General features: G+C 38.6%; 2 pseudogenes; one reads left to right on the forward strand and one right to left on the reverse strand.

Moving 5' to 3' along the window:
• The first annotated feature begins 31,037 nt into the window (after positions 1 to 31,037).
• On the forward strand, positions 31,038 to 31,535 carry LOC120781323 (annotated as a pseudogene).
• Positions 31,536 to 32,714: 1,179 nt separating this feature from the next.
• LOC120781322 lies at positions 32,715 to 33,149 on the reverse strand (annotated as a pseudogene).
• Positions 33,150 to 72,089: the final 38,940 nt, after the last annotated feature.

Here is a 72,089-nt window from a genome sequence, read left to right on the forward strand (position 1 = left end):
AAATTTGAAAAATTCTCGCGGTGTACTTGGGAATTTTGGGGTAACAAACTACGATTCTGATTGTTTGAATTTGGCTCAAAATTATTGTTATTAACATATGTAGTAAGGTCTGGTTGAAAAATTAGAATATCTTTTAGGTTGGTAATAGTTTTCTTGTCTTCCTGCATTATTTACAAAATTTTGTGGATATTTAGGATATGGATTATATTGGTAATTTGGTCTCCATTGAGGATATTTGGGTTTATTCAAATTGGACCTAATATAATGAATATTCTGTTCTCTGATGCAGTAGTCAAGGGCAATCGGCAATGATTCTGGTCTCATTGCTCTAATCGTAGATCCCATAGATTCGCGTAAACCCGACAAAAATGAGTTTAGGCACATTTCAGAAAATAGATTTCTCTTTGCATTAATTACATTAGTGTCGGACTCATGGATGGATAAATTATTAGATAAGGCTGATTGGATTTCCATTATTTCGCTGTAATATTTTTCAATCGGTTTGCCGTATTGTTTTAAACAATGAAGATCTTTAATTAGGGATGTTTCTGTCCTTTTATCTGAATAATGCGATATCAAGTTTCCTCTGATATCATCCCAATTGAGGGATGTGCCATACATGTTTAAGACTTCGTTGGCTTGACCATAGATTTTATTTCTTATGGCCCCCAAGAGGATTAGTCCATGAGGAGTATTTCTTCCACATTACTAATGAAGTCGTGGAGCAATCTTGGATTACCACCAATTTGGGTAGGTCCTTGATTGCATCTGGAATTCTAAGTGAGTTAAAAATGTCGATATTATTCATGTTGTTACTATTAGTTGTCGTTTGAGTCCCTGATATACTTGGAACTTCTGTATTTGAAAGCATATTAAAATTTAATGTAATGTCCTCGGATATAACGGGTAGGCTTCTTGACTTAAAATTCTTAAAACTTTTAGGATATGGAAAATATCTAGATTTACTACTCATCAAAAATAATAACTTGTTTTATTTACATAAGATAATTTGGTTCCGATTGATAGGAATTTGGAATCAAATAATGCTTACCCAAAAATAATTTAATTCGATTTTTTTTTAATATATTTTTATTTAAAATTTTGTTTCTATTTTCGCAATATATGTATGTACGTATGTTAACTTTTCTTAAAAAAAATTTTTTTTTTTGTTTTTTTTTTTCGTAATTCAATAACCACTCATTTACTTACAGAGCCACTATGAGATCCTTTTTCCAATGGTTCTCGAGTATTTCCACTTATTTTCCTTGTAGCCTTATACCAATATGCTCTTGATATTTGTTCTCCGTCCGATATTCCTTCCGAGTTTTTGAACAGCCGGCCCCTTATGTGGTCCAAGGATTTAATTATTAACAAAGATATTATTTTGTTAGCACTTTTAGTTAAGTTTCAACCCGAACCGTTGGCTTTCCGACTGCGCCAGTTATGTTATTACGTTCCTTCGTTAATTGCACCAAATAAAACACTTTATCTTCTTGAAGGTTACACCAATAATAATCTTTATTTTTAAATTAATTTAACATGAAGGTAAGTAAGTAAAAGAAATTTGATGAGTTAAGAAAAATACAGTAAAAATTAAAACAATAATAATTGTATTAAAGTTGGGAAATAGGAAGTAAGTATTAATTAGTACACAATTGTTGCAATGTTTTGTTCTGTTGACTTTAATATTTTAAAATTAAAGGGAAAAACTATTATTAGTAATTTATGAATATGTTTACAATTTAGTTTGTAAGAAAATAATGTTTATATTGCTGACTTAAACTATTTAAAATTCAAATGAAAATTTTATAATGATTTGTTGTTGTTGTTTTATTGATGACTTCTGTGTTCTGCTGAATTTAATATTTTCAAATTAAGGGGAAACTTTATTATTATTAATTTATGAATATGAATACAATTAGTTTGTAAGAAAATAATGTTTTATATTGCTGACTTAAACTATTTAAAATTCAAATAAAAATTTTATAATGATTTGTTGTTGTTGCTGTATTGGTATAAAGTAAATGATTTATTGTTGTTGTTTTATTGGTGTCTTCTGCGTTTTGGGGGGGCGGTTGATGTGACGATATAGTCGCGGTATGGCATTATTAATTAAGAGTGGCTAATCACACAAATAGAAAACAAACGATAATGCCAGAAACAACGAATTCAATTCTCCCTTCGCTACGAGCGGCAAGCGTTTTGCTCTCGTTTTCATTCGAACAATGTTGCCATTACTGAATACGCATATCTAGTTTTGTACAGACCAAACTTTTAAATTATAATTTTTCATAATACAAAATATCAAAACTGAAATCAAACTAATAACAATAGTTTACATATTTTTAAATAATGGCATTCGACTCTGATTTTGAGTTAGTTTAAGAAAATTTCGAACATATTGAAGACATTTTTTATAATTGCTACGGTATATCGAGATTGACAACCTCGCGTTGTGAGAGAGCAATCTGCTGACTCGTTTCTACGGGGAAAACCACAAATCGTTGGAAATTCTATGGTAAGCGGGCGGTAGAAGCGGTGTTGGCTAATCATTTACATTGCGCTCTCATAAGATTCATTTGGGCATATGTGTTTAAAGAAACAGTGGTTCATAACCTGAAGTTATTATTGCAATTACTTTTTATAAGGAAGCTTCAAGAAATAACCTGGTTTGAAACTTTTTGCTTCGAAAATTATATCTATGTTTCGAAGCACATACATATGTACACTTGTGAAACATTTTTTTCAAAAATGAAATTAAACCAAACATAGAAATTATTGTGTGAAATAAACTAAATTAAATGTTGTTATATGGACATATTAAAAAAATTATTACTAAAATAAAATATTTATTATACTTTTTGTTATTTGTCTTACATTTTATAAATTTATAGTAATTATAAATAAACTTAAAATTTGTTAGCCAATTTTGCAATTAGTACCCACAGTGCAACAGCCCGTATATGCGCGCTCTCATTTATAAACATGGAGTGTTAAAATACGATGCTCCCTTTCATGTTTGCCCGCGATGATCCCCTCATCTAGCCCTGAAAATGTGCACGCGTGCCCTAACGGTGCAAATTGCCACTGAGAGCTAATATGTCCACCCCTGGTTTATGCTGTATGGTTTGAGATTACTTTCAACTGCATTGCCTAAATGTATATCATAACAATAGGTTATCGTATGTTTGTATGTATACATCTTAACCTAAGTAAACATGTATTGTTGTAAATTTGAGTGCATGCGTTATTGCATATTAATGCAAATTAAAAACTCCGTTTAGTTCTCGTGGGCAACTACGGGCAACTGCCGTGGGCAACTCCCTGTGGTCAACTACGGGCAACTGCCTCGTTTTCTTTATTACATTTTCTTAAATACAATATTTTGCTTAAGCCTAGATACAAATATTAATCTTACATTCTAGGAAGTATATCTACAATCCACTTGAGATAGGACATATGTAGGACATATGTTACAAGTGGGAATATTCATCTTACAATCTATGAGTTATATTTTTGGACCACCTAAGGCGGACAGTATTAGCAAAGTACACATAATGTTACTTACGGATACTTAATACGGACCATATGGGTCGTAAGTGTCATGTTACATATTTATGACAGATAAAGAATATGTTCATGTAATGTGAACTGGTGGTATTAACTCCCCCACCTCTAAATTGAAGCGTCCCGATTCAAATGGATATATAGTAGTACGTGAGGCTATAGACTATTTTATCAATTTGAACAGTACTATTTTGAAATCTTAATTAATTTAAATTTGACTCTTAAATATACTTTCGATACATTTTATATTATTTTTGACTTCTAATTATTTTTTGATGGAAGTGTTTTTATATATGACATCTTTTATTGTATTATTGCCTGAATACATTTCAGCAATGTTTTCTTTTACATTTAGGTTTTCTCAAGTCGCATAAAGTTATAAGTTATAACGATTCGAAAACATAACATTGAGAATTGTAAATGTGTAAACTCATTTTTGTATGAAATCTAACAATATTTTTTTTTTTTTAAGCAAGTGTAAAAATTTATAATTTTACGATTTTACGATGCTTTACGATGGCTTGTGAGTACCCCAATTATTGAAATTATTTATATAATATATTAGTACCTCCTTTTTTGGAGCATATCCTTTTATTTTATTGTCGGTATTATCTTCGACTGGCGTCTTAGGATTTTCTAGTCCCAAGTATTTTAAATTTAGTATTTTCATATTCTATTTGGCTTTTCGCCATCTTTTTGTTTTATTATACCGGTAAAATCTTCGGCTGGCGTTGTTGAACTTTTTGCTCCACAATTTTAAAGTATTTTTTTATTTTTAGTATTGCCGGTACTTTCTTCGGCTGGTGCCTTAAGACTTTTTTGTTCAAAGTAATATAAATTTTGAATTTTTATATTTTGATTTACATATATATATATTTATATTTATTTTATATATTTTTCCATTATTTTTTTGTTTTATTTTGCCGGTATGAACTTCGGCTGGCGTTTTAGGACCTTTTTGTCCCAAAATATTTTTTTTTTTAATAAAATATTGGTGGAAAAATCTTCGGCAGGCACTTCAGGAGTTTCTGCTCCCAAAGAATTATATTTTTTTCCTTTAAATTTATTTTTCAGTTTTGTTTTTTTTTTTTTTTATATATATATTTGTGAGTTTCATGAATCAAATTAATACTCACAATAAACAATTTTTATACTTAATTTAATTAATAAATACATATGTATAAGCCTTACTTACAACTAATTTTATGTTGCTGCTTCTACTGCTGCTGTTGTTACTGTTGCTATTTCTGCTGTTGCTGCTGTTACTACTGTTGCGGCTATTGTTGACTTTGCTGCTGCTGTTGCTTTTTAAGTCGAATTTTGGCGGTTGGTTGTGCAATGGTCGTCGTTGGCGGCCGTGTGCGAGGTTTAAATGAAATCAGTTTTTGGTGAAATTTCTGATTTACAGAATTTTTTTATTTATTTGTTTTTATGTGGATAGTTTATAGATCCACGCACTTTCTTCTATTTGTTTGAAATTTTCAAAATTTTCACTTTCAGTTTTTGGTTTTTCAATTCACATTTTAAAATCACTTTATTTGTGAAACTGTTGTAGTTTTTTGTTTCTCAATTTTACTTATTTTTTCAATTGTTGTAACGCGTACGTTAGCTTGTTTTTCGCTCGTAATCCGTATAGATGAGGCGCGTTCGATTGGCAGTAGGCACAAACACACACTCGAAATTTTTTCAATAATTTTCTAAGTGGCTGAGATTTTTTTGATTATGTGTCTCTTTTTGGACTTAGCGTTTTTTTAACTTTTTTTTACTTTTCTCCTCAATTGAGGATACTTGATTGTTTTTCAAACGGTAACACGGGGATTTTTTGTCCCCTTAAATGGTTACCGCCGAAATTTATTGTTACATTTTGGTCCGCCAGAGATTATTTCATCTCGTGGCAGGATCGCCAATTAAAAACTCCGTTTAGTTCTCGTAGGCAACTACGGGCAACTGCCGTGGGCAACTCCCTGTGGTCAACTACGGGCAACTGCCTCGTTTTCTTTATTACATTTTCTTAAATACAATATTTTGCTTAAGCCTAGATACAAATATTAATCTTACATTCTAGGAAGTATATCTACAATCCACTTGAGATAGGACATATGTAGGACATATGTTACAAGTGGGAATATTCATCTTACAATCTATTAGTTATATTTTTGGACCACCTAAGGCGGACAGTATTAGCAAAGTACACATAATGTTACTTACGGATACTTAATACGGACCATATGGGTCGTAAGTGTCATGTTACATATTTATGACAGATAAAGAATATGTTCATGTAATGTGAACTGGTGGTATTAACTTGCATACGTTCCTCATATATGTAAATTATTAAAACAGTGGTTGAGTTTTAATCTTTTTATACTCTCGCAACAATGTTGCTAACGAGAGTATTATAGTTTTGTTCACATAACGGTTGTTTGTAAGTCCTAAAACTAAAAGAGTCAGATATAGGGTTATGTATACCAAAGTGATCAGGGTGACGAGTAGAGTCGAAATCCGGATGTCTGTCTGTCCGTCCGTCCGTCCGTGCAAGCTGTAACTTGAGTAAAAATTGAGATATCATGATGAAACTTGGTACACGTATTCCTTGGCTCCATAAGAAGGTTAAGTTCGAAGATGGGCAAAATCGGCCTACTGCCACGCCCACAAAATGGCGGAAACCGAAAACCTATAAAGTGTCATAACTAAGCCATAAATAAAGATATTAAAGTGAAATTTGGCACAAAGGATCGCATTAGGGAGGGGCATATTTGGACGTAATTGTTTTGGAAAAGTGGGCGTGGCCCCGCCCCCTACTAAGTTTTTTGTACATATCTCGGAAACTACTATAGCTATGTCAACCAAAGTCTACAGAGTCCTTTTCTTCTGGTATTTCCATATCAATTTCAAAAATGGAAGAAATCGGATAATAACCACGCCCACCTCCCATACAAAGGTTATGTTGAAAATCACTAAAAGTGCGTTAACCGACTAACAAAAAACGTCAGAAACGCTAAATTTTACGGAAGAAGTGGCAGAAGGAAGCTGCACCCAGGCTTTTTTAAAAATTGAAAATGGGCGTGGCGCCGCCCACTTATGGACCAAGAACCATATCTCAGGAGCTACTAGACCGATTTCAATGAAATTCGGTATATAATATTTTCTTAACACCCTGATGACATGTACGAAATATGGGTGAAATCGGTTCACAACCACGACTTCTTCCAATATAAAGCTATTTTGAATTCCATCTGATGCCTTCTCTGTATAATACGAGTATAAACATTAGGAACCAATGATGATAGCGGAATAAAACTTTACAAAAATACGGTATTTGAAAAATATGTAAATGACGTATTATGAAATCTCGATTATCACTTTACCATGCGAGAGTATAAAATGTTCGGTGACACCCGAACTTAGCCCTTCCTTACTTGTTTATTTCTCTTGTTTACACAAGAGCAGCCGTTTGTATCGGTCGAGTTATTACAACTGATTTGCTTAATAAAATATTGCGACGACTACGCCTAAATACCTGACTCTTTGTTTTACCTGTCAGTTGCTGCACATGTTTTGCCGTGTGACTTGCAAAATGCAATTCAGCAATTTATTTATTTATTTATTTAGTAAAGTCTATGAACAATGATTCTTACAGACTAATGAAAAACTAGGATGCATATTAGAATTCTAAAATAACTAAATTACAATAACATGAGTAGATAACTTAAACTAAAAAACAGAATTGAGGGTATTAATGAAGGATACCCTAGAGTGAGAAAAATCAAGTAGAACTTTCTCGGAAATTGAGTTAAACTCCTCTTGAGGGGAGCATATTCAGCAAAATTAGTACTTTCCTTTTTGTAATAAAATGGCAAACTGGATCAGAGACAACGCTGGGGAGTATTGAAGTTAAGTTTCCCTAATAAGTAGGGACAGTCAATTTCCCCGTTAATTATATTGTAGACGAATGAAAGTGAGAGAACGGACCTTCGATTTTCCACTGATTTAAAATGTATAAGCAATAAACGCAAACGGAGGATGGGGTCATGTGTAAAAGTTCACGCAAGTGAGGAAAGTTCTCTGATCGCCATTCACTTGGGAGTGGCCAGAAACGATTCTTTTACATATGACTCAAGCAGCTCACGACTTCCGGTCTTTGACCAAGTATCCTCTGGGTAGCCTAAGAACATCCGTTCGAAGGTGAGCTAAAAGTGAGAAGGCGAAACATCCCCTGCATAGGGTTGTGCGCTGGGCTTGGGACCCGCCACGTAAAAAAGCCTACCCCAATGAAAAACGACAAACAGCCTCGGATGAGAAACCCCTCTTTTGATGACGACCATGGCAAACGAAATAAGGACAACGATATCAGGGCATGCACCTGGAATGTCCGGTCCCTTAATTGGGAAGGTGCCGCTGCCCAGCTGGTTGATGTCCTCGTGAAAATAAAGGCTGAAATCACCGCCGTCCAAGAAATGCGATGGACGGGACAAGGACAGAGACGATTAGGTCCTTGTGACATTTACTACAGTGGCCATATAAAGGAGCGCAAGTTTGGTGTGGGATTCGTGGTGGGAGAGAGACTCCGTCGCCGAGTACTGTCATTCACTTCGGTGAATGAACGTCTAGCCACAATCCGCATCAAAGCGAGGTTCTTCAACATATCGCTGATCTGCGCCCACGCTCCGACGGATGAGAAGGACGATGTGACAAAAGATGCCTTTTATGAGTGCTTAGAACGCACTTATGAGAGATGCCCCGCCACGATGTCAAAATCGTGCTTGGCGACTTTAACGCCAGGGTGGGCAAAGAAGGTATCTTTGGCACTACGGTCGGTAAATTCAGCCTCCACGAGGAAACATCCCCAAATGGGTTGAGGCTGATCGACTTCGCCGGGGCCCGAAATATGGTTATCTGTAGTACTAGATTCCAGCACAAAGAAATTCATCAAGCTACCTGGCTGTCTCCGGATCGAAAAACTACCAACCAGATCGATCATGTTGTGATAGACGGAAGACACGTCTCCAGTGTTTTAGATGTGCGTGCGCTCCGAGGTCCTAACAGCGACTCGGACTACTATCTTGTTGCAGCCAAGATTCGCACCCGCCTCTGTGCAGCAAAAAACGCACGCCAACAAACACAAGGAAGGTTCGACGTCGAAAAGCTGCAATCACAACAGACTGCCGAACGATTTTCTACTCGGCTTGCACTCCTGCTCTCGGAGAGCGCTCATCAACAACTCGGTATAAGGGAACTGTGGGACGGCATTTCAAACTCCTTACGTACAGCTGCATCCGAAACCCTTGGTTTTCGGAAAGTGCAAAAGAACAACTGGTACGACGAGGAGTGCCGCGCCGCAGCGGAGAGAAAACAGGCTGCCTACCTCGCAACGTTACGATCGACCACAACACGTGCGGGATGGGATAGATACCGAGAATTGAAGAGGGAAGCGAGACGCATCTGCAGACAGAAAAAGAAAGAGGCCGAAATGCGTGAGTATGAAGAGCTTGATAAGCTGGCCGACAGGGGTAATGCTCGAAAATTCTATGAAAAATGCGGCGGCTTACAGAAGGTTTCAAGACCGGAGCATACTCTTGTAGAACCCCCAAAGGTGATCTAGTGACCGATGCCCAGAGCATACTTAAATTATAGAGGGAAGACTTCTCCAGCCTGCTGAATGGCAGAGAATGCACAACGCCAGGAGAAGGAGAACCCGATTCCCCAATCGATGACGATGGAGCAGACGTTCCATTGCCCGACCATGAAGAAGATCGAATAGCAATTACCGGTCTGAAGAGCAACAAAGCAGCGGGGTCCGGTGGATTGCCGGCCGAGCTATTCAAACACGGCGGCGAAGAACTGATAAGGAGCATGCATCAGCTTCTTTGTAAAATATGGTCGGACGAAAGTATGCCACGATTGGAATTTAAGTGTGCCCTGCCCAATCTACAAAAAGGAGATCCCACAATCTGCGCCAACTACCGTGGGATTAGCCTCCTCAACATCGCATATAAGGTTCTGTCGAGCGTATTGTGTGAAAGATTAAGGCCCACCGTCATCAAACTGAGTGGACCTTATCAGTGTGGCTTTAGACCTGGAAAATCAACAACCGACCAGATATTCACCATGCGCCAAATCTTGGAAAAGACCCGTGAAAGGAGAATCGACACACACCACCTCTTCGTCGATTTCAAAGCTGCTTTCGACAGCACGAAAAGGAACTGCCTCTATGCCGCGATGTCCGATTTTGGTATCCCCTTGACCTTTTCAACCTGCTTCTGGAGAAAATAGTTCGAGCTGCAGAACTAAACAGAGGAGGTACCATCTTCTATAAGAGTGTACAGCTGCTGGCGTATGCCGACGATATTGATATCATCGGCTTCAACACCCGCGCCGTTAGTTCTGCTTTCTCCAGGCTGGACAAGTAAGCACAGAAAATGGGTCTGGCAGTGAACGAGGGCAAAACGAAATATCTCCTGTCATCAAACAAACAGTCGTCGCACTCGCGACTTGGCTCTGACGTCACTGTTGACAGTCACAACTTTGAAGTTGTAGATAATTTCGTCTATTTAGGAAACAGTATTAACACCACCAACAATGTCAGCCTGGAAATCCAACGCAGGATTGCTATTGCCAACAGGTGCTACTTCGGACTGAGTAAAGTCCTCTCTCGACGAACAAAAGCCAAACTCTATAAGGCGCTCATAATGCCCGTCCTGGTATATGGTGCAGAGGCTTAAACGATGTCAACAACTGATGAGTCGACGTTGCGAGTTTTCGAGAGAAAAGTTCTGCGAAAGATTTATGGTCCTTTGCGCGTTGGCCACGGCGAATATCGCATTCGATGGAACGATGAGCTGTACGAGATATACGACGACATTGACATAGTTCAGCGAATTAAAAGACAGCGGCTACGCTGGCTGGGTCATGTTGGCCGAATGGACGAAAACACTCCAGCTCTGAAAGTATTCGACGCTGTACCCGCCGTGGGAAGCAGAGGAAGAGGAAGACCTCCACTCCGTTGTAAGGACCAAGTGGAGAAGGACCTGGCTACGCTTGGAATATCCAATTGGCGCCACTCGGCTATAATCGCGTAAGCGGTGTCTACGCCAATTAAGAAGAAGAATAAACGCGATGTGTACGATGGTGTTGGATCAACAAACTTTAAGGAGCGGACAGCATATTTAAGAAAGATCTTTTGAACACGCTCGATCCTGTTAATTGACGATATGCAATATGGTCTCCAAATAAACACTGCATACTCCAAAATGGACCGCACAAAACATGTGTACAGTAATTTTAACGTGTAGAGGTCGGAAAAATTTGTAGAATTTCGACGGACAAAGCCAAGTACAGAAAAAGATTTTGAAGTTATATAGTTGATATGATTACAGAAAAAAAATCTGTGGTCAAAGATTACCCCAAGATCTTTGATTTCAGTAACGCATTTTAGGACGCATTTAGAAATACTGTAGCTAAAAGATAAGATGTTGCGCCCCCTACCATAGGAGATCTGTGAGCATTTATCTACATTCAGAAAAAGTTTCGATTTCAGGCACCAATTATGAAAAGTATCAATATCACATTGAAGTTTGAGTACATCTTGTGTGTTATTGATTAATGCAAAAATTTTTAAGTCATCTGCATATAACAGAAAGTTGGCGAAAGAGAAGCAACAGGAGATGTCATTGATAAACAGCACAAAGAGAAGTGGACCCAAGACGCTTCCTTGTGGGACTCCCGAAGACGCAATGAATGAATCAGATGACACTCCATCGACAGTGACTACGCATCGTCTGTTTTGCAGATATGATCTAATCCACTTCAAGAAGGCCGAGTGAAATCCTAGAGATGATAATTTTTTAATTAGAATATTGTGTGATACTTTATCAAAGGCTTTAGAGAAATCTGTGTAGACACAATCTACCTGAAATCCAGCGGAGAATGCAGACATACAATAATCGCTAAAAACTGCTAAGTTTGACACAGTGGAGCGCCCAGGGACAAACCCATGCTGATTGACATTAATTATTGATTTTACTGCAAAAAATAATTTATTTTTAAAAGAACACTAAAAAATTTTCGAAATAGTAGTATTTATTTCTTTACGAATTACTTATTATTTAAAATCTCGTTTCTTCACCGTCTTCACCAAACTTTCAAATATCACTTCCAACTTTTAAAATTCAAAATTTCTTTTTGCGCTCTTGTTGAGCTATATAAGCTTTATTACTTATCACTTCAAATGCAAATTGTACAATGTTTTCTTATAAATAAATATTTTTACACTTTACGCTTCTTTGATGCAAATAGGCACACTACACCAATTACTATCGCATACAGCGATATTAAAAGTTAAATGTTATTAAGCCAAAGTTAAATATATAAACTGAATGATGAAAGCCGAATAAAAAACGAATAATCTCGATATATAATGACCGGATGATGCAAAGGATGCAACGTTCAGGAAAAATGTTCAAATAGACGTTGCGGGCAAGTTGCCTGCTGGACCGCTGGTGGACGCACGGGATGGAGGTCGGAGAAACGTAAACGGTGTAAATAATTGATGTGTCGATGCGAACTTTCTAGAATGTTAAAATGGACGGTTTTTAAATAGACGATTTCAAATAGACGATTGCGAATAGACGATGCGTGCAGCGGCGAACGTGACTTCTAGAAGAATGTAGAACCAAAAAAACGGCACAGCGTCACCTTCACGTTGGTATAAGATGAAAAATGGAACAAAAACAGTTTGGTGTGGAGATGATCAATGATGCCCTAATTAACATGTTGATGTGGAGAGTGTTGTATTCACTGGTCAGTGATGCCCTGTTTTTTTCTACTTAACATGTTGATGTGGAGAGTGTTGTATTCACTGATCAGTGATGCCCTTTAGTTATAGTTCATCTCAACATCCCGGCCCCCCTAGGCGAGTACTAGCCTAGTAGACGCTGTAGTGCCTGTAACGTAGCTACAACGCCGCTCAGGCCGGTGGGGCGGTGAGGTTGTGGCCTTATTTGGTTTCGCGTGGATGTCGTATTGAGGGGGCGCCAGGACCATCCAGCTTCTGGATGCCGTGCCACACGGTTAGACTGCGATCGTCGGGTGGCCGTACGGCGGCGGAGGACAGTGGTGAGCCAGGATGTCCGGCGTTCCGGTGGAGTAACGTATGATGCGGTCTTTCACACAACCGGCACAAGGTATCAGATTCGCATTCAAGCGTGGCGTGTGACTGGGCCAAGCAGTTTAAACAATGCCCATGTGCCTGTGCCACCTTCTGACGTTGTACGGGTAACATTCCCTTGAAAATAGAGCAATGCTGCAGCCTATGTGAACGGCAACAGAGCGGACATCTGGTGCGGTGCGGTTTCGGAGGCGCCGGCGTCGCTGCTGCGCGTGTTGAGCTTCGTGCCACGGTTGGCGGCGTTGCTGCCGTGATGGTTCGGGGCGCTGCTACTGGAACAGTTCCAGAGCGAGGCACAGTAACAGCCGAACGGAGAGTTGGCGTGGGGGTTACAGGTGTATCGGCATCCATATCAATCTGTGAGAAGAAAGAGAAAATCGTAATGATTATAATTTGATTGCCTGTAAGCGTGCATGAACAGGGTGCCACGTTAGGGGGCATGACTAAATGATCGTCCGTCTATGGGGTTGCGATAGATATGTAGGTCTTCGTTTGTCGTACGGCTTGAAGCTTATTGTAATTATCTTTGCGGTTTTTTCTTAATGATATTATTAATTTATTTTCTTTTTCCCGCCTTTCCAGATCGGTTTAGGAATGATTATTATTTACGTTTTCGTAAGTGGCAGCAGTTGGTAAGAAACATAATTTGACAAGCGGCCGGGTTAGCGTTCCGTTTTGCGTACGGAGATCCACCACCCGGATGTGACCGTCTGAACCGTAGTGAAGTTTCTCTTTGCGGCCAAGCCGCCATTCTGTGGGGGGAGACAATCGTCGTGGACTAGGACACAATCTCTAAGCATTGGAGCCTGTTCTGGAATTTTCCATTTATACCTTTTGTGAAGGTCTTTTAAATACTCTTCTTTCCATCGTCGGCTGAAATTATGATGGAGAATTTTAATTCGTTCCCATCTCTTTAGTAAGGACGGCGACTCCATGCCTGGCTCAGGTGTGGCCAGAATGGGCGCTCCTTTAAGAAAATGCCCTGGGGTAAGGGCAGCAAAGTCGGAGGGGTTTTGCCAGAGAGCAGCGAGAGGCCGTGAGTTGAGAACGGCTTCGATTCTGGTTAACAATGTCGTGAATTCTTCATAATTGAATTTGAGGTTGCCAGTGAGCTTCTTGAAATGAGATTTAAAGCTCTTTACCGCTGATTCCCATAAACCACCCATATGGGGAGCGCGGGGGGGGGTTGAATTGCCAGTTTATACCTTGAGGGCCGTATTTTTGAACAATGTCAGGTGAGACTTGTTTCATGAACTCCACAAACTGTTTCTCTGTAGCTCTTTGGGCTCCAATAAATGTTTTGCCATTATCGCTCATGATTTTTGAAGGAAACCCACGTCTTGCGACGAAGCGAGCAAATGCGGCAAGAAAAGCCTCCCTGGTCAGATTAGTACAAAGCTCTAGGTGTACTGCTTTTGTTGTGAAACAGACAAAAACAGCCACATAGCCTTTCATGAGGGTAGGAGATCTTAGCATGGAAGCCTTTATCTGAAAAGGACCAGCAAAATCTACACCTGTAGTGGTAAAAGGCGGAGCAAAGTTGCAGCGTTCCGGTGGAAGTGCTGCCATAATCTGTGTTCGTATTTTCTGTTTATGCATAGTGCAGATCTTGCACCTGAAAATGCATTTCTTGATTTGGGGCTTCAAACGTGGAATGTAATATTCCTGTCGTACCACATGCTGCATGAGACGGTTTTCGGCGTGTAGCATTAATATGTGGATGTAATGTAGGAATAATGTGGCAAATGGAGATTTCTCAGGTATTATTATGGAGTGGCGCTCGTTGTATGTTAGGCTTGAATTAGCAAGCCGACCATTGGCCTGAAGCAGCCCTTTCGTGTCTCAGAAACGGGTTTAGCACTAAGAGTGAGCCTTTTTTATCAATCGGCTTCGATTCTCTTAGTGATGCTATGTCGCGGCTGAAGTAGCGCGTTTGAGTTGATGCGATAAGAGCGACCTTTGCCTTTTGTAAGGCTTGGTGTGCGTCAATGTATCGCATTGGGGGTAAGTTGCTCCTTTCAGTTTATGTTTAAGTCGCTCTATGAACTGGAGCATATAGGCGACGACTCTGAGGGCTCAGGGGAACGATGAAAATCGTTCAAGGATGTCATTATCCTCCAATATTGTGTGGTAGGTGTCGATTTTTCGACTTTCGGGCGCAATTATGTTGCGCATTGGGGATTGTGGCCAAGAATCGGAAGATTCTGCTAGCCATCGAGGGCCATTCCACCATAGCGTGGTGGTGGCCAGGTGCAGGGGCTTGCACCCTCTTGTACCTAGATCGGCAGGATTGTCAGCACTGGCTACATGTCGCCATGTGGCGGATCCCACTAGGTCAAGTATTTGAGAGGTTCGGTTGGAAATATATGTTTTCCACGCATGTGGGGGTTTTTCCAACCAGGCTAGGACTATCTCGGAGTCAGACCAGAGATATAGCTTGTGTTTCGCCATGTCTAAGTGGGTCTGCACCAAGGAAACTAGTTTTGCTAGGAGCAGGGCGCCGCAGAGTTCAAGTCGTGGTAGACTTATCGTTTTAGAGGCGCAGCTTTAGCTTTCTCCACTAATAAGTGGCTTGTGATTGCGGTATCGCTTTGTGTGCGCACATATATGGTGGCACAATATGCCACGGCGTCACAGAAGCCGTGTAGTTCCACTTTGTATTCGGGAGAATAGTTTACCCACCGTGGAATTTGTATCTGCGAGATGTCGTTCAGATTACTCGCGAACTGGGACCACTTTTCTAGACGAAGTGGTTTTACTTGCTCGTCCCAGTCGGTACCATCTAGCCATAATTCTTGTATCAGGATTTTGGCTTGTATCATAATTGGCGAAAGCCATCCTGCGGGGTCAAAAAGTTTTGCCACAGAGGAGAGAATTTGGCGTTTTGTAATGGCGGATAATGCGGATATGGACTCGCTCGTGTAGGAAAACTGGTCCGATATCGCATTCCATTGGATGCCTAGAGTTTTTGTGGTACTTTCCTCTTCGAATATGAGGAAATTAGTATCCAACAAAATTTCTTTTGGTATGTCTTTTAATATATTTGGGTGATTTGCCGTAATCTTTTTTAGGGGAAGCCCTGCGGTGTTGAGGGCTTTTGTCACTTGTGATAAGGACTCGTATGCTTGTGAGAGGCTGTGGCTCCCAGACAGAATATCGTCTACATACGTTTGTGTTTTTAAGATTTTTGTTGCCAGAGGAAATTCTGACTTTGTGTCTTCTGCCAGCTCGTGGAGTGTACGGATGGCTAGATATGGGGCACAGTTTACGCCAAAGGTAACTGTTTTTAACTTGAAGTCGCGTAGTGGACTATTGGGGATTTTCGGAAAATAATGCGCTGAAAATCCTGATCGTCTTTATGTACGACTATTTGTCTATAACATTTTTTCGACGTCCCCGTTGAATACGTATTTGAATATACGCCAGTTTAGAATAAGCAGCATTAAATCAGGTTGGAGCGTGGGTCCCGTAAACAGGATATCGTTTAGGGAATTCCCCGAGCTAGTAGTTCCTGAGGCATTGAAGACAACTCTGACTTTTGTTGTTTTCTTGTCAGGCTTTACTACTGCATGATATGGCAAGTAGAATGAGTAATATTTGCCTTTTAAGATTTTTTTCACATGGGCTTACTTCCTCCATGTGATTTAAATGAAGGTATTCTCTCTAAGACACCATCGTAATCTTGTTTCAGCTCCCCTTTCCCAAAGTAGGTTTTTCTCCATACTTAGAAACTGCTGTATTGCAGAGGTGCGAGAGTGACCTAAGGCGAGTGTATCTGGGAATTGCTGCTTTAGTGGTAGTCGTACGACGTACCGACCATCATCTGATCTAGTAGTTGTGGCTTTGTACAAGTCTTCACAATACTGATCTTCGGGGGTTATGATTGAAATGGGGGAGTTCTTCTATCTCCCAAAACTTTCTCAATTGTGAATTGAGGTACTCGTTTGAGATTTCCTCAACTTGAGTTGTCATTGTTGTGACTGGTTCCGTGACTAGTCCACTTAGGACCCATCCGAAATGGTATTTTGCGCTAGAAGTGTTTTTGAAATTTTTCAACACCTTCTAGAATAATTTGCGATATTAGATCGCTGCCTAATAGAAGGTCTATTTGAGCGGGGTGTTGCAGTTAGGATCTGCTAGCTTTAGGTGTGTAACCTTTTGCCATTGCTTGCTATTTATATGATAGTTGGTAACATATTCGTGAGTTGCGGTAAGACTATTGCATCTGCTTGAATGCGCTTATCCGCTTGAGGAGAAATTAGGGTAATGGGGCAGATTTTATTTGAGTTTTGAACTACTCTTCCGCCCATTCCCGTAATTTCAAAGTTGGCTTGTCTTGTTGGCAGTTTTAGCCTATTTTGTGCCCTAGACGCTATGAAAGATCGTTGTGATCCTTGGTCTATTAGGGCTCTGAGCTTAAACAGTTCTCCTCGATGTTCGATGGAGACGACTGCTGTGGGTAGTAGTACCCTACTTTGATTTTCGCTGTGTAGCGTTTGAGTTTTAAAGCCTTTGAGCAGCATGGTGCTTCTTGGCATATTTCGGAATTTTGAGATTCGGGAGTTGCGGTTGCAACTAAACCCGTGGCTCTTTTTGAGAAAGCGCTAGTTTGGGGTGTTTTGGGGAAATTATTGAAGTGCAACATTGAATGATGCCTTTTGTGGCAATATACGCAATTGAATTTGCTTTCGCAATTATTTAGATTGTGAGAATGGGACAAACAATTTGTGCAGAGTCTTTTGATCTGACAAAGTTGTTCCTTTCATTAGTATTCAATTTTTTAAACTTATCGCAAGATTTGAGTTTATGCCCTCCTGAGCATAGTTCGCATGACGTATGATTGTTTTGTTCGGAAGTGAACGATTGTGTTTTGAAAAAACTACGATTTAAGTTGTTGTTGTTATTAGCTTGGGGTCGCATGAGGCTGCGATTTAGGTCATGTTGAACGTTTTTAGTTCTGACCATTTTTTATCTACCCGTTCCGCGATTTCATATTGGGTAGTTAGGAAATCTTTCATCTGTTGCCACGTTGGGCACTTTCTTCGCGAAGAGAGCGATTGCTCCCACAAAAGCAACGATTTTTCTGGTAATGCCGCGGAGCATATGTTTACCAGTATGGGGTCCCAATTGTCAGTGGGAATATTTTGTGTCGTTAGAACCGATAAACAATTCGAAACAGTGGATTGAAGTTTTATGAATTCTTCACTTGTTTCTCTCTGAATTTTTGGTAAATTCATCAATATGGTCACTTGTTTGTCGACCAGTATTCTTTCATTCTCGTATCGTTCTTTTAAAGCTTCCCAAGCTAAATTGAAATTGTTGTCATTAAGAGCGAACTGTTTTACTATGACGCCTGCTTGACCTTTAGTTTTGTATCGGAGGTGATACAATTTTTGTGCATTAGATAATTTTGGGTGGTTTATGTAAACGGCGGTGAACATGTCCCGGAAGGACGGCCATTGTTCATAACCCCATGAAAAATTTCTGTGTCACATGCTGGCACTTTGAGGTGAATACCTGAACCTGCCTCTTGGGCCTGTGTTTGTGGTAGTTCTACTCTCAGTTGTGGATTTGGTGCGATTGACCTTGTTAATTTTAATTGATCAGAGATCATGGCTTTTGTCTCTTCATATTGGTCAAGACAATTTTCATATTTGGAGTAAGCCGAGGTTTTGAAATTTTCCGGAAGATCCGAATCATCCGTTTCTACAATGGCGTCATAGGCCGCTTGGAGACGTGTCCAAAAATTGTCAAGGTTTTGATTCTTGATTTCTAGTACCGATTCAGAATTATCTAGAATCGGTGAAGATGAGAATCGAGTGCAGTATCGTATTAAGCTGTCACTCTCTGATAAAAATTTAGCGTATGAAATATCTTTACCCCGTTTTTGTTTTGTAGCACCTTGCTTCGAGCGTGTAGCTTCTGCCGGTGTACATGGACTTTTTCATCCGAAATCATTTTTGGTATTTTTAGAAATTGATGAGACTTAGATTTCCTTTGAATCTGTGTTCATTTAGATGAAAAATGGTAATATATGTATATATATACAATTTTCTGATTTAAAGCAAACGGATAAATTTAGAGAACCGTAAAGCTCTTTCACGTCGATAAGAGCTTTAATTTCTGTTAAAAGTAATAAATTACGCGTTTTTCAGATTTAGCGTTTAAGCGGTTGTATGTGCTTTGGTTTTAAACTTTATATATTATATATGCGGACTTATCTGAATGTCCCTGTTTGTGAACTCGTTAAAGCGGTCAGTACACTTTGTCAATATGTATGCACGATATGTGCTCAAAGTAATCCTGCTTGTTCTAAGACGAAGAACAAGAAATAGTTGCCGGTATGGTTTAATATATGTACTATGTGTATGTACAGATTAATGCGTATGTAAATTTTATTTTATTAATGTATGTGAATATATATATATGGATATAAATATTGAAGATGGTATATGTTAACTTGTAATATATGGTAATGTATGTATATTGAATATCTATGTATGTTTGATTTTATTTTGTGTATTTAGCCGGTATGTACACCTATGTGTATATCTTTTTTTCTTTTTGTTTTTGTTTTTTACACAACCGCTTTGCAATACTTTGGACTAGTATTGCCAATATGGGCTTCAAACATACATATATACAGTGCTGAGATACTAATGGGAATCGATACGACTCACTTTGGGGGGTGTAAATGTTTCCAAATAGGGGTTGCTGTCCTCCTCTTGTCCTCGCAGGTTGGGTCCAGTGTATTTGTTGTTTGCTTCGTTTAACTAAATTTTTTTTTTTTTTTTCTCGCGCCCATTTAGATTGAGTTTTTTTCCTTTATATGTTAGTTGTGCGCCCGTTTTTTTTTTTTTTGTGTTTTTGTTCGTATAGTATATCAATATTTATTTCACCTTAATATCGATAACTATTTTCCAACACCAATAATAGGTAAGGGGGCAGAAAACATTGGAGAAACTAGCCACATACAAAATCTTCACTGCTTTTACTTTGTTGCTTTTTGTTATATTCTTTCACTTTACATTTACACCACCTCTTTCATTTGCTTGGGAATTTATTAAAAAATGTTGTTGTAATCTGTATGCACTGTATGTGACTCTTTCTGTTTCCACTTCGTAAAATAAAAATTTGTTGCAATACGTTTTAGTTTTCTGCGAATTTGTAAAAACTAATTAATTTTACAAGTGAACTGCTTTGGTTTGCCTTTTGCAGAAAAATAAGTACACAAATTTATGTGGAGATATGCTACACGCCGCGCTATCAACCGAATCACTTGTCGTCGTTTTTTTTTTTTTTTTTGTTTTTACGATTGCATAATATGTGTATATGTGTTCACTTTGTCACTGTACCCTTCCGAAAATCTTTGTCTCTTGTGTAAAAGTTGTAACTGTATTTTTTTTTTTTGTTTTAAGCGCATATATATATAACTGTATATATATATATATATTTATGTATATCAATGTATACTGTTTTGTTTTACCGCACTTTATAACCGTTGTTTTAGAGGTATTTATTATATATATATAAAAAAAATTTTTTTTTTTCCAATACCGCACACCGTCAAGAATTTGAATAAATTGCTGCCCAAATTTGCACACAAAGGCGTTAATCACTTATGCGCATCCTGCATCATTGTTTCTCACAATAATTCACAAAACCAACCGACTTCAAAAAAAAAAAATTAAGCAAACTTCTCGATCATATCATGAATTTTTCGTTTTTTTTTTTTGAAGATTTACAGTAAATCACAATATTCTTGACGTTGTGAAATTTTTAATCAAATGCACGAATTTACCACATCCACGAAACTTTTCACTATTCACTTCTTAGCCGTTTTGATTTTTTAGTTTTTCGCCACAGTGCCTTTCTTTTTCTCTCGAAGGACCATATTTATTTCTTTACGAATTACTTATTATTTAAAATCTCGTTTCTTCACCGTCTTCACCAAACTTTCAAATATCACTTCCAACTTTTAAAATTCAAAATTTCTTTTTGCGCTCTTGTTGAGCTATATAAGCTTTATTACTTATCACTTCAATTGCAAATTGTACAATGTTTTCTTATAAATAAATATTTTACACTTTACGCTTCTTTGATGCAAATAGGCACACTACACCAATTACTATCGCATATAGCGATATTAAAAGTTAAATGTTATTAAGCCAAAGTTAAATATATAAACTGAATGATGAAAGCCGAATAAAAAACGAATAATCTCGATATATAATGACCGGATGATGCAAAGGATGCAACGTTCAGGAAAAGTGTTCAAATAGACGTTGCGGGCAAGTTGCCTGCTGGACCGCTGGTGGACGCACGGGATGGAGGTCGGAGAAACGAAAACGGTGTAAATAATTGATTTGTCGATGCGAACTTTCTAGAATGTTAAAATGGACGGTTTTTTAAATAGACGATTTCAAATAGACGATTGCGAATAGACGATGCGTGCAGTGGCGAACGTGACTTCTAGAAGAATGTAGAACCAAAAAAACGGCACAGCGTCACCTTCTCGTTGGTATAAGATGAAAAATGGAACAAAAACAGTTTGGTGTGGAGATGATCAATGATGCCCTAATTAACATGTTGATGTGGAGAGTGTTGTATTCACTGGTCAGTGATGCCCTGTTTTTTTCTACTTAACATGTTGATGTGGAGAGTGTTGTATTCACTGATCAGTGATGCCCTTTAGTTATAGTTCATCTCAACAAGTAGAAAGTTTAGAAATAGGCCTGTAATTGGAGACATCATCCTTTCTACCACCTTTATGAATAGGAGTAATGCGTGTCAATTTCCAGTCAGAAATAAAATCCCCGGTGGCGAGAGACTTATTGAAGATAAGCATCAGAGGATATAATAAGACAGTACAATTTTTTATAAATACGGCCGGAAGTCCGTCCAAATCCATTTTGGACGAAGACTTAATGGCACAAATAGCCTTGGCAATATCGTCCTGTGAAAGACACAGTGAGCCAAAATTTATGGATGGGAAGTTATCAGCTGAAAAAGTGGAACTAGTACCAGGATCATCTTGAACATAGTTCGATTTGAAAAATTCAGCGAACAAATTGGAGATTTCGACCGGAGTGCATGCCGACTTATCACCCCAGCATAAAGCAGAGGAAATGGCCGAACACGCTCTTTTAGATTTTACAAAGTTCCAAAAGAACTTAGGGTTCGACTTAACTGTAGACTACGTACTATTAATAAACCTTTTATAGAGGAACTTATCCAATTCTTTAAACAGTTTTGTGTAGTGCTGATATTGAACAAAGGAAACATGAGATTTAATTGAAAAGAATTTTCTATAATATTTATTTCTAAGATTTTTTAGACGTTTAATGTCCTTGGTGTACCAAGGCAACTTATATGGTTGTAAGCGTTTGAGCGGGATATTATAATGACAAAATTCCTGGATTGATTTCTTAAAAATGGAGAAACTATTAGCTGTATCAAGTCCCGATAGTAAATCGTCCCATTTTATTTCAAAGAGCTGATTGTTGAGTCGTTCAAAGTCACAAAATGCAAAATTAAAACCAAGCCCATCAATTGGATTAACAGGAGCGAAAAGATAAGTATCCACCTCAAACGCTAGCGGTGAACGATGGATGGTGGCTGGAGTAATTGAAAAGAATCCATCAAGAAACCTAAATTTTAAATTATTACTGAGAAAGACTAAGTCAAGAAATCGACCGAGACTATTTGAATATGAGTTGATTTGAATCAGATTGAGACCAAGCAAGCTATCAATGAGAAATAACTCCTGTGAAGACGAAAAACTTGAAGGAATAAGAGCAGGACTATAGGAACAACCAGACCAGACGATATTGCTTAGATTAAAGTCACCCAAAACACAAATATTATTCTCTTTCACCTTGTTTAATACCAGCGAGGAAATATTATTTGCGTGCAACTTTTACAACTCTAGCGGACTATTAGGAGGGATGTATGAGACTGCAATGAACAGAGCATTATAGACACAGATACATAGTTGGTCCACGATAGAATCTTCATTCTCAAGCATAATTAAGCGAGGACGAAATTTGCGATGAACTGCTAAGAGAACTCCACCCCCTCTTAGACAGCCAGTTTTTTCGTGATCTCTGTCCTTGCGGAAGACATAATAGAGATTTGAGTCAAAGTATTCGCTATCGAAATAACTAGAATTCAGCCAAGTCTCAACAATAACGATAATATCGAAATCCAAACGTGAAGAAAAATTGCGAATAATATTTGATTTACACCTAATACCCGATAGATTTTGGTAGTAGATCTTAAGACAGGAACCAGTTAAGGAGGGTGCAGAAAACTCATGAGTAGAATTGCGATTAACAGGCGCATCAACTAATCTGAAGCTCTGTTTTCCCCTCCCTTTGGAAAAAACTTAAAGGGACGCAGTTTAATGCCAGAAGGTCAGACTGAAGAGGAGAAAACGGCATTAAAAAAAGATGGGGACACACCCAGCTTAAAGTTTATCCTCTTAAGATTATAAACATCGGTATCTTTCTTAATTAATTTATAACATAGAAGTTGCTCTCTATCAACATTAGCATGTTTAACAACAAAAGATATAATATCTTCCTCGTGACTGGGTTCAGCAGATAAGTGAATCCATTTCTTGGGTATGACGACATCAATATCAACATTGGCATTAACACCAACAACAGTTGAAGTGGCTGGGGATTTTTTGTTCCTGGTACTCACTATTAACTTCAAGTTTCTGTTCGCAGTAATTGAAGTAGAAGCGTTGTTAACAGAATCATTAACGGCGACAGAGTGAGCAGCATTGACAGCGACAGGTTGACAAATTTACCTCGTGCTTTTCCGCTGAGTTGTTGTTACGCTATTTCCACACTCAAACCTGCCGACGCACCGTCAGCAATATCGGTGGGAGTGGAGTGTTGACCGGATACGTGTTTACCGGTGTTAACTACCCCCCCTCTTGAAATGAAGGCGTCCTCGGCTTCTTTGATGACTTTATTCAATATCACCATGCTAGTTCGTCTTCGTTTCACTAAGATTGCTCCAACTACAGAGATGACAAATAGGGGCAAGAGAAGTGCGCCCCCTGATTGTAATGAACGGGCGTTAAGAAGATCATGCAGCCTCGCTATGTGCCTAATGTTCCTCATATTTACTTTCTGTAAGTATGATAACGATAGTAAATTAATGTGTTCGGTGAAATTTACATATTGTGCGCGTGCAGCTTCGGGATGCGATCGAATAGTTTTAGCCCAGTTGACGTAGGTCGTAGTGTTTACCATAATCTCAGAATCAAATGTTACAAGGAAAGTTCCCTTCGTTAGTTTCGTCAAGTTCTGGGATTGTATAGACGCTGGTTGATCGTTGATTACTAGGATGCCATTATCAACTTCCTCAATAGCGGGAACGTTATCGGCGAATTTTGACTTACATTTTGCGGAGTGTTGGTTAAGTAGTTGCAGCGTACAGGGGCTTTCCTTCAGAGGCTGACAAAAGTTTGCCGCTGCAGCTTCCTTGCAGTTGTAGAGTGGAATATATCTACCATTACATTCAGCAATAACGTCTGCTTCTAGAGAGGTAGCTTTTCCGTCATGGATCACTGGCAGCAACTTTACATCATTACAGAATCTGTCTATTTTTGGGAATTTAATAATTTTAGAAATGGACAATAAATCACTTATGCTAATGTTTGCTAATGTTTCAGCAGCTAACAACCCATTGATCTCCATACCATTTAGCAGGATAGGGTTGACGATATTTAACCTGCCCAGAGTGATTGATTTATACCTCTAGCGTACCGATCTTGTATTTTTATTGCGTCCAATAGTTGCAATATTTCATTAGCGTCGTTCTCTAATAGTCCTTTAATATGTGATTGTGGGAATTGGATCAGTAGTTCGTCTGTCTCCTCAGCTACTGCTTCGAATGTTGATAAATTAGTTCTATGAAGTAGAAAGTCATGCTGCTCATAAACAGCTACAGCTCCGGATGTAATTGGAATGTAATAAAAGTTGGTACAGTCGAGAATTCCCCCGTTAGCTCGAAAGCTTAACGAAAGCAGAATGATCATGAAATTTTCCATATCTCGATAAGCTATGTCACTAAGTAAGGTATGATAAGGCAGCAGCACTATGATTCCTGGGGTTGTGATCCAGCAGCAGGAAGACAGGATTACGATGATTAGGATGCTTTATTTCTTAGAGCATTGGCTCCACACTTTCTCCCACGGTTAGGTAGTGTTTAAATTTCATGTTTAATGCAATAAGAGTTTAATGAAATGGTTGCGGTTTGCACCATTTCTACGTAGTGTATTAATTTGCAGTTAAAATTTTTCAAAATAGAAAATTGTTCGTAGCTCTCACTATTTATATAGTGTTAATTAAGTTAAATGTTTTTCCGCGACTGTCGGGTGGATTCGAACCACGGCCACGCACAGGATTTGTCCTTTATAAGGATAACTCAAGAACTGCACTTTGGCCCCACGTTGGGCGCCAATTATTAAAACACTTGTTGAGTTTTAATCTTTTTTATTTCTCTTGTTTTCACAGGAGCAGCCGGATACGTGTTTACCGGTGTTAACTTGTATGTGTGTTGCATATAAATGCATATATTTTTATGTGTTTATTTATGTATGTAAATTAACTTCCCTGGCGTGGGAAGTATGTATTAAAAAAATAGCTTTCCTTTCCGCTATGCACGGTAGAAATAAAACACAACGTGTTGGCAGGAATAAAGGGAAGTTTAACTTATTCCACTGTGAGAGCGCTTCAAAATTAGCGTTTTTTATAACATTTTCCAATATGGCCGAATTGAACAAAATAATAATTTTTGGGCATTTATCAACCCAATACCCAACATTTAGTACGAATAGAAATTACTATATAGTGGTTGTTTATTATATGGAGAAACTATTTAAATCTTTTTAAAGAATATTAGAACAACTGACTTTTGACCTTTCAATACCAAATAAAAGGATTTAAGCTTGTTAGCTCTCAATCATTAAATGTTTTTAATCATTTTCCATTGAAAATAATACTATGATGCTTCAAATAACGAAACATTTCATCAAATATCTTTCAATTTCACAAATTTATTTAATTTTCATTGTTTTACATTTTTTATAAGTGGTCTTGAACGATGCAAAAAATCCCTACGTTTACATATCTTTTTGGTAAGATTTCAATCTGGCCATCGCTCGTTTCCAATTGCTAAACGTCTAAACCTCCTGAACTCGATCAACTGTCAAAGTTCAGGAGGTTTTGACGTTTAGCAATTGTTCTCTCACTTCCAGTGAGAGAAGAGTTGGACATCTCTTTATCTCTGGTGTTGGTTTGAGTGCGGTAATACTTGCTACTTGCTCAAGCTCAAGCATTACATTAATGCCCGGTTTCACAGTCCATACTTATGTTGTACTTAAGATAAAACAGGAAAATATTGTTTTACAGTTCATACTTATGTAATGCTTAAGTACTGAAAAGGGGAGACTTAAGCAGTGCTTAAATAACAGCTGATTTTTGTTTTGAATTTGCTTTGAATTTTCAGGGACATCTTTCGTAGCGTAGGGCAAGTGTCCGTTCGTTTGCACTCAATAACAGCTTATACTTTTCCTTCAGTTCCCATAGGTGCTCCGACTCGCTAGTGATGAAATTTGGGGTTCTTTTGTTGTTTTCATCAATTGTTGATATAATTTTCCTCGCAAATTTATGTATTGTTATAATTTAAATATTTCAAACATATTTTTATGAATGGCATTTGTAAAACATATGTTGCCCATAACGTTGCCATATATCATTATAAAATTTTATAGAAATTGAGCATTGACTGTGAAACGCAAACGACCACTCAGTTTGCAACAATACTTAGCTAAGATTTTATTTAGGCACAACTTAAGTATGGACTGTGAAACCGGGCATAAGTGATGAAATGCCAGAGCAATGAATTTCCAATTATGAATTCTCAATATCAGAACAAATAATGGAATGTGGAATTATGCTTACTTATCAAAACAAATGATGTATTAATTTTTTATTAATTAAAGTATTCTGCTGACCAAGCAGTAATACCGTGGGAAGATACTATTTGTTTATATTTATCATAAAGTGTCTGTGTGGCTGCTGCCGTTAACTCCCCCCTTTCTAAGATGAAACGTCCCGATTCAATATAATTTTTTGATGTATTGTAAATTCTTTCTAAAATAGCGTTATATGACAATTCTTGGAATTTTAATTCTTTGCTTTGTTTATTAGTTTTATATGATTTTTTTAATTTTAAATTTTTATAGATTATGTATATTATTATTTATATTACAAGCATTACAATCGTGTACCAGAAAGTGAATGATTTTTAAATCTTTAATTCGTTCACTCAAAATATTTATGTTTTCAAATTTAAATTCTTTATTCTTTGTTTCAATATATTCTACTTGTATAATTTCAAAGTTATTAATATGATTATTTTTTAAATATTTCCAAATTTTACAATGGCATGTAAGGCAGGTCGCCTCCAAGCTGGTGCATCCTGGGTAACGTTAAATGACCTGCGGCCTTCACGGCCTAACAACTCCCTAGACGACTTTGGCTTTGCACTGGTTGTTGAGAAACTTTTTTATTGGATTTGGTAGAACCTTGGGCTGGTGGTGGCGGCATTCTGACACCTGAGTACGATGTGGTGACACTCATCAGAAATGGCTGACAGGCTAATGTCGCAACTGCCCCCGTCCCGTTAGAACCCTGGCAGGCCTCCGAGTACGTTCCCCCCCCGTCGTCGTTAAGTTGGCGTGGTAGGTGTATGTTGAGATGACTCCTTCTTTGCGCTGGTCGGCTCTGAACGTATTGCCTCATAAGGTCAACCCTCGCCTTGGCCTCATCATCGAGATAACCTTGGGACCATAAAAGGCGACTACCTTTCCGGGGGACGGATAGCGGCTCTGAGTGGTGACCCTTTTTGCATGGACAATTTAAATAACCCTAAAATGGACGGAAGAACGACGAAGGGAGGTGAAGGGCTGTCGAAATCGACACCCAGATCCAACCGAGGCGGAGATGCTGCTCCTATGGCGTCGGCAACAGTAGTAGCGAAGGGTGGATCCTTCATACGCGGCGGAATCACCAGCACTAGCAGGGGAACCTCAGCTATAATTATGAAAGGAATCACAGGGGGTAAGAGCAAGGCAGCTTTAGCTAGAAAGCTAAAGTCAGACCGTCGATTGGCGGCCAAAATCATGGAGCGCTACGGTGACAAGCATGTTGGTCAGGTTTCTGAGCAACATGCTAGTACACTTGAGTGGGCCAAGAAAGTGCTGAGCGAGGACGATAGGGTAGAACTGGGAACCATCTGGACGGAACCGGCGGACAAGCGGCAGAGGTCGCACGAGGGAGAAACCTCCCTTGTTAAGAAACCGCGAACAGGAAAGGCGCCAACTTTTAGCGAAATCGCTAAAGGCGCTGGGGCCAGAATACTGGGGGTGCTAGATCGTAGTAGAGAGGATGGTGCCATTTCCCACGATGAATGGAAGAGGGTAGCGGCGGCTATCTCATCGGTCTTCCTGAGGGTGGTGGTGGGTTGTCCACTGAGATCGCCGAAGGGCAAAGAGAAACCTCTATGGTGGACTACGGAGCTCTCAGATATTAGGGCGTCTTGTAGACGGCTTTTCAACAAGGCCCGCAGAAGTGGGTTATCTGTTGACTGGGCTTTGTATAAAGTTGGACTTTCAATATATAAGTCCGAGTTAAGAAAGGCCAAGAGGACCTCGTGGAAGCGCTTCTGTGAAAAAGTGGAAGGCTGTCACGAGTCCTCGCGATTCAGGCGTATTCTCGGAAAAAGCCCAGTGTCCCTGGGGTATCTCAAGGACGCAAATGCGAAGTGGGCCCTTAGTAGTGAAGAAACACTTCAAATGCTTGTCGACGCTCACTTTCCGAACAACATGTCCTCTGTGAGGGGATCTATCGGGGTGCCGCATGACGATTGCGCGGCCTTTGTCAGCATCCTGGATGAGCGGAACTTGACGAGGCGTTCAACTCGTTCAAACAATTCAAGTCCCCGGGACCAGGCGGCATCATACCAGCGCAGCTGCAACAAGCTGTTAAGGTGTCATACAGCTGGTTGGCAACTATCTATGCGAACTGCATCAGATTAGGTTACATCCCGGGGGCCTGGAGACGTGTCAAGGTTACGTTCATCCCGAAGGCTGGCAGGGGCTCCCATGTCACGGCCAAGGATTTCAGGCCAATCAGCCTCTCCTCCTTCTTGTTGAAGACTCTGGAGTGACTGATGGACTGGTATATAAGGAAGAGCATTCCGAGAGACTATTTGTCAAGAGCACAACATGCTTATCGCCTTGCATACTATCGTGTCATGGCCCGAAGAAGCCATTGAAGCCAAGGACTTCGCTGTTGGGACCTTCCTGGGTATCGAAGGAGCTTTCAACAATGTCCTGCCTGAGGCAGTAGTAACTGCTCTTGACGGTATTGGGGTTGAATCGAACCTCAAGTGCCTCATTCTCAATTTTCTGTGCGACAGAGTGATCGAAACGGAATGAGGCAGCGCGCGTGCAAGGCGTAGGGTGAGTAGGGGAACACCACAAGGTAGGGTTCTCTCTCCTCTTCTATGGATCCTAGTGGTTGACGAAGTGCTCAAAAAACTAGAGGATCGCGGCTGTCGGGTGATTGCCTACGCAGACGATGTAGCACTTATGGTCAAAGGAAAGTTCCTTAGCACCGTGAACGAGTTGACGCAGGGATATCTCAGCGTTGTAACAAAGTGGGCGGCCGGAAGTGGACTCGCCATTAATCCTAACAAAACGGAAATGGTTTTATTCAAGCAAAAGTGGCATCTATTGCCTTATACTGCTGCAGAGGAGCTATTGGCAAAAGATGGGGTCTTTCACCGAAAGTGGTCCTCTGCTCTATGACACCATAGTAAAGCCCATCTTTTTCTATGGTGTCTTCATGTGGTGGAGGGCTTTAGGGAAGACCTCACTGGCCAGGAAGCTCGAAAGCGTTCAACGGGCTGCGCTAATTAGCATATGCGGTGCATTAAGATCTACCCAAACCATGGCACTTAATGCAATTTTGAATATTGCGCCGGTGGACATTGGCGGTAAGTGCATAGCCGCGAAGGTGGCTATCAGACTCAGAGAATCTGGTTTCTTAAAGGATCGTGCATCTGGTCATTCGGATATCCTTACAAACTTTGACAGAATTTCGGATCATCTGGATCATGGAGTCGCCTTACCGAACTCTGGCGGCTCCTTCTCTGCCCATATACCGACGAGGGAGATGTGGGTGGGAAGAAGCCGTTGGAGGAGGGGGGCAGCAAGCTTCTGTCGGGAGCTCTCCATCAACTCCTGTTTCAGACTTTCCGACTACTGTAGTGTATTCCAGGCTGAGGTCGCAGCCATCAAGGTAGCAGCTGATTTGCTGCTACAGAGTGCATCCACCTTCAGACAAGTGACTATTCACTCAGATAGTAGAGCGACTATATTAGCCTTGAACTCATTCGAGGTGCGTTCAGGCTTGGTCGAAGAATGTCTAACGTCGCTATCTCTAGCAGCTAGAGTTTTTGTGATTAGACTGGTGTGGGTGCCGGGCCATAGCAGGCAATTGCAAAGCTGATGAGTTAGCAAGGAAAGGCACCCTAGAATCATTATCGGTAGAATGGAAACGGATTGGTGCTCCTCTTTCTTCTTGTAGTCTACTACTAGATAGCTGGGCCACGCGGATGCTCGTCCAACACTGGGCCAGCACCGGCACTTGTGCGGTTACAAAAACCTTCTGGCCCAGCATAGATCGCAGGAGATCAAATGATCTCTTATTCCTCAATAAGGCTAACCTCTCATTGTTAGTGGGTCTTTTAACAGGCCACTGTCCTATTGGCTTACACGCGGTAAGAATGGGTATCTTACCGGATGCTGACTGCAGATGCTGTTCCTGCTTGACTGTCCCGCTTTTGTGAGGTCAAGACATACCTTTAGACACCCCACCGAACTGGCGGGTGTTGAAGTTAAGCGTCTGTGTAAACAAATATTGGCTACAAAGCGCTTCGGCAATCTTTAAGTCCGAATACGGGAGTTTTTCAAGTAATGGCATCACAAAGGACTAATTTGTTAGTCTACGTGCGATCATCGATCAGCCATTCTTACATAACCTAACCTAAATTTTACAATCAATTAGGCAATTCACAAGCTTTGTTGTATGTCTTATGTCATATTTTAATATTCTTAAAAAATACGACACTTGTGAGCACCCTTAACTGTTGTATGTCATAGTTTGTCATATTGCTGTACTTAATCAGCTAATAGTGAAAAATTAAGAAGACAGAAATGGCACGAGAAAGTCAGAAAAATAAAATTATAGCTTCTTTATGTGAAAATCATGCATTGGCTCTATTAGGAGTGGAATCAAGTGAGTATTTGCTAACATTTCTTCATTAAATAAAAATATTTATACTTTGCCAGGTGACGAAGAAGACGAAGCTATTGAAAGTTTATTGATCAGTATGAGCTGTTTGCTGAGCAACAGAAGAAGCGTTCATTTCGGCTTACCAAAATGTTCCAGTTGGCAGCGAAATGTGCTAAGGAATCTTGACGAAAGCAGATTCAATCGGATGCTTCGTGTTCGCCCGGAGGAATGCGAACGTATCTTAGAATTAATTAAAAATGACGCCGTTTTTAAGACAAGTTCAAGTGCTTCACAACTTCCAATCGAACTGCAACTCAAAATAGTGCTGTATCGGTTGGGATCTTCCGGCGATGGACAATCTGTTCGCAAAGTGGCTTCCTTATTTGGTGTGGGTGATGGGGGCACTATTAAAAATGTAACGCAACGAATTTTTACAGCCATATTGAGATTAAAAAATGAGTTTTTATTCTGGCCCAATGAAAGAGAAAGACTGGAAATTGTGTCCGCAACTTCGAAGGAAATGCCAGGGTGTGTGGGTTACATCGATGGTTCCGAAATGAAATTTACTATTCGCGTAAACGTCAATATTCTGTAAAACTACAAGCGATTTGTGACTATAAATTGCGCTTAAGACAGGTGACGATTGGTTACCCAGGCAGTGTACATGACGCGAAAATATTTTCAAATTGTTCACTAGCAAAGCATTCGGAACGATTCTTGTCGACATCACAGTGGGTCGCGGGAGATAGTGCCTATCCACTGAAACCATATTTAAAAACGCCCTTCCGGCAAAACAGTGTTGAACATAGAAAAGAAGAAAGGGATTTATTCAACGCGTATTTTTCCAAATACCGTGTACGAATTGAGAATTGTTTTGGACTTTTGAAAGAGAAATTTGGTAGTTTAAAGGAGCTTAAATTTAGAATGCTTTCAACGTCAAATAAGAAGGAATGCAATGACTGGATTATGGTGTGTTGTATTCTTCACAACATGTTAATCAGTTTCGATATAGATAATGAAAACAACAATGAAGTTTTGATGCCTCAATTCCCTATATCATCAGAAAATAATATGAGAAATTGCTTGCTTCGTTATATACAAAATCAAAATATTTAATACTTATACACATATGTATATGCATTTGTTCTTTAATCACACAAGTTAATAAAAATGCATGATTATTTTGCTTAATTATAATCCAACTAAGGATATTTTTGATTTTGGTTCTTTTATTTTGGGTTAGGTACATTTATCATTTCATTTTCGTATTCTTCAAAAGGCACTAACTGTTTATATCACAACAAAACTTATAACATAAAAACTTCATTTAAAACATAAAAAAACACATAATAATAAAAATAAATTCATAACAAAAGTGAACTAAAAATATAGTGCATTGTACAATTATTTATATTTTAGCCTAAGCTCTTCCATTGCCAACCTCTCCTGCATTTGTAATTTAATTTTTTCAATTTCTAATTTGTCATTAATTTCTCTTTTTTTTAATTCTATTTCTTTTTCTTTTAACTCTAATTCCTTTTCTTTGATTGTCATTTCCCTTTCCCTTGCTGCAACAGCCATCTTAAGCTTTTGCTTCCTTATTTCTGCGATCTCGCCATGAACCTGCAAAATATCCGACAAGGCAGTTTTGGAATATATTCCTTTCTGCCTTCGAGTGCACACATTGTCGTTCAACGCAGGACTTTTTAATTCTTCAGCTTCAGCTTCAACTGAACTGCCCGCTTCAACCACACATTCTGCTCCCGATGGACTTGTAGAATCGCTTTCTAACAGCGTCACCAAACTGTCTTCCACTACTGCAGAACAATTTAATCTGCTGCCGAAAATATCGTCCAACTCTTCATAGAAAAAACACATTTTTCTTAAAGTATCTATAGAAAAAAATAATGGTCACAATTAAAAAAAAAAAAGAGATTTCCTTACAAGAATTTACTTTTTATTGTGTCGCCTTCCATACTTCCTGCGCCTGTCGACCCTTCCCACTCCTTTGCTTTATTATAATTAGTGCGCATATTGCGTACTTTTGCGCGCACTAGTTTCCATTCTACCGTCAGCTTCGTGTCTTCGATGAAACGACCGTAAAAGCTTTGAGCCGTTGGTTTCTTTTAAAAAAAATTATTTGACTTTGTTTTGTTTTTTTTTAAATTAAAATGACAAACCTCGAAACTTCTTTTTTCCATTAGGAAATCCACAAGCGCTTTTCTTGTGCCGCATTCCACTTATGTACCGGGTTGAAACGGCGGCGTTTTGGTTTACACTGCAATAAAATCATTTGCAACCACATAAACACCAATTTCATATTTTATTAATATTCAACTTAATTTACCTGAATATCGTGGTTTCCTTCCATATTAATAACGAAATTTATTTAATTTATTAATTTCAAACACTTAAACGTCAATAATAAGAAAGTAAACAAATACAGCTGATAGAATAGCAAACTCAAGAAACATACCACGCAGTGTTGTATCAGTCATATTTTAATTTTGAATGTGAAACAACAACAGTGTTGATATGACAGTCATAAAAAAATATGACAATATGACGATATGACACACTATGACACCTTGTGAATACCCAAAATATTTTCATAAATAATATTGTCAATGTTTGTATAGTTTTCAAATGTTACAAGGTAAACTCCATTTATGACAGAGTCATCTATAGTATGATTTCCAGAGACTAATACTCGTATTGCTCCCTCTTTAATTATATCTACATATATGTATCTTTATGTTTTTCTTTAATTGTTTTACATTTTCCTTTTTTATTGGACAAAATATCTGATAGGCAAGTATTTTTATTATTAATTTTACAATAAGTATTTATCATTTCTTTTTTGCAGTTTTTTATATTTATATATTCTTTCTTGCATTTCGCAATTTCATTATCAATTATTAATTTACCATTTTTTTGTGTAATTGCTCTTACTTCATAATATTTGCAATCATATATAATTTTTGGGTACTTAATATACATATATGACTATTACATCTTTATTTTGTACTCTTTTAAAATTTGAAATATCTATTAAATCAGTTATTGTCAATCGTCCATGTTCATTTTTAATTATGCCTTTAGTCTCGTCTAAATTTAAAATTGTCGGGCTTAAAATTCCCATTTTTCCTATAGCTATTGTATTAATAATATTTTGTAATTTAGTTATTCGGAACTGATTTTGTCGTTTCGTTAGAATTTTAATATCTGAGTTTTTATTAATATTATTAATTGTTTCAGATAATTGGTTAATAATTTCAAAAATTTTAGAATTTGTTGTGTATTGTTTATTATTATTTTCAATTAAATCGTATAATTTATTATTTATTAACACTAGGACGTCATGGTCTGGTGTTCCTGCTATCCACTTCCATAGTGTACCTATTTCATTTATTCCTCCCCTATATCTTGTATCCTTAATTTGTAATTGTTCTAATAAAGTTTCTATGAGTTCCATTTGTGGATCTGTGTCTAAATCGTTAATATATGCTTTGTCTTGTTCATTATTTTGTTTAAAATTTCTATATCTGAATTTTTTATTATAATAATTTGTGTCTGAACTTATAAGTTCTCTAAAGTATGTTAAATTAGTGATGTGGAAAATATCTCCGTAGTCATTATACAGGGCTACATCTCTGTCTTCTAATAATACGTAATCTTCTCATGTGTAGTCCACAATGTCTGTCATTATATTAGCAATTAATGTTTGAATAATTAAAGGTATCATCCTCTAAAAATATATAATCAAGATGTAATATTATCTTTATGTACTACATATTCTATTCCTGTAGTTATTTCTAACTTTATTTCCTAAGTCTTCTTTTACTACCTGTTTATTGTATGTAGGATTTAGTTTATTTTTCTCTCCTGTAATCTTTTCATAAATAACAGTGGTTCCCAAACTTAGTTTGTCTACCGCCCACTTTGAGAACAAATATTTTTTAGCGGCCCCATTTTTTCACCTATTTAAAAACCACTATAACTTCAAATTAATTATTGTGACCTATAAATATATGTACATATATTAACGGAGAATTCTAAACGAAACTTTTACTATAACCAGCAACTTGAAACCTGAGCGCAGTAGGTAACATAGAACGGCGCTTAGGTCTCAAGTTAATTCTTACGGGCTCCACCTGCCAATAAGAATGATTGTTGAAACACAACTTTATAGTATTAAAACAGAGAATCTTTTATTAAAAATAAAACTAAATAATCGATCCATATATAAAAACAAATGTGAAGGATGAATCTGATACTGTTTAATAAGTTTGTTAATATCAGGTTCCAATTTACTCAAGAACAGTCGCAAGTCGCCACGTTCGGTAACAAGCAAACGATTTCTATTTTTAGTAAGCAGCGTTGTCACAGCACTAAATCCACGTACACACAAATATGACGATGGGAATGCTATCAAGAATCGTTGAACGATTGACCACAATCCAGGGTACAATTGCAAGATCGGTTTTTGTAGCCAAAATTCTTGGTAACCATTTTTGAAATTGATTTTTATTTCCTCGTTTGTTGTCAATTCTATAAGTTCTTCTTCCAGCTGAGGTGACATTGCTGTGTTGACATTTGAAAACGGATCCAACACCCAGTCTGGTATTTCCAAGTTCAAAATGTCCTGGTAACGTTCGGTGAAGTCAATGTGGAGGTTTTCCAAATCTTGGCAGTAGGCACACAATTCGTCGTTACTGCATGATACTGATAAATTCGGAAAATTGTGAAACTCATGTCTGCCCAAATTCTTTTTGTGTAGAAGCAGTTTGGCTACGAAAGCAGCAACGACGTTTTTTGTTTTAATTAAATTTAGTTTATCGCCTTGCAGTTGGAGATTCATGTCGTTGAACAATTTATACAGGTCTGTCATATAAGCTATATCATTCTTTAATGTTATGAGCTTGTCTTGAAATTCTGAATCTTTACTTTCCATGAACTCTATAACAGAGTCAAACAGGTTGTAGAATCGAGTCAGACAATTGCCTCTTGATAGCCAACGAACTTCAGTATGAAACAACAAACGATTGAAATCCTCGTCATTAGTAACACAAAGCTGATGAAACAATCTATCATTCAAAGAGCTATTGGGGATTTTATTGACTGCTTTGATGACATATTGCAGTGATTGAAATAGTTTTTTACTTAAGTTTCTAGCAACTTAATGTTGTCTATGAATAACGCAATGTACACCAAGGACATCTGGAATTTTATTTTTTAAGTACGCTGTGAAGCCTTTATGGCATCCTGTCATAGCCGGAGCGCCATCCGTAGCAACTGAAATAATATTTTTCAAAGGAATTTCTTTCTCATCGCACAACGTTTCCAATATATTGAATATGGTTTCGCCTTTTGTATCGGTCTCTAAATTTCAATCAAATAATAGTTCTTCACATATTTTCTAATCTTTAATAAAGCTCACGTAAGACAACAACAATGCTTCATTAGTTGGTAAAGTGGACTCAACCAGCTGAATTGAAAATTGACTTGGCCTCTGGTGATCGTACAATGATTCTTCATTGTTTTCAGCCATTTCATCAATTCGTCTCTGCACAGAATTATTACTCAAAAGAATATTTCGGATAATATCTGCGGCCGGTTTATGAAGCACGGTAGTTATTATATCATTTATTGCTGGCAATATTAACTCTTCTCCGATGTTATGTGGTTTGCCTTTTTGAGCAATTAACAAGAAGATATTGTACGAAGTTCGAAGTCCGTCGTCATCTTGCTTAGCAGCCGTCGAAAATAGTTTTGCTACACTTGGCTGAGTATTATGCTTCTTCTCTAGGTCTTGAAAATATGCTACATTCTTGTCTCTCTTATCTGGATGCATTTTATTCAAATGACCTTGCAGTCTAGAAGGCTTCATTGCTTCATTCGAAAATGTTTTTAGACATAGAAGACACAAAGGCGAGGATGGGTTTGTTGGATTTTCAATAAATCCGAATTTAATGTATTCCGCACAGTATTGCCGTCTCTTCTTTTTACTTCCGACATTGTTTTGCTTTGAGAAATACGTTTAACTTCGCGAGTAGTGTAAAGGAGGCGTAAGTAATGCTCATCTATTACGCGCAAAACCACAAATAAATATTACATTGTTTATATAGGAATGCTTACCACAATTATTATATAGTACTCCAAAAATATGAATTCTTATTTTTCCTAGAAATACATTTGTAAAAAAAGGAGCTTTCTCCTTTTCGTATTATCTTATTTTTCCCAAAAATACATTTGTAAGAAAGGATAAAGATCCTTTTTTTATTTTCCATATAAAAGATTTAAGGAGTTCAATAGCTCAAAACGTGCGCTACATCAGCTACCTAGCCGACGTCATTTCGCAAGTGATAAAATAAATTATTCAAGAGCTCAAAGCATGCGCTACATCAGCTCGAACCTACTTAATCTACGCCTTTGCGCAAATGATTATCTTATGATAGCAAATGCCCACATACAGATTTGGCAATGGCAATAGCAATACGTTTGACAATAAATTGACAATTGTCTATAAATTGTATCCTGTCGAGATGCCCGTTATAAAACGGAGCGACCGATTGACATGATTTTAATTTTTTCTATATTCAATAAAATAGGACAGATATATGAAATACGCGGAGAGAAATATAGAACCGAGTTTGAGCAATCTTTTAATTCACATTAGTTGATGTTCACAAGTTGTTGTTGAGAGTCGAGAGCTCATATAGTCGTTGTCTAAGAGGCCTCCTAGCTAAATAAAATTACAAATAACCCCCCAGACCTCTACACAACGCCCCCATTTTCTTTCTGGGTCTCTTACCGCCCCCCTTGACACCTGCAGCGCCCACAAGGGGGCGTTATCGCCCACTTTGGGAAACACTGATATATAACATCTCCGCATAAATATGTTTTATATGCATAGTTTTATTATATTGTTGGACAGCTCTAAATATTGATTCTGAAAGGCTTATTAAATTAAATTCTTGTTTAATACACCGCGAAATTTCAATTATTGTTAAATGTACCTTCTCAATTTGACCATTCGTGGTACTATGATTTGGGTTACAAAAAAATATTTCTATTTGAAGTCTCTGCATCAAGGACTTAAATTGTACCGTAGTGAATCCTAATTCATTATGAATTGTTAACTTCTTTATATTAGGGAAACTTTGTAATATTTCTAACACTTTATCTTCTAAATTAATCTTATCTTCGATTTGCTTAATAACCAAAAATTTGGAATAGCTATCTATACACGTAATGAATTTTAAAGATTGCGCATAGAATATATCCATGTGTATTTGTACTCCTTCCTCTGTAGGTATTGGGACCTCTCCAATTTTTATTTTTATGTGATGTCTATCATATTTGTTTTTATTACATATGTCTCAATTCCCTACATATTCTTTGAATTGTTTTCTCATTTCAGGCCAATAAAATTCTTTGCAGATTTGAACCAAATTTTCTTGTTATGTTAATTGCAAAATTTTTCGTATAGATCCTCTCTTGAGCAATGTATTGCCGTAACTATATTTGGTTTGATGTATTCCTTTAATATTGCTATTAAATTAGCAACAGTATTATATTCAATTAAATGTTTTATTTTTCCAAATTCTTGAATTTGGTCATGTATTGTAAATCTATTTTTCCTTAGAAAAATGTGTTGTTTAAATTGGTTTAATGGTTTTTTTTGTCTCGGGTATCTGAGTATGATCACTACTTTCAGCTGCATGTTGAGTTACTGTGGTTGACGATTCGTCGGATAAATTATTTAGAAATTGTCGAGAATCTGCTACCACATTTGTTTTACCTGGTTTATATATAATTTTTGCTCCATATTCTCCAATTAAAGCATGCCATCTTTTCATTTTAGCATTTGGATTTCTAGGTGAGACTGTAAATGTTAGTGATTGGTGATCGGTATGAATTTCCAAATCTGAAACTCCGTATAAATATTTTTTTAGATTTTTTAATGCCCATACGATAGCGTATAGTTTTTTTTTCATTAGTCGCGTAATTTTTTTCTGTAGAATTTAATTTTTTAGATATAAATATAATAGGTTTGCCCCTTTGGCTTAAGAATCCATCAATATCTTCATTTGATGCGTCTGTTGTTAATATAAATGTTTCGTTAAAATTTGGTTGAATTAATTCAACTTGATCTAATAATATAGAATATATAATCAATTGCCAAAAGTCCTCCTTGTTCCAGTGTAATTCTAATTTTTTTACACATATGTTATGAAACTCTTCCGTTTTCACCTGATAAATGTATTGTTAATGGTTTTGCTAATTTAGCATAATTTTTAATAAACTTTCTGTAATATCCAATCATTCCTAGGAAATTTCGTAACTGTCGTAGAGTTGGTGGAACCGGAAAATTTAAAATTGTTTCAACTTTTTTTGGATCTGTCTTTATAACATTATTTGCAACAATATATTCCAAAAATTCTACTTCTTCTTAGTAGAATTTAGATTTTTGTAATGAAATTTTCATATTTGCGTTTTTTAGTACTTCTATTATTATACTTAAATGTTTTTTATGTTCCTCGAAGCTTTTTGAAAATATGATTATATCGTCAATATAAGCGTGACAAAATTTTCCAATAAAGTCCCTTAAAACATTTTCCATCGCCCTTTGAAATGTACTAGGCGCATTTTTTAAACCAAATGGCATTTTTGAAAATTCGTATTTTCCGTTATTTACTGAAAATGCAGTTTTTTCAATATTGTGTTCTTTAATAAGGATCTAGTGAAAACCTGATTCCAGATCTATTGTGGAAAAATATTTTGAACTTCCTAAATTTGAAAGTATTGTATTGCTATCCGGAATTGGATATTTATCTGATTTTGTTACTTCATTTAATTTTTTATAATCGATTACAATTCGCAATTTCGGCGTACCGTCTTCATTTACACCTCTTTATGGTACAACCCAAATTGGTGAATTATATGCGCTCTTACTGGGCCTTATTATTTTATCTTTCACCATTTATTTTACCTCTTCGCTTATGAAGGAATTAGCAGAAAGAGGATATGGGTATTGTTTACTCCATATAGGAGTTTCAACAATTGTCGTTATTTCCGCTTTTATATCCGTTCGAAACGGTAAATTCATATTTATTGAAAAATGTATTTGATATATTTCATTTGTAATTTCTTCTCTTAAATTTTCAATTTCATCTTCGTTTATGTCGGTATTGTCTTCGACTGGCGTTGTAGAACTTCTTTGTTCCGCAATATATTTATACTCTCGCTACAATGTTGCTAACGAGAGTATTATAGATAGTTTTGTTCACATAACGGTTGTTTGTAAGTCCTAAAACTAAAAGAGTCAGATATAGGGTTATATATACCAAAGTGATCAGGGCGACGAGTAGAGTCGAAATCCAGATGTCTGTCTGTCCGTCCGTCCGTCCGTCTGTCCGTCCGTCCGTGCAAGCTGTAACTTGAGTAAAAATTGAGATATCATGATGAAACTTGGTACACGTATTCCTTGGCTCCATAAGAAGGTTAAGTTCGAAGATGGGCCAAATCGACCCACTGCCACGCCCACAAAATGGCGGAAACCGAAAACCTATAAAGTGTCATAACTAAGCCATAAATAAAGATATTAAAGTGAAATTTGGCACAAAGGATCGCATTAGGGAGGGGCATATTTGGACCCAATTGTTTTGGAAAATTGGGCGTGGCCCCGCCCCCTACTAAGTTTTTTATACATATCTCGGAAACTACTATAGCTATGTCAACCAAACTCTACAGAGCCGTTTTTTTAAGGCATTTCCATATACAGTTCAAAAATGGAAGAAATCAGATAATAACCACGCCCACCTCCCATACAAAGGTTATGTTGAAAATCACTAAAAGTGCGTTAACCGACTCATAAAAAACGTCAGAAACACTAAATTTTACGGAAGAAGTGGCAGAAGGAAGCTGCATCCAGGCTTTTTTTAAAAATTGAAAATGGGCGTGACGCCGCCCACTTATGGACCAAGAACCATATCTCAGGAACTACTAGACCGATTTCAATGAAATTCGGTATATAATGTTTTCTTAACACCCTGATGACATGTACGAAATATGGGTGAAATCGGTTCACAACCACGCCTTCTTCTAATATAAAGCTATTTTGAATTCCATCTGATGCCTTCTCTGTGTAATACGAGTATAAACATTAGGAACCAATGATGATAGCGGAATAAAACTTTACAAAAATACGGTATTTGAAAAATATTTAAATGACGAATAATGAAATCTCGATTATCACTTTACCATGCGAGAGTATAAAATGTTCGGTGACACCCGAACTTAGCCCTTCCTTACTTGTTTTTATTTACTTTTCCGGTATTTTCATCGGCTGGCGTTGTAGAACTTTTTCGTTCCTCAATATTTTTTGTATAATTATTACTTCTACTCTGCAGGTACAAATCTTCAGCTGGCGTTGTAGAGCTTTCCTGCTCCACAGTATTTATTTTTTTATATTTGCCGGTATTTCCGCCGGCTGGCGCTTTAGAAGTCTTTGCTTCCAAAGTAATTTCGTCGTCCTTAATGATCTTTAAATTATCCTTACTTTTTTGATTCTCATATTCGCATCCTAAGCTAAATATATCCTCCTCTTTTTCATTATTTATTATTAACTTCTATTTTTCCAAGTTAATCACCGCATTAATGTCCTTCAAAAACTTGTTTCCTATTAATAGGTCTGCTTCCAAATTTTCGATTTCGTAGAATATTTGTTTTTTATCGAATAATGTAATAATGTGATAAAAAATACACTAATTGTTTTTACTCTCTTTTGTATGTCCAATTTATTTTTATTTTTGTATATTTCTGTTTTAATATAGGAACTAGTTGCTCCCGCATTTATTAATATTTTAAAATGTTGATCAGTAACCATGCCATTTAGAAAAATATATGGCAGAGTTAATTTTGGCCTAAAAAATTACCCTCCCTAATATTCTTAATGCGCTGTGTCTTAATCGGTGGCTGCACATCCTGTTGTGTAAATTAAAAATGTATGAATTAAAAATGTATGCGGTAATCAACTTTATTGACCAGGCCGTGTGCTCTGGCTTGAGCTTAACTTAAATCTAACTTAGCCCTAAACCTAGCTTAACCATTAAGACCTAAGAAAGCAATGCGTCGTGCTGACTCTGCTTCATCCAATTGTTTATCCAAGCAATTGTTTATGCAAGCAGCAATCGGATATTGACACTGTTTACGTAATCTGCAAGCTTTAGTGACGGTCGTTGCCCACACAATCTGCTGATGAGGCAAGATGTTGTATTGGCCTCACCACATTCGTACCCAACTGGAAATTGGGCATTATGTGTTAACTTGTACTTCTATGTGGCCTTTTTATACTCTCGCAACAATGTTGCTAAGGAGAGTATTATAGTTTTGTTCACATAACGGTTGTTTGTAAGTCCTAAAACTAAAAGAGTCAGATATAGGGTTATATATACCAAAGTGATCAGGGTGACGAGTAGAGTCGAAATCCGGATGTCTGTCTGTCCGTCCGTCCGTCTGTCCGTCCGCGCAAGCTGTAAATTGAGTAAAAATTGAGATATCATGATGAAACTTGGTACACGTATTCCTTGGCTCCATAAGGAGGGTAAGTTCGAAGATGGGCAAAATCGGCCCACTGCCACGCCCACAAAATGGCGGAAACCGAAAACCTATAAAGTGTCATAACTAAGCCATAAATAAAGATATTAAAGTGAAATTTGACAAAAAGGATCGCATTAGGGAGGGGCATATTTGGACGTAATGTTATTTTCCTCTGCGAATGGTAGGCACCTTGTCGCGGTGCAGGGGCTAAAACTGCAACACAGTACGGCATCTCCCAACCATCAGGGGCGATGCTACACAGCATCTCTCCTGGGGGCTGGCAGAAGCTGCATGTGTGCAGCGACCAAGAGCTACCACTTCCTAATTCAGGGTGTTATGCGACTCCCGTGCCCATTGGATGATTTGCAGCCAGGAGGTAAATTCGGCTGTATTCGAACGGAGCCTTCCCAACACCGGGCCGCCTTGGGAAGTAACGGTGGCCTTACCGCGTCAAGGGGCTCTGGCGCGGCGGACCTTTTAGTTTCCCCTTCAATAAGAATAGACCGGGAGGCCCACACCACGGGCCAAACGGTCGTACGAAAAAGATGAACAACAACAAAAACAACAACAACAAACAAAACTCAACAACAGCAACAAAGACAACAACCGAAGCAGCAGCATCAACAACAACAGTGCACGGCTGCACAAGCACCGCGAGCAAGAGTGGCCCGGGGGCTAGACGAAAGTTTAGCTTCCTGGATGCTCTGTCGCCGGAAGAGCGAGCACTCTTTGAGGAGCACGCGCTTGACGACGACGACATGCCCTCTTGCAGCGGCACTCAACGCAGTGCGTCCTTCGCGACCACTGCGTACCGCGCGAACCCCGCCCCCACAACCCCCTCGAGCAGGATCGACCGGAGATCGGCGGAGAGGAGGATGGTTTCCCGAAAGTGGAATCAAGGAGCGAGCGCAAAAGCAGACGGCAACGAGGGAACATCCCATGTACCCCGGAGCCAGGACGCCCAGGAGGTCACGATGACCCACGAAGAGCGGGAATGAGTGGGGCCACTCTCAAGTGGTACCTCAGATTCCTTCAACACGGCACAACACCGGAGTCAGCTGAAAAGCGGGCTCTGAGTAGGAGCAGGGGGAGCAACCCCTCTCCTAAAAATGCACAGCGCGCAGGTGCCAACGGTTTGTCTGCAACAAGACGCAACAAGACGCAGATCAGAGAGGACAAACCACAGGAGGCCAGGGGAAAAAGCTCCAACCCCAACCAGCAGCCGACAAGAGCCGTAAGCCGGAAGTATTCAGAGGCCGTGAAGAGCATCCGGATGGCAGTGTTGCCCCGCAACTACCCGGCGGAGGCCCTACGGTCGGAACAACAGACGTCCCTCCAGAACTGCCTAGTGAAAGCCTTGTTCGTGGGCGACGAGTATAACGGCGCCTTTAATGGCATCTTTTTCAAGGGCGGTATGCTGCTGGTAGACTACCAGGATGAGAAGTCGGCCACCTGACTAACGGAGACCACGCCAAGGCTAGTGGGTTGAAATGGCCCGGCCCTGTGTGTTAAGAGAGGCGAGGATATACCACAACTGCACAGTATGGCGGTATTCTTCCCCAGAAGCGCGGACGAAAATTACGACTTCGGGCTTGGTTTAGTGAAAAACCAAAACGTGGGCGTAAGAACCACGGCGTGGATATCTTCCAAGTATCAAGTAGTGTTGTGCGTTCAGGGTGGAACCTCAACATAACGGTAGATGACGAATCCTATAAATATATAAGGCAGAAGGGATTCAAGCTAAACTTCCGCTTCGGCAGGGTGGTAATGAGGCCATGGAGGCCCAAAGCTACGCCGCCGACGGGGATGACCGCAGCTCCGGCTTCATCCGCAGCCAGCTCAGCAGGGCAGGAGGCGACTGCCGCTGTGGTTGCGGGGGAGCGGTACTCCCCCAACGACCTCATCCCGGCCGAGAGGGCTGTAACCACTGCCGTGGATGAAAACAGGAGCAATGAGCTCCCTAAGGAGCAAGAAGGCATGCTGCCATTCACCCAAGAGCTCCTGGAGGAGCTGGATATGCAGGTTGATGAGGAGATCGGGGACGAGGACCTGTCCCTCATCGAACCCATATTATAAGCTCCGGCGCCGGCATAGAAGTTGCTCAGGTGAACCTACATCACGCATCGGCAGCCTCGTGTTGTCGTGAAAAGGTTCATCTCGGATAACCTGGGCATCCTCTTGATCCAAGAGCCTTGGGTGGTTAAAGGAAAGGTAAGAGGCCTCAACACGAAAGGAAGCAAGGTAATCTGGGATCTCTCTAGTGAGAGACCCCGCTCTTGTGTAGTCGTTAGAGCCGATATAGACTTTTTCTGTATTTCAGAATTTCTAACGCAAGATCTGGTGGCGGTACAGGTGAGGGACAAGGAAGGTTCGAACTTCGTCCTCTCATCCGCATACTTCCCGGGGGAGACAGCCACAGCACTCCCCCCATCGATACTTAATCTGGTGGAGTATTGCAGAATCAATAAACTTCCCCTGACCCTGGTATGCGATGCCAATGCGCATCACACGGAATGGGGTAGCACGGACTGCAACGTGAGGGGTGAGTCACTTCTAGAATTTATAATTAGTCATAATATAAACATAGAGAATATAGGCTGTGAGCCCACTTTTGTAACTAGTGTTCGCAGGGAGGTCCTGGACATTATCCTGAGCAACGATGACATGATTGGGCTGATCTCACAGTGGCGGATGTCAAAAGAACCCTAATTGTCAGATCACAGGATCATTCGGTTTGCTCTGAGGGTAGAAGTCGAGGACAAACCTCCGACACGCAACACTAGAAATACGAATTGGGGTATCTACAAAGAAACCCTAAACATAAACATAAGCAGAGTGAGGCAGGCAGAAGGTAGATCCACCACAATTGGACTGGAGAGCAGACTAAGTGCAATAAACCAGTCCATTATGGACGCCTATCATTGTGCTTGTCCACTGAAGCGACCACCAGTAAACAAACGTGCCCCTGGTGGTCTAGTAAACTCTCAGCTCTCAGACAAAAGGTGCGAAGGCTGTTTAATAAAGCCAAGCGCACATGCAGCTGGGAAGAATACAAACGGCACATGACAATCTACAATAAGGAGATCAGGCTTGCCAAGATAAACAGTTTCAGGAAATTCTGTGACAGGGTCTCCTCGACCCCGGAGGCAGCTCGGCTGCATAAGGCGTTGTCGAGAGGTAAGACGGACAAAGTATTATCCCTAAAGAGACAGGACGGGACCTATACGACTAGCGCGGAGGAGAGGGCAGAAACACTCTTACAGACGCACTTCCCGGAGACGGTTCAAGCCGACCTAACTCCAGCATCGGAATCGCAATCGAAACGCAGGCCGGACCGCTCAGACTGGCTGACTGCAAAGAATCTGTTCACTGCGGACTCAGTCAGATGGGCAATGGCCTCCTTCTCAATCTATAAGTCACCGGGGGTGGACGGCGTCTTCCCGGCCCTCTTGCAGCAAGGTATGGATACTCTCCTGCCACACCTGCTAGGGCTGATGAGAGACAGCCTGGCAATGTCGTATATACCTGAGCCATGGAGAATTGCAAAAGTAATCTTCATCCCCAAAGTAGGGAAGAGAGACTATTCGCTAGCAAAATCATTCCGGCCTATAAGTCTCACCTCCTTCATGCTAAAGGGGATGGAGGAAGTAGTAAATAACCACATTCGATCGGAAGCGCTGAAGAACGCACCACTACATGCCAGGCAACATGCGTACAGAGCGGGCAGATCCACAAACACTGCTCTGTACCAATTCACGTCTGAGCTGCAAGACTCGCTGGATAACGGCGAGGTTGCGATCTGCGCCTTCCTAGACATTGAGGGTGCCTTTGACAATGCGTCTCACACTAGCGTGATCAAGGCACTTGAGAGAAGGAACGTTACCACTCCAATATGCAGATGGATAGAAGCCCTTCTGCATACCAGGGTAGCGGAGACGACGGTGGGGGAAAGCAAGATTCGTCTTGGCACCACAAGGTGCTGCCCACAGGGGGGAGTACTATCCCCTCTGCTTTGGAGCTTGGTAGTAGACGAACTCCTCGAGGTGCTCGCCAGCAATGGAATCCGCTGTCAAGGGTACGCGGATGACATCGTCATAATGGCGAGAGGCAGATTTGTAAACACTCTCTGTGACATTGTCCAAAGGGGCTTAAACCTGGCGAAAGGATGGTGCAACACGGTAGGGCTAAACATCAACTCAGCAAAAACTACCGTGGTCCCATTCACTAGGCGGAGATCTCTTCCGGGCCTGAGGTCCCTAACAGGTCCTCCTCCCAAAGGACGGCACTACGAAGAAAATAAACTTCACAAGAAATTTCAAAGTTACTCTCGGCAGCAAGACGGAGTGGAGCGATTCCACGCTGGAAAGACTGCTGGAAGACAGTACCATTCAGTGGTACACTGATGGCTCTAAAACACCGGAGGGTATTGGGGCAGGTATTGCGGGACCGCGTACTAAGCTGTCAATACCAATGGGCTGCTTTCCAAGTATCTTCCAGGCTGAAGTTTTTGCCATAGGTCAGTGCGCTGAAGTCAACCTCAGCCGCAACTATCGCAACCAGCGTATAGCTATTCTCAGTGATAGCCAAGCGGCACTAAAGGCGATTTCATCATTTGAGATCAAATCGCTTTTAGTTGAGGAATGCATAGAAAGGCTAAACCGCCTGTCCTTGTGCAACCGGGTGCATCTAATTTGGGTGCCAGGGCACAAAGGAATAGAAGGAAACGAGAAGGCCGACAAACTGGCCCGCGCTGCGGCAGCGTCCAAGGTGATGGGACCAGAACCATACATAGCGGTAGGTTTTCACACTTTTAAGGAGCTGCTCCGCACGGAGGAAAGAACGGAGAGAGAATGGTATTGGCAACAATCATCAGGCATGCGCCACGCCAAACTGCTACTAGGGGGGTACAGTCTCTCCAGGTTCAAGGAACTTATTCACCTCCCCCGTGATAAATTCCGTCTCCTCGTCGCAATTTACACAGGGCACTGCAAGCTCAGGAAGCACCTGTCCAACATGGGCATAGTCTCCTGTGCTAACTGCCGGTTCTGCGACCTGGAACAGGAAACACCAGCACACCTAATCCTGGATTGCACAGCAATCTGTGGAAAAAGGCTTAAGGCCCTGAATTCCATCTATATCAGCAGGGATCACATCACCTCAGTAGCGCCCGGCAAACTCCTGGAGCTATTCAGGCTGCTGGGACTCTGGGAAGACATGTGATATCGTAGAGGGCACAATAGACCCTAGGTCGCGGTGCATTTATCTATCTATCTATCTGGACGTAATGTTTTTGGAAAAGTGGGCGTAGCCCCGCCCCCTACTAAGTTTTTTGTACATATCTCGGAAACTACCATAGCTATGTCAACCAAACTCTATGGAGCCGTTTCCTTCAGGCATTTCCATATACAGTTCAAAAATGGAAGAAATCGGAAAATAACCACGCCCACCACCCATACAAAGGTTATATTGAATATCACTAAAAGTGTGTTAGCCGACTAACAAAAAACGTCAGAAACACTAAATTTTACGGAAGAAATGGCAGAAGGAAGCTGCACTCAGGCTTTTTTTTAAATTGAAAATGGGCGATTTCAATGAAATTCGGCATATAATATTTTCTTAACACCCTGATGACATGTACGAAATATGGGTGAAATCGGTTCACATCCACGCCTTTTTCCAATATAACGCTATTTTGAATTCCATCTGATGCCTTCTCTGTATAATATACACATTAGGAACCAATGATGATAGCGGAATAAAACTTTACACAAATACGGTATTTGAAAAATATGTAAATGACTGATAATGAAATCTCGATTATCACTTTACCATGCGAGAGTATAAAATGTTCGGTGACACCCGAACTTAGCCCTTCCTTAATTGTTTTTATTTGGTTTGCCGGTGAGGGGTGGAAAATGCCTTCCGCATCATCGGTGCTATCGTCACAGCAGCGTTATGTGCCGTCGCCCACCCTTGGAACGCGTTTGCATTACTTCAGGATGGCGTTCCATTTTTCTCATTGAGAGATTTACATCTGCGCACCTGCGTCCAGGTCCCCCTTTTTGATGCGTAGCACGATTGCTGGGTATTTCTGGATAGTCCCCTAGCTTGTATCGCTCTCCAACATGACGCTGATTACATGTCAGCGTTTATTGGCCCGACCAGGTCTTCTACGACGGTGCGTTCTCCTTCGCGTCATTGTATAGACATGACGGCTCTTCGAGCAGCATAAGCAATTCCATTGGCAAAACTGGTAAGTGTATATAAATTAAAGTTTTATTTTATGAATCTCTTAACTTCATTTTATTTTTTATGTTTATTTAGTTAGTGAGTGCAAAGCTGGATGGATTAGCTTACGGGAGAGCTATCGCTACCACGCCAAAGTGGCCCGCAAGCACAAAATTGGTAGCGCTGATGCAGAAACGCTGGAGAAGCCTTTTTTTTTGACGCGATTGATTAGAAGTTTGCTGAAGAAATGGCATTTCTGCCAAATATATCTCACAAAAGAACGTAGGTCTATTAAATATTATTTAAAAATTTCATAAATTTTTGTTGTGCTTTCGCAGAACTTTGACAAGTCCAACGTTTGAAGATTTTGATTCATCTTCCCCGATAAATAGAGCGAATGTGGAGGTGTTAAGTGTTCCGCAATATGATTATGTAAATGTATATAATGTGCCTGTGAATGGATGTACATAATGTGCATGTTTTATTTTTTGTTTGTGTATTTTGCAGAATCCAATACCCACCACAAGTAGTCGGACGTTTAGCCGAAGCCAAAAGTTAGTTCAACAACATTTTAAAGAAGCAAGAAGATTTGGTAACAGCTAAGAACAACTCACCATATGCACAAGTCCTTGCTAGTTTTGACTGGTTGTTGAACAAGCTTCCACGGTCAGTTGGTGATGATATGTGTATGGAATTTTACAGTATGCTGTTACAGAAAGTTAATGAACTTAAATCAAAAATTTAAAATAAATATCTTTTTATACTCAGTTATCTTCTGATTAGTTATGAAATAAATAAACACAAAATTTGAAAAAATCAAATTTATTTTTATACAAACCATATATACATATTATAAATAAACATAAATATTGAAAAATTCAAAGAAATGTTGCATTATTTTGCCATGGAACAGATCCAGATGTAGAATTTACATAATCTTTTAAGACATTTCGTACATATTTTCCATAATCTGATGCTCTTCCCCGGTAGGAACTTAAATCATTTAAAAGGCCTGTTGTTGTTGTATAGTTTCCCATTCTCCTGATTCCCAGAATCCGTCGATGCCCTCGAATCCAGAGAAGATAGAGGATTATAAACTTGTCCACATTTATTGATGAGGAAGTTATGTAGCAGGCAGCATGCTGAAACAATAGATCGTGCCCGATCCGGATGACAAAATAATACCTTTCTAAGGCCAAGCCATTATGCACTCAAAATTCCAAACACGTTTTCAATAAACCGTCTTGCTCTACTTAAACGGTAATTGAAAATTTGTTCCTCTTTGGAAAGGTTTTTGCTGTTGTAAGGCTTATACGTTTACATAGTGGAAATGCGTCGTCTCCTACAATGAAGTAGCGTACTTTTTTGCCATCAATAAAGCCGTCGGCCGGAAATTGGCAGCTGTCATTAAGTATGCTGATACCAAATCTCGAATTCTTCATAATATTGGAGTCTCCTTCGCTTCCGTAAGCACCAACATCCACGTATGTGAATTTATAATTAGCATCACATGTGGCCATCAACACAATAGAATGGGATCCCTATAATAAAAGCATATTAATAACAAGTAAGGAAGGACTCAGTTCGGGTGTCACCGAACATTTTATACTCTCGCATGGTAAAGTGATAATCGAGATTTCATTATTCGTCATTTAAATATTTTTCAAATACCGTATTTTTGTAAAGTTTTATTCCGCTATCATCATTGGTTCCTAATGTTTATACTCGTATTATACAAAGAAGGCATCAGATGGAATTCGAAATAGCTTTATATTGGAAGAAGGCGTGGTTGTGAACCGATTTCAGCCATATTTCGTACATGTCATCAGGGTGTTAAGAAAACATTATATACCGAATTTCATTGAAATCGGTCTAGTAGTTCCTGAGATATGGTTCTTGGTCCATAAGTGGGCGGCGCCACGCCCATTTTCAATTTTAAAAAAAGCCTGGGTGCAGCTTCCTTCTGCCACTTCTTCCGTAAAATTTAGTGTTTCTGACGTTTTTGTTAGTCGGTTAACGCACTTTTAGTGATTTTCAACATAACCTTTGTATGGGAGGTGGGCGTGGTTATTATCCGATTTCTTCCATTTTTGAACTGTATATAGAAATGCCTGAAGAAAACGACTCTGTAGAGTTTGGTTGACATAGCTATAATAGTTTCCGAGATATGTACAAAAAACTTAGTAGGGGGCGGGGCCACGCCCACTTTTCCAAAAAAATTACTTCCAAATATGTCCCTCCCTAATGCGATCCTTTGTGCCAAATATCACTTTAATATCTTTATTTATGGCTTAGTTATGACACTTTATAGGTTTTCGGTTTCCGCCATTTTGTGGGCGTGGCAGTAGGCCGATTTTGCCCATCTTCGAACTTAACCTTCTAACCAAGGAATACGTGTACCAAGTTTCATCATGATATCTCAATTTTTACTCAAGTTACAGCTTGCACGGACGGACAGACAGACATCCGGATTTCGACTCTACTCAGCGCCCTGATCACTTTGGTATATATAACCCTATATCTGACTCTTTTAGTTTTAGGACTTACAAACAACCGTTATGTGAACAAAACTATAATACTCTCGTTAGCAACTTTGTTGCGAGAGTGTAAAAATTATTAACTACCGCACGAGGGTATTATAATCTACATATATGTATATGTACGTATTCACTTACTTTGTAATTATAAAATATGCTTCCAGATTTTGGTGGGGCTTTGACAGCTATGTGTTTGCCATCGATAGCCCGACGCAGTTCGGAAAATTCCATTATGTTCGAAAGCAATTCGATATCTCCAATAACGAGTGTTCTGTCCACTCTGGAATTTCATTTTTCAATACGCTGAATATTCCTTTACACACATCGGACACGATTCTACCAAAGTGCTGCTTGCTAATATGATAGCAGGAGGCAATGTGGCGTTGTATATCTCCAGAAGCCAGGTACCTGAAAAAAAAGAAAAATCATATCGGTTAAATCCTATTTGTGCTAATATAGTAGCTTTTAACTTAGCTTTAGTAGGAATGAAATCGTTCGGTCTAGTATTCCGCTTTGGAAGCAAAAGTGGTTCCAGTTTTTCCCAAAGCTCATCAAATACACTTGGTGGCATACGAAAATTTTCGATGAAACGAGTTGGATCTTTCCGTAAGTTTTTGAAGTCGGTGAAAAACCTCCCCTTCTCATTACTTGCCTTGAGATAAGGGCTCACCCAATGACAAGGTCTCCTGCGTCTTATTTTGTTATTTCCAGACTCCATGATGGTCATGAATGTGCCACAGTTCAACAACATCATATGATTTAACCTGAAATATAAGAAATATATTTGTATAGACACTATAATTTGGTAAAATATTATATAAAATCTACTCCTCGTCTTCCATTATGGATACTAAAAATGACTACCTGAAAAATAAATAATAATCATTAATCATGATATTTTTAAATTAATTTAAATATACATAATGGGAAACTTACCAACTGCTTTGCTCAAATGTCCTTTCTGTTTGAATAACGCTTTGCTTTTTTATGTACCAATTACTCTTGCTCAAATTTCTATTCTGTTAGATTAGTTTTTCACCTGACCACCTGTAAAATAAATAATTAAATTAATCATGATATTTTTAAATAAATTTAAATATACATACATAATGGGAAACTTACCAATTGCTTTGCTCTAAAATTTTTACCGTTTGATTACTTTTCACACTCTTCTTCTTCTACTTTTTAACATTCACGGTGCGATATGAAATGTCAAAATTTCTTGTTAACTACTATTTCACACAAAAGAAATAATACCAATAATTTCTTGAGCATTTACTTTAGAGCTGGAACCTAACCTTTAGGGGATTCTCTTGCTCTTGCAAAATTGCACGGTGCAGAAATTGCAGAATTTTCCACTTGATGCAACGGCACAACACCCATATAAAATTATTTGCTATGGCTATAAATATGTCAGACTAAAACCCACGTTTATTTTCGTGCCGTCATATATTACTAGATTCTTCAATGGGTGCTCTCTTGGCCTTGCATATTTCGGTATAGGATTTTTGCAATTTGGGTCATCGTGCAATCTTGCAAGAGCAAGAGCATGCAGAATGAAAACACACATTGTCGGTCCGAAGGACTTAGATTCCACAACATACAAATGTGTTTTCAAAATGTTTTCAATGTCGGTCCGAACATAGTATTTGAAAATAGATATTTAATATTAGTGGACTGTATATGTGTTATATATATGTATTAAATGGTACCACTTGACACCAACACTCATGTTGATTTTTGAACATTCCAATGTAGCCATCGGGCAATGTATCGGGCAAAATAATAATATCGAGGTAATATAATATATGGAGAAACTAAACCTTTTTATGTTATGTTAAAACAACTGTCTTTAAAACTTTCAATTGTTTAAAGGTATTTAAACTTGTTAGCTCAATTAATAAATGTTTTTAATTATTTTTCATTTGAAAACTAGACAACAGATCTCTCCATTTACATATGTTTTTGAAAAGATTTCAGTCCGGTCATCCCTCTTTTCCAATTGCTAAACGTCAAAACCTCCAGAACTTTGACAGTTGAGACAGTTTAGGAGGCTTTGACGTTAAACAAATGCTCTGTCACTTCCAATGAGAGATGAGTTGGACATCTCTTCATCTTTGCTGGAAAGCACATAAATTGAAATTGACACAGAATTTCCCTCAACAAAGAACCAAATGGAAATTACAAATTACTTTCTATACTATAAACTATTAATAATAAATAGATAAGTCAATTATCAACAGCACATTTGCATATACAGTTAGAAATATTTTTACTTGGACGGAAATGGCGAGTTTTGCTTAGAACTTTATTGGATTAGATCATGGCAATTTTAACCCAAGGTGAAAAAATATATACCAAAGTTTTAATCAAAGTCAAATATTAGTACGAAATAATGATAGTCAAAGAAGTAAAAATGTTGGTTCCTAACGTCAATATCAAATTACTGCCGCAAAAAACAATCAATGTGGGCATAATACTAAACAAAATATTCACCGACTAAGAAATATAAATCATCAGGTTAATTCTTTACATCAAATAAGTTTCGTTTTGAATCAGGTCACTACAATTACACCAATAGGCCAAATAATTTTCAACAGGCAAACAAACGGTATAAAAACGAAGGTCTGTATATAAATATAAATTAGACGGTATAGGTTCTAGCCAAGAAAGCATTCAAGTGAACCTCAGCCCCTGGACGTAATTCTGTTAGCCAACCATAGGAGGTATACACTAGGGTGGGTCGATTCCGGACTTTTTTCGATTCGGGATTTCTAATAGTGCGGAAAAGTTGCCTTAGTACTTCCTGATTCTAATGCAACTTTTTGTTTTGAGATCGGATTGCATCTTCAACCCCAACTCCGGCCTTGAAATTTCGGAAATCCGCCTAAAATCGTGAAATTGTCTACCTAGCGCCTGAAATACGCATCTCATGGCAAAATGTATAAAACAAAAGTTATTTGTCACGTCATTTGCTGGTATATGTGATCATGGCCGTAGGACGAACCGTTCCCGAGATACGAGCGAAAATGCGGCGCGCCACAGCACAAGGTGAAAATCGGCTTGCGGCCACACTCCTTGACGTTGATTTCGCCGAGTGCTATCACTCACATTCATTCACCTACGCCAAAGGACACGTTCGGATAGGTCTCCATACAAAAATTTTTTCGACGAGTTCCTTCACTCTTGTCGGTGATTTCGCCGAGTTCTATCACTTACATTCATTTCCCTGCGCCATACGACGCGTTCGGACTGGTCTCCACATAAATATTTTTTCATCGAGTTCCTTCACTCTTGTCGTTGATTTCGCCGAGTGCTATCACTTATATTACATTATTATTACACTCAACAGAACACAGAACTCAAAATGTCTATCCGTACAACCTCTCTGAGTCCCAGTTACCTACTTACCAGGATGTTCTTTTGTGTTATCAGTTTGAAAGATTTCTGCCTTTTTCTTCTTTCTTTCTTGCCTTAGAAAATAATATATACCAAATTTGGTGAAGATACATTGTCAAATGTGAAAGTTTTCCACACAAGAACTTGATTCCGATCGTTCAGTTTGTATGGTAGCTATATGCTATAGTTAACCGATCTGACCCATTTCTTCGGAGATTACATTGTTGCTGTAGAAAATAATCTATGCCAAATTTAGTGAAGATAAATTGTCAAATGTGAAGTTTTCCATATAAGAACTTGATTCCGATCGATCAGTTTATATGGCAGCTATATGTTATAGTGGTCCGATATCGGCCGTTACGACAAATGAGCAGCTTCTTGAAGAGAAAATGACGTTTGCAAAATTCCAAAACGATATCTTAAAAACTGAGGGACTAGTTCGAATATATACAGACAGACGGTCAGACAGACTGACGGACATGGCTAAATCGACTCAGCTCAACATACTTATCATTTATATATATACTTTTATAAGGTCTCCGACACGCTTCTTTCTGGGTGTTACACCATCGTGACAAACTTAATATACCCTGTTCAGGGTATAAAAAGGTTGAAAATACTTTCAAAAGGTCATCTATTCCGATAGTTTCACACACCAGAGTTGTACAAATGCTCACCACATACCATAAGAAATTTCTGACTCTTAAACAAATTTTTTTAAGGAACCCAATAGGGTTAAGCTCTAAAAGAGACGACTTTGTCTCTTCTGCCGGAAAAATATTTGACATCGCTGCTTGTAAATGCATTTATTTTTCTTCTTGCACTTGTCCAAAGGAAAGGAAAGTTCCTATCAATGAACAACCATTTCTCTTGGACCAGAGAACCAGAAGAATTGGTCGCATTGGAAGTGTTGATCTACCTGAAACAAAAAAGATTACAAAGAAAAATGAACGTAAAGAAAAGCTTTCAAAACGTCATTCAACATCAACACTTACCAGAAAAGTATCAGCTAGAACACGTGACCATTCAGATCACCCAGACTCTCATACAGACGACAACAATGTAGGTGCGTCGCACATGGATTCTCCCAAAAACGATGCTGATGATGAATTTTCTTTTCCATCCTCTAAAACCAAACAAAACACACTATTATTAGAACACACTGCTTTAGCTGCCCAAAGATTTGGAGTAAGTGATAGAGCAGCGGCCTTGATTGTTTCATCTGCTTTTCTGGATGCCAAAAAAGCAGGTTTGATAACAGAGGATCAGGCTAGCTTTGTCACTCACAACTGGAGTTAAGCTCCAAAACATCGACAGTATTGACTCTGTATATGGGCTGTATTTTGACGGCCGCAAAGACAATACACTTACACAAGTCAGCGAAAGTGAAAAGTACTACCGCGACACTGGCAAAGAGGAACATATTTCTCTTATAGCGGAACCTGGTTGTCATTACTTTGGCCCCGTCACTTCTCCTTCCGGGTCAGCTGAGGATGAGACACAAGCTATATGGCAACATTTACAAGACAATTCAGTTGATGTGGAACATCTAGAAGTTGTCGGTGCTGATGGCACCAACACGAACACAGGTTGGAAAGCGGAATCATTCGGAAACTAGAAGAAAGAATAGGTAGGCCATTACAGTGGGTTGTTTGTCTTCTACATTTCAACGAACTTCCATTTCGTGCTCTTTTCGAACACATAGATGGTGTCTCAAAGAGTCCAAATACATTCTCTGGCGACATAGGTAAACTGCTCCCTGATTGTGAGAAGTTGCCTGTTGTCAAATTTGAAAGTTTTCCATCCTGCCAATTACCTTCTGAGGTTATTAATCCGACCCAACTTAGCACAGACCAAGCTTATCTCTATAAAATATCAGAAGCTGTTATTTCCGGTCAATGCTCCTCAGATTTAGCGTCGATGCATCCAGGTAACATGTGCAAATATCGCTGGCTCACCTGTGCAAATAGAATTCTGAGATTATACATGTCGACTGACAAACCAACAAAGGAAATAAAGATTTTGGTCAAGTACATACCTACAGTTTACTCACCTGTGTGGTTCTCAATAAGACTCAACAGTTCAATCAAAGATGGCTCGCGCCATCTCTATGCTGCAATTCAAAGGTCGAGATACTTACCTGCTAACCTGCGGAAGGTTGTCGATTCATCCATTCAACAGAATGCTTTCTTTGCTCTTCCAGAAAAACATTCTCCTTAGTATGATGACTGACGAACGGATAGAAGTCAGAAAGTTGGCCCTTGACCGTCTTCTGGCAGCCAGAGAAGCAGAGTCAGACACTGTAATGGAAGGGTTAGATATAATAAAGTGCCAAAGCTGAATTTCAAAGCTAATAATTATTACGATATGATTAACTGGAAGACTATTACCTTGACTGTTCCACCAGTTCTTTGTTCAGTTTCTAACGAAGAACTCATAAAAGGGCTGTCGGGAGACACTGCAGAGGTATGGAAATTTAGTGAATTCCCCTCTCACACCGTGGCAGTCGAGAGAACCGTCAAACTGGTGACAGAGGCATCTTCTAAAGTTATTGGCCCAAAATCTCGTGATCGTTTTATACGCTCTACACTGAAATCCAGGCAACTAGTGCCAAAGTTTAGTACAAAATCTGATTTTATCAATAAATTTGACACAGATTCAGATTAAAACAAGCCTGACATATGGTTGGTTGGTTGGGTTGGGCTTGAGAGGAACCCGAAGAGCAGTCACCTCCACGCGGTGGGTTCTGGGTGACCAATACAGGTTAGCTGAGAGCTGCAACAATTTTCACCTTGCGCTGTGGCGCGCCGCCTTTTCGCCCGTATCTCGGGAACGGTTCGTCCTACGGCCATGATCACATATACCAGCAAATGACGTGACAAATATCTTTTGTTTTATACATTTTGCCATGAGATGCGTATTTCAGGCGCTAGGTAGACAATTTCACGATTTTAGGCGAATTTCCGAAATTTCAAGGCCGGAGTTGGGGTTGAAGATGCAATCCGATCTCAAAACAAAAATTTGCATTAGAATCAGGAAGTACTAAGGCAACTTTTCCGCACTATTAGAAATCCCGAATCGAAAAAAGTCCTGAATCGACCCACCCTAGTATACACTAACGAAGAGTTTTTTATAAACCAACCTTGGACCAAGTAAAATTCTAATAATTCTAATTTTGTTCAACAAAAAATGGTTATAATTGGCAGATCCTGGTTTTAAAAAATTTAATAGTAAAAAATTGGATAGAAAGTGCAAAATGAAGTAGTGATTTTTCTGGAAACAAGTGGCTTATAGCTTTTGTTTGGTGGTTAACACCAGATTCCATTCCATATACAAATGTTCAATACGCACATTTTTTACTCAATGAAGTTTGCAGCATTTGGTTTCTGATTTGATTTCCTTTTGAATCAGGGATAAAGAGATACCCAACTCTCCTGTCACTGGAAATGTGAGAACCGCTCACCTACCGAACTTTGTCAAACTGGATTGGGTAGGTTTTGACGTTTTGCAATTAGAATAACAGGAACGGCCAGATTGAAATTATACCAAATATGTATGAGAACGGAGGAATTTGTTGCCGCTGTTCAAGATCGCTAATAAAAATTTTAAAAAATTAAAATCAAAGAAAATGCGAAATCTAAATTTATTTCATGAAACGCTTTGCATAGTAGAATTATATTTCAATTACAAATGATTAAAAACATTTATTAACTGAGAATTATCAGGCTTAATTCACCTTATTAAGTATTGAAACATCAAAAGTTAGTTTTTTTAATATACCATAAAATCATAAAAAAGGATTTAAGTAGTTTCGCCATATATTAAAAGTCCCATACATAATAATTTTCAATCGTAATAAATGTTGGGTGTTTTAATTTAAATGCCCAAAAATTCTTATTTTGTTCGATTTGGCCATAATGGAAAATGTTATAAAAACGCTTATTTTGAGGCGCTCTCACACTGAAATAAGTTGGGCATTCCATAATACCTGTCTTGAAACATATTGTACATACATATGTAGTGGGTCATGAGACGGCCAATTTATTGTTTATTTAAATTGCCGGTTACAATATTAAATATTGTCGCAAAATCACTAGCTGCGCGGTTCTTCAAACTAACGATCTTTGCAATTCGACACGTTCAATATAGATCACTTGACAGGAATCTCTTTGGTTCGAGAGAGCTGTCAAAACTGGCATTTTTTATAACATTTGCTAATTATGCCATTACTGAAAAATATTAGATTGGGCATTTTATAAACAACTTTGTGGTATTTCGCAGTTTCCACATTACCACTGAAGTATGCAAATAGCGCGTTACTGATACTATTTTTGGGTGCTCGGTAGGCCCAGTAGGCCTATATCACGGATATACATAAATAATTTAACAACGCACTAATTTTGGCAGTTCGTTTTAGGGCTGCTTTTCTGGCATCCCGCTTTTTTCACTAACTGCTGGTTGACGGGACGCTGATTGTGTTTTATTGCCAGCTCAGAAAAATGATCAGGGTCCGCTACCAGCTGACAAGCGAAAGAACAAGAAAAGAGATTCTGATCAATTTATCTATGACGTCAAGGCCGAATGAATACAGCAGAAACTGTAAAAAACCATTTCGTGGTAGCTTTCTGACGGGTGAATAGCGGCCATCTTGGATTTTCAGCGGCAGCAACGCAGTGCTGTATATAATGAGGTAGTAAATACAAGGCTAAAACTAGAAATATTGTTATTTAATATGAACCAAAAATGTTTAAAACATTGATTTTTTGATAATCAGATAAATATTTTGGAAGTAGTGAGTAGTTATGTATAAAATGTGTTCTTAGTGTTAGATTTATCGGTGGTGAGTTTTCTACGGCTGTCAAATACTGTTTACTTATTACCGACAGAAAATATAAAAAGTGATGATTTCCGAAGCTAATCTTGTTTTTTAACTTTAAATTCGCTTATTTTATTTAAATAAATTATTTGTAAAATTATATTCTTATATCTAAGTGCAAATTCCAACTGTTTAAATATGTAGCCACTATTTGCACCTTTTATTGATGCCGCACTAAATACATTTTATTAACAAAAAAATACACATGGATGTCGAGTTTAATATGCATTTAATTTGCGGAGTAAATTGCTTGGTTTTACAATAATAGTTACAAAGAAAATGTATGAAGCACTGATCCAAAATCGGTGGCACGTAAGATCAACGGCGATCAAAATGAAGACGTGCAGAATCGTAATCCAATCCAAGTATGGATGCGGTACCGAAGGATGCTGTAGCTGTGACGACGTCGAAGTTTTATCAAAACGAATGTTAATAAGATGTGTATACGAATTATGATGTGCGAATTGAGCTGTCGAATTGTTTAGGACGAATCATGTTTCCTATCCTGCTGTCCATCCTTTTCGTTTAGTGGGTAGGGGTACAGGTGTGGTGAGTTGTGTTGTAGTCATCAGCTGTGGTGAATTACGATGTAGCATTAGGATGCGCCAGTTTTACCGAGTTGACGCTTAACTCATTTAAACATCCTGGGCCCCAAGGCGAATATTTTGCCTAGTTTTATATATATAATCTGATGCATGTAATTCGGCTTACTGTTGGTGGAGTAACCGAGGCCGCAGAATATTAGCTGTAAGAAGCGGTTTTGGTTTTAATAGCCAATTGTATTTTGTGTAAATATTGGTGCTTGAGGTACTAATTGATTTTGCGTGCTTTGACGACTTACTCGTATTGTATTATTATACCAAAAAAGTTGTTTGCTTTTATTAATTTTATTAGCTGTTATTTACAATTTGTTATTTATCGGTTTGGTATACCGGTAGTTGCCTTTTCTGTATGATCGGCAATTGTTTGCATTTAATTTATTCTCGGCTTATGAAGGATAGTAACTCCACGCCTGGCTCAGATGTAGCCAGAATGGGTGGTACCCCTTAGTCCAGGAGTTAGGACTACGAAATGACTATGAGGGAACTTGCGAGAGAGTGGGCGGTAATTGCGAACGGCTTCATTATAATTATAATTTTTTAAGTGGGATGTTCAAGTTGTACAACAGATTCTCACCAACTACCTTTATGAGGAGTGCTTATGTAGAGACGATAAGAGCGAGCTCTGCTTTTGTTAGTTTTTTATTTATTCTATTTGAGAATTTATGAAAAAGGTCGATTTTTCGACTTTTTGATACAACTGTGTTATTTTTCATGTTTTTATGTATGCACTGATTTGGCGTTTAGTAGCTCGCCACCGCTCAAGGATTTGTTCAGAATTGTTTGTTTTTTTCATTATTGGCGAAAGCCATCCTGCGGGGCCGAAAAGTTGTATGTGCTTTTAATAATTTGGACTGTCAGAGGTAACTTTGACTTTGTTTTTTATACCAATTTGTGGAGTATTGGAAAATTGTGGCTCTAGTGATAGTCGCACGACGTACCGGCCATTATTTGATTGAGTAGTTATGGGGGGAAGTTTCCTTAACTTTTGACATTTCCTTAAATGTGAATTAAGGTATTTGTTTTTATTATACTCAACTTGAGTTGGTATGGTGGTGACTAATTCTGTAACTAGTCCATTTTGTGTTTCGCTGTGCAGCGCTTGAGATTTGTGTGCCTTTGAGCAGCATGGTGTCTCTTGGCAATTTTTAGTATTTTGGCTTTCGGGATTTGCTTTTGTAATTAAAGCTGTGGTTCTTTTTGTATATGCTCTCCTTTGAGGTGAGGTTGTGCTGTTATGAAGCATTGTATGATGTCTTTTATGACAATAGAAGCAATTATATTTGCTTTTGCAATTTTTAAGATTGTGTGTATGGGACAAGCAGTTTGTGCAGAGTCTTTTTGATCTGACAAAGTTGTTCCTTTCGTTAATATTTAATTTTTTAAACTTATCGCAAGTTTTAAGCTTATGCCCTCTTGTGCGTAGGTCGCATGACGTCTTTTTTTCTGTTCGGATATGTACGAGTGCGTTTTGTGAAAGCTTTTGTTTAAACTTTTGTTGCTTCTAGCTTGGAGTCTATTGAAGCTTCTATTTTGGTCGTGTTTAATGGTCTTTGTTTTGATTATTTTTTCTTCTAACCTTTCCGCAATTTCATATTGGGTGGTGAGAAAATCTTTCATTTGTTGCCACGTTGGGCACCTTTTTCGTGATGAGAGCGATTGCTCCCATAGAAGTAACGACTTTTCTGGTAATGCGGCGGTGCAAATGTTTACCAGAATTGGGTCCCAGCTGTCTGTGGGAATATTTAGTGTCCATAGAATCGACAAACAATTTGAAACAGTGGATTCTAGTTTGATGAATTCTACACTTGTTCATTAGTGTCGTTACTTGCTTATCACCAGTATTATGTCGTTGTCATAAATAGCTTTTAGAGCTTCCCAATCCAAATTGAAATTGTCGTCATTTAATGCGAACTGTTTGACTATTTCGCCTGCTTGACCTTTAGTTTTGTATCTGAGGTGATACAATTTTTGCGCATGTGATAATTGAGGATGGTTTATGTACACGGCCGTGAACATGTCCCGGAAGGACGGCCATTCTTCATAACCTCCGTAAAAGGTTTCTGTGTCACATGCGGACACCTCGAGGTGGATGCCTGAACTTGCCTCTTGATATTGTTGAATTTGTGGCAGCTCTACTGTACTGTGGGGATTAGGTGCAATTGCTTTTATTAGCTTTAATTGATCGGAGATCATAGCTTTCGTTTATTCATATTGGTCTAAGCAGTTTTCGTAAATATCGTAAGCCGATGATTTAAAATTATGTGGCAAGTCTGAATCGTCAGATTCTAGTATAGCGTCATGAGCCGCTTGGAGACGAGTCCAAAAATTTTTAAGATTTTGGCTTTTCGTTTCCAATAACGATTCCGAGTTTTCGTGAATCGGTGAAGAGGCAAATCTAGTGCAGTATCTTGTTAAACTGTCACTAACCGAAATAAATTTAGCAACCTGTTTCGGGCGTGTAGCTCCAGATGTGGTTTGATTTGTGTTGTCATTAACCATTTTTGTAAAATAATATTATTTATTTATTTTATTTTAGTTTTAGGTTTGCAAATATCCGCACTTTAATTTATAAACACCTTTTACGTCCATATGTTAGTATTTGGGTACACCCTAATATTTGGACTTGTATGTATGTATGTATGTGCTTATGAAGGTACTTATGTTATGTGAAATTGAGAGCTCGCTAAGGAGATCAATGCGCTATTTACCTAAGTATGCACGAATTGTTTGTGTATTTATAAGTATGGTTATCTTAAGCAATTGAGAGCTCGTTAGAGAGATCAATTCGCTTTTTGTACGCAATCCTGCATGTTTTTGTTTGCCAAACGACAAGAGGTATTGCCGGATAATTGCCAATGTGGACTTTGAATATATAAATGTATATGTATATGCGAATATGTATGTTCAATTATTTTTTTTTATGCTAAGCTGCGTGTTGTTCTTTTTTTTTTGTTTGAATTAATAATTTAATTTGAATAAATTATGTAAGTATATATATATATATATATATATTGTATATGTTTTAACAATTAGTTGTATTGTTAATTTTCCCGCATCATTTATTTAATTTCAAAATGATGGACTGCTTTTTTATAATCTATATAAATAAAAATGAATTGTTGTTCGTTAGTCTGATTAAAACTCGAGAACGGCTGGGCCGATTGAGCTGACTTTGGTTTTCAAATGTTTGTCGTAGTCCAGGGTAGGTCTAAACGGTGAGCAAATAAGGAAAAATTACGAGTAAGATAGAGTAAAACGACAATTCCATTTTCCCATATAAAAGTTGACCACTTACTTGCTGTCAAACATTTGACGGTATTTGTACTCTCAGTTCCACTCGAATTGAAGAACGCATTAAAACAAGACTTTTGAATCGACAACATAATATCAACTTTGCTCATAACATCGTGTATTTAAATTTCAATTTCAAATTTCAAAATATATAAATATAATTAATGTGTTGACATGTTTGACGGTGCCAACCTTACAGTGTTACCAACCCTCAAAAATACTTTTATTATAATAACGCGGCATCTCTGCCTGTGCAGACTCCACATTACTCATTGCTTACTAGATATAGAATACTACATAGTTTGCCATATATCGTAAGCTAGAAGCTGTCTCTTCAGCAGTTTAACAGCGCAGTTTTCATTTATATGAAAATTTCGAAGAGACAACATATTCCATTTCCACATATGCCGACGGCATTTTAATTTTGGTAATATGAAAATTAAAAGAGCGAGTTAAGACGGTTGTGTTATATTATGAATATAAAGTACATATTCAAAATAGCATTTAATATTTAGTATAATATTGTTAATTTATAGAAATAGTATGCAAATTGGTTTGGGAAGTCTTAAATTTAATAAGCTTATACAAGCATAAATCAAAATATCATTTCTCATTTTAAATTTATTATTTTAATTGGTATATAAAAGTTATGCCACAATTATTATATAGTAGTCCAAAAATATAAATTCTTATTTTTCCCAGAAATACATTTGTAAACAAAAGGATATTTATCCTTTTTTATGTTCCACACAAAAGATTTAAGGAGTTCAAGAGCTCAAAACGTGCACTACATCAGCTACCTACCCGATGGCATTTCGCAAATGACAAAATAAATTTTTCAAGAGTTCAAAGCATACGCTACATCATCTCGAACCTACATACCCTACGCTTTTGCACAAATGATTATATCATGATAGCAAATGCCCACATACAGATTTGGCAATGGCAATAACAGTTAGTATTCTATAAATTCTATCCTGTCGAGATGCCCTGTAATAAGTGTACCCGAACGTTCCATTGTTTTGTCATCTCATGTAAAAAGCACGTGTATCCGAACGTTACATTGTTTGTACATACATTTAGAGACTTTTTGCTGCGCTCCTACTTTAACATCCTTGGTTTTGTCATCTCATGTTAAAAAAGAAACATTTAATTGGAGAAATAAGAAAGTAATAAGTAAGTAATAAGTGTATCCGAACGTTCCATTGTTTTGTCATCTCATCTAAAAGCACGTGTATCCGAACGTTACATTGTTTTGTCCATAAATTTAGAGACTTTTGCTGCGCTCCTACTTTAAAATCCTTGGTTTTGTCATCTCATGTTAAAAAAAAGAAACATTTAATAGGAGAAATATTGAAATACTGCTAAAAGTGATTTTCTTCTCGCTGCTTACAATGCCGAGGAAAAGAAAACGACCTGACATAGGTCGTCGAAGTCCTGTAAATGTGCAACGAGCTACTTTACGCTCCAACCGCACTAATGACCAGCGAGATGCTGATAATGATAACAGTCGTACAAGTATGGGAGAATTACGTTCAAGAGTAAATAACTATCAAGTGGATAGGGGAGAATGGAACGAGTTCGTGCACATCGATCACAACAGCAGCGAGCACGGGATAACGAATTTAATCGATTCCGCAGACGCAATGCTCCTGTAAACCTCGAACGAGGAGCATTTTCCTACGATCCGGAATTTGATTATAGTGCCGACAAATCTGTGACGATTGGAGAAATGTCAATCATTTGTCAACATTGTAAAGCATTAAAGTACAGTAGTGAACCTGCAGGATTATGTTGTGCTGGTGGCAATGTACATAATTGCCTCAATTGGTTCCACCACCTGAACCGTTACACTCATTAGTTAATGGGATAGAAAGTAAGTCCAAACACTTCTTGGCTAAAATCCAATAATATAATAATTGCTTCCAAATGACATCGTTTGGTGCAACGCATATAGTACAAGACGGGTTCATGCCTACTTTTAAGGTAGTATACCATAATTGTTTTAGTGAAATTCGAATTTGTATTTGTATCACAATTAATTTAACCAGTTCTTAAACAATTACAGATACAAGGACAAATTCATCACCTACTGGGGCAATGCTGCCAGTGCCAGATGCAGATCATAAATTTTTGCAAATTTATTTTATGGGCAATCAAGATGTGGAAGTTGATACACGTTGTGGTCATAATCCAACCGTCAAGCGAATCATTGTCCAACAACTGCAAACATTTCTTCACGAGAATAATGAATTAGTGAAGATGTTCAAAATGGCACTGGATCGGATGCCATCAGACAGCCATAATATTGTAATAAGAGCCGACAAAACACCTGCTGGAGAGCATGCAAGGAGGTTTAATTCACCGACAATAGATGAAGTGGCTATTGTCGTTGTTGGAGAGAATTTGCAATCAAGAGATATTGTACTTCATCGCCGGAACAATGAATTGAAACGTGTATATGAAACGCATAGAGCTTATGATGCTTTACAATACCCATTAATTTTCTGGCAGGGAGAAGATGGGTACCATTTTAATATCAAAATGGTTAATCCAACAACAGGTAATTAGATTATACAAAATAAAATATTTTATATGTTCAATATATAAATGTATTTTTTTATCATATGTACTTCCAGGTGCTGATACACACAAAAAAGTCAGTGCCATGAATTATTATGCATACAGACTCATGATCCGTGAAGGTGAAGTAAATCACATTTTGATATGTCAACGGCTCTTTCATCAGTATGCAGTGGACATGTACGTCAAAATTGAGACTGAAAGATTGACATACATCCGTCTTAACCAACAGCAGCTTCGATCTGAAGAGTACATTCATCTTAGCGATGCAATCAATGCTGACGGCAATGTAAATAATGTAGGAAGAATGACAATTTTACCGGCCACTTACATCGGAAGCCCGCGCCACATGCACGAGTACGCTCAAGATGCGATGTCTTATGTTCGAAAGTATGGCCGTCCAGACCTATTTATTACATTCACCTGTAACCCACAATGGATTGAAATAAAAAAAGAACTGCTACACAACCAAACACCACTTGATAGGCATGACATCACAGCCAGAGTTTACAAGCAAAAATTAAAATCTTTAATGAATTTCATTACAAAGCATCGTGTGTATGGCCAAGTACGTTGTTGGATGTACTCTGTTGAGTGGCAAAAGCGTGGTTTGCCACATGCTCATATATTAGTCTGGTTGGTTGACAAAATAAGGCCAGAAGAAATTGATTCCATTATTTCAGCCGAAATTCCTGATGAAACGGTTGACCCAAAATTGCATACGATAGTAACTAAACACATGATACATGGACCTTGCGGAGTTTTCAACAACAGCTCACCCTGTATGATCGACGGCAAGTGCTCCAAACGGTACCCGAGAAACTTGCTTGCTGAAACCATCTCGGGAATCGATGGTTACCCATTGTATCGTCGGCGATCAGTTGAGGACGGTGGACGATCTGTAGATGTCAAAATAAAAGGACAAGATTTTCATGTAGACAATCGTTGGATTGTGCCGTTCTCGCCCATATTGTCCAAAACTTTTGAAGCTCACATCAACGTGGAATTTTGTAACTCTGTGAAATCCATAAAGTACATATGTAAATATGTTAACAAAGGTAATGACATGGCATGTTCGCAGTAACAAACACAAATGATGAAGTGTCTCACTATCAGATGGGTCGCTATGTAAGCAGCAATGAGGCTATTTGGCGCATATTTTCGTTTGCAATTCATGAAAGACATCCCACTGTATTGCATTTGGCAGTTCATTTAGAAAATGGACAACGAGTGTATTTCAACCCAAACAACGCTGTGGATAGAGCGGCACGTCCACCTGTGACCACATTGACAGGTTTCTTCTCAATTTGTGCAACTGATCAATTCGCTCGCACTTTGCTGTATGCTGATATGCCGCGCTACTACACATGGAACGCATCATCAAAGTCTTTTTAGCGTCGTAAACAAGGAACACCACTTGAAGGATATGAAAATGTATTTGCCACAGATGCTATAGGCCGTATATATACAGTACAGCCTAATAACGATGAATGTTATTATCTTAGATTGTTATTGGTGAATGTTCCTGGTCCGACATCTTTTCAACAATTGCGAACAGTTGATGGACATCTGTGTGCGACTTACCGTGAGGCGTGTCAATTATTACGGTTGCTTGAAAACGATTCGCATTGGGATGATACGCTCAAGGATTCCGTGATATCTTCATCGCCCATCAAATTCGCACACTGTTTGCGAATATAATATCGACATGTTTCCCCTCAAATCCGAATGATTTGTGGATGAAATATAGGTATGACATGTCTGAGGATGTGTTGCATCGCGTGCGTTGTGAAACTTTGAATCCTACATTGGAAATTACGGCAGAGATTTACAATGACACATTGATCATAATAGAAGATATGTGTTTGTTGATGGCAAATAAAGTATTGTCGTGTTTGGGCCTGCCATCACCCAATCGTGCTATGCAAGATGCATTAAACCATGAGTTGCAAAGAGAACTCCAGTACGATACTCAAGCTATGACCGAAGCAGTTCGCACAACTGTTCCGCAATTGAACGAAGAACAAAGGATTGCGTACGATCGTTTAACACAACCTGTAAACAGTGGGTCTGGGGGATTTACTTTCTTGATTCTCCTGGGGTACTGGGAAAACGTTCCTAATTTCTGCTATTAGCAAAGATCCGATCGCAAAATGAGGTAGCCCTAGAGTTGGCTTCATCTGGAATAGCAGCAACTTTATTAGAAGGCGGACGAACTGCACATTCAGCCTTAAAATTACCATTAAACATGCATATCAACGAAACGCCAGTTGGCAACATTGCCAAAAATAGCGCTATGGCGAAGATTCTCCAAGTATGCAAATTGATAATTTGGGACGAATGCACAATGGCCCACAAGAGGTCGCTGGAGGCACTAGATAGGACGTTAAAAGATTTACGTGATAAACAAAACAGTTTTGGTGGAGCTATGATACTGTTGTCAGGTGATTTTCGTCAGACTCTTCCAGTAATTCCTCGATCGACTGTTGCTGACGAAATAAACTCATGTCTAAAATCATCAAATTTGTGGCGGCACGTAAAGACACTACAATTAACTACTAACATGCGATACTAACATGTAGAGTGTATTTTGCAACAAGATCAAACTGCGACTGTGTTTTCGAAGCAGTTGCTGGATATTGGCAATGGTAAGGTCGCAGTTGACAGCTCGACCGGATTAATGACTTTTCCCACAGATTTCTGTCACTTCACAGAATCGAAAAAGGAGCTTATTCAGCGTGTTTTACCGGACATTAAACAACAATATAATAGCCACGATTGGCTAAGTGAACGAGCAATATTGGCAGCAAAAAACAAAGATGTCGATGATCTCAATGCTACCATTCAGAATTTCCTTCCAGGAGAGTTGTTTACGTACAAATCAGTTGACACGGCCACAAACCAGGATGACGTAGTCAACTATCCTAAAGAATTTTTAAATTCATTGGACTTGCCTGGACTACCACCATATAATTTGAAATTAAAAGTAGGGTCAGTTGTCATCATGCTGCGTAATATTAATCAACCTCGACTTTGCAATGGAACGAGATTGGTTGTGAAGAAACTCATGAATAACATCATCGAAGCTAAAATAATCAAAGGAAAATACAAAGGAGAGGATGTCTTAATCCCACGAATACCTATGATTCCAACGGATTTGCCATTTGATTTTAAGAGGTTGCAATTTCCCGTGCGTCTGGCGTTTGCGATGACCATAAATAAATCGCAAGGCCAATCGTTGCAAGTTTGCGGAATAAACTTAGAGTTTCCCTGTTTCGCACATGGACAATTATACGTTGCGTGTTCGCGTGTCGGAAAACCAACATCCTTATTTATTTACGCACCGCAAAAAAAAACTAAAAATATTGTCTACCAGAAAGCACTATATTAATTAACTGTATATGATCATAACTGTGTTGTATTTAATTTAAGCAAAGATTTGTTTATCATGTTCACAGTCCAGAAACGAGCACATCCAAGAAAATTTTAAATTTTTGTATATGAAGTGTATAAATATAAATAAATGACTTAATATGTATATAATATGTGCATTTGGATCCTTAATGTCAACGTGTATTAGTAACTCTTTATTTCCATCAACTTGGCTCCATCTACTTGGGAACCACTTGGCCTGCCAGGACATGATAATATGGTGGAAGTACTAGGCGACTCGGACAAATCTGATTCGATCAGAACATTATCAATGTTGAGCTGCTGGCTGTCTTCAATAACATCAATATCTACCAGAACATTCTTGATGTTGGGCTTTTGGCTGTCTTCAATAACTTGAATGTCCTGTATGTCTTCGGCCGATAAATTTAATTCACAGAATGTCTCCTCAGATGATGAAGATGGCATTGTAGAAACGTGTTTTGGTTTAGATAGCAGCTTTTGCTTTAATATATTTTTTTTGTACTATTGCCCTGTTCACGCGTATTATTCGTTCTACATTCTTACCACACTTGGTACAAAATCTGAAGGTAACAGCGATTATGTTGTAGCATTCGTCGCATCTTAATAATAATTTAATACAATCTGGACAGTTATTTTTTTTTTTCTGCCGTTCCATCCACTTTTTACAAAACGGACAATGCATTTTAAGGAGTTGAGGGATATAAAGCTTCACTATATCTATATTATAGTTGTTTGAATTCTTTATTTTCTCGATGACAGATGTAGTTCTTCTTCTTTTCCTAACCATGGCCATCGTAAAAAAAAACGACAGATGTAGTTTGATAGTTATAGTGTAAATATTTGTCAGTATTCACTCAAAAAAAATTGTCTATGGTAAAATGTCACATGAAATGTTAACGTCTCTTTGCTGTGCATCTATACTATAATTCCTTAATATTCCTAAAAATCTAAAAGCAGCAAATTTCAATAAAATTAAAAAAGTATTGTGTCGTGTGTTTGTGACTTACTAAATATGCCTCCAATAATTAGGCGGTGCCAAGTTCGCCGGGTCAGCTAGTTTTGTAATAATTAATTGGCCCAATGTATGTATGGTATAGCATAAGCGGATTATATATAGAGAGAGGGCGCGAAAACGGAATAGAAAAAAAACTGTATTTTCCGCTGTCCTCTAACGTATGTAATTTAATATATAAAAATAACAATTAAACTTGTTAGATAAGTAAGTGAAATATATGTGGTATACGTTTACTTTTTATATGGTATTTTAATACGCATAAACATATGTTGGTATTTATTTTTATTTGTTTTTCTCTCTTCACATATGAGTTGATATTTGGATTTATGCAATCCTGCTTATTGTTGTTGTTAAACAAAAGGGGTATTGCTGGGAAAATTTATTTTTGGAATACCAAGCCTGTTTGAATTTACGAAGGTATATTTAGGGATATATATATATATACATATATATATATGTATGTATATTTATTGACATTTTGGAGAAAATAGTTCGAGCCGCAAAACTAAATAGAGAAGGTACCATCTTCTATAAGGGTGATGATATTGATATCATCGGCCTCAACACCCGCGCCGTTAGTTCTGCTTTCTCCAGGCTGAACAAGGAAGCACAAAAAATGGGTCTGGCAGTGAACGAGGGTAAAACGAAATATCTCCTGTCATCAAACAAACAGTCGTCGCACTCGCGACTTGGCACTCACGTCACTGTTGACAGTCATAACTTTGAAGTCGTAGATAATTTCATCTATCTTGGAACCAGCGTAAATACCACCAACAATGTCAGCCTAGAAATCCAACGCAGGATAACTCTTGCCAACAGGTGATACTTCGGACTGAGTAGGCAATTGAGAAGCAAAGTCCTCTCTCGACAAACAAAAACCAAACTCTATAAGTCACTCATAATTCCCGTCCTGCTATATGGTGCAGAGTCTTGGACGATGTCAACAACGGATGAGTCGACGTTGCGATTTTTCGAGAGAAAAGTTCTGCGAAAGATTTTTGGTCCTTTGCGCGTTAGCCACGGCGAATACCGCATTCGATGGAACGATGAGCTGTACGAGATATACGACGACACCGACATAGTTCAGCGAATTAAAAGACAGCGGCTACGCTGGCTAGGTCATGTTGTCCTGATGGACGAAAACACTCCAGCTCTGAAAGTATTCGACGCAGTACCCGCCGGGGGAAGCAGAGGAAGAGGAAGACCTCCACTCCGTTGGAAGGACCAAGTGGAGAAGGACCTGGCTTCGCTTGGAATATCCAATTGGCGCCACGTAGCGAAAAGAAGAAACGACTGGCGCGCTGTTGTTAACTCGGCTATAATCGCTTAAGCGGTGTCTACGCCAATTAAGAAGAAGATATATATTGATATAGAATGTTTACTTATGTATTTGATTAAACTGTTTTTAATAATGCGGCAATTTG

Source organism: Bactrocera tryoni, unplaced genomic scaffold (assembly GCF_016617805.1).
Source record: "Bactrocera tryoni isolate S06 unplaced genomic scaffold, CSIRO_BtryS06_freeze2 scaffold_60, whole genome shotgun sequence".
In the NCBI taxonomy this organism is placed as follows: Eukaryota; Metazoa; Arthropoda; class Insecta; order Diptera; family Tephritidae; genus Bactrocera; species Bactrocera tryoni.